Genomic DNA, 72,089 nt, shown 5'->3' on the forward strand with positions numbered 1-72,089 from the left:
TCTGAAAAATTAATTATCTTTGTCTGTTACATTACTTACTGAAAGGAAACCAAAAATCATTCTTAAATCGATTGAATTTCAATCTATATAACTCAAACAGATCGATACACACTTCTAAGTACACTGCACAACCACATTTAATAAAGTCATGAGTGCGTATTACAATACACGATAATTAATTAAAATTACACATTACGCAGTAAATGATTACACATTAAGTTAGCGAAAGATTAAATTTATTTTGATAATAGACGTTGGATACTGTGTTGAGATCAACGTTATCCTGATTTAAATATTGTGGGCGTTCAGGATAAACGAAAGGAAGTAAGAAGTAGGTCCTGTGGCCTCACAAAGACCAGAAAGTAATATCTTTCCTGAACAGTTGAGCCCCACTTTGAGATTCCAAAGTCGCTCGATTGATTGAAGAAGCTTTGTAACAGGAATTGGTAACTTTGCTGGTTTTACAGTTTTTCATTACGTTGCGAGCTGAAGAGACTCTTATTTATGAGTTACATTGAAAACAAATCTCATTTTTCCTTCGCACTCAAAACTTTAACACAGGACGTTGGAATTTACGCAAAAAATATTTACAGTCTGAGTTGAAATAAATATTATAAAACAAAAAAGTACACTCAGAAGTAGTCTCTTTGAATTTGTAGTTGTTGACTGGAGGCGATTCAAGAATATTACTATTTGTAACTTTACTAAATTTGACATAAGATGAATAGATCACACATTTCCAAAGTATATGGTATTTATGTAATATTAATTCCCAGAATCCATGAAAGAGTGAAATTACTAATATTATTACCATTAATAAAAAACAATGTATGTATGATAAAAACAATTCATCAGCATAGCAATGTGCATAGAAGGGGGTGTTCCAAGCTGGCCAGCGTCTATAATACCATTTCTTGGGTTTGCTTCGAAGTGTCACCACCACCATACTCGCAAAGGACGTACTCTTGTACCTCCTTTTTTTATATAGAAGATTTTCTGTTAATGCCAAGCTGGCCAGCGTCTATAATACCATTTCTTAGGGTTTGCTTCGAAGTTTCACCACTACCATACTCGCAAAGGACGTACTCTTGTAACTGCTTTTTTTATATAGAAGATTTTCTGTTAATGCCAAGCTGGGCCAGCGTCTATAATACCATTTCTTAGGGTTTTGCTTCGAAGTGTCACCACTACCATACTTGCAAAGGACGTACTCTTGTACCTGCTTTTTATATATATAAGATTTTCTGTTAATGCCAAGCTGGCCAGCGTCTATAATACCATTTCTTAGGGTTTGCTTCGAAGTGTCACCACTACCATACTTGCAAAGGACGTACTCTTGTAACTGCTTTTTATATATATATAAGATTTTCTGTTAATGCCAAGCTGGCCAGCGTCTATAATACCATTTCTTAGGGTTTGCTTCGAAGTGTCACCACCACCATACTCGCAAAGGACGTACTCGTTGTCACCCATTTTTTATATAGAAGACTTTCTGTAACTGCCAAGCTGACCAGGGCCTATAATACCATTTCTTGGGGTTTGCTTCGAAACTCGCAAAGGACGTACTCGTTGTAACTGCTTTTTTTATATAGAAGATTTTTCTGTTAATGCCAAGCTGGCCAGCGTCTATAATACCATTTCTTAGGGTTTGCTTCGAAGTTTCCATACTCGCAAAGGACGTACTCGTTGTAACTGCTCCAAGCTGGCCAGCGTCACCACCTACGCAGTCGACGTACTCGTTGTAACTGCTTTTTTTATATAGAAGATTTTCTGTTAATGCCAAGCTGGCCAGCGTCTATAATACCATTTCTTAGGGTTTGCTTCGAAGTTTCACCACCACCATACTCGCAAAGGACGTACTCGTTGTAACTGCTTTTTTTATATATAGAAGATTTTCTATTAATGCCAAGCTGGCCAGCGTCTATAATACCATTTCTTAGGGTTTGCTTCGAAGTTTCACCACCACCATACTCGCAAAGGACGTACTCGTTGTAACTGCTTTTTTTATATAGAAGATTTTCTGTTAATGCCAAGCTGGCCAGCGTCTATAATACCATTTCTTAGGGTTTGCTTCGAAGTTTCACCACCACCATACTCGCAAAGGACGTACTCGTTGTAACTGCTTTTTTTATATAGAAGATTTTCTATTAATGCCAAGCTGGCCAGCGTCTATAATACCATTTCTTGGGATTTGCTTCGAAGTTTCACCACCACCATACTCGCAAAGGACGTACTCGTTGTAACTGCTTTTTTTATATAGAAGATTTTCTGTTAATGCCAAGCTGGCCAGCGTCTATAATACCATTTCTTAGGGTTTGCTTCGAAGTTTCACCACCACCATACTCGCAAAGGACGTACTCGTTGTAACTGCTTTTTTTATATAGAAGATTTTCTATTAATGCCAAGCTGGCCAGCGTCTATAATACCATTTCTTAGGGTTTGCTTCGAAGTTTCACCACCACCATACTCGCAAAGGACGTACTCGTTGTAACTGCTTTTTTTATATAGAAGATTTTCTGTTAATGCCAAGCTGGCCAGCGTCTATAATACCATTTCTTAGGGTTTGCTTCGAAGTTTCACCACCACCATACTCGCAAAGGACGTACTCGTTGTAACTGCTTTTTTTATATAGAAGATTTTCTGTTAATGCCAAGCTGGCCAGCGTCTATAATACCATTTCTTAGGGTTTGCTTCGAAGTGTCACCTACTACCATACTCGCAAAGGACGTACTCGTTGTAACTGCTTTTTTTTATATAGAAGATTTTCTGTTAATGCCAAGCTGGCCAGCGTCTATAATACCATTTCTTAGGGTTTGCTTCGAAGTTTCACCACTACCATACTCGCAAAGGACGTACTCGTTGTAACTGCTTTTTTTATATAGAAGATTTTCTGTTAATGCCAAGCTGGCCAGCGTCTATAATATCATTGCTTTAGGGTTTGCTTCGAAGTTTCACCACCACCATACTCGCAAAGGACGTACTCGTTGTAACTGCTTTTTTTTATATAGAAGATTTTCTGTTAATGCCAAGCTGGCCAGCGTCTATAATACCATTTCTTAGGGTTTGCTTCGAAGTTTCACCACCACCATACTCGCAAAGGACGTACTCGTTGTAACTGCTTTTTTTATATAGAAGATTTTCTGTTAATGCCAAGCTGGCCAGCGTCTATAATACCATTTCTTAGGGTTTGCTTCGAAGTTTCACCACCACCATACTCGCAAAGGACGTACTCGTTGTAACTGCTTTTTTTATATAGAAGATTTTCTATTAATGCCAAGCTGGCCAGCGTCTATAATACCATTTCTTGGGTTTGCTTCGAAGTTTCACCACCACCATACTCGCAAAGGACGTACTCGTTGTAACTGCTTTTTTTTATATAGAAGATTTTCTATTAATGCCAAGCTGGCCAGCGTCTATAATACCATTTCTTAGGGTTTGCTTCGAAGTACCACACCATACTCTCAAAGGACGTACTCGTTGTAACTGCTTTTTTTTATATAGAAGATTTTCTATTAATGCCAAGCTGGCCAGCGTCTATAATACCATTTCTTGGGGTTTGCTTCGAAGTTTTACTCGCAAAGGACGTACTCGTTGTAACTGCTTTTTTTTATATAGAAGATTTTCTATTAATGCCAAGCTGGCCAGCGTCTATAATACCATTTCTTAGCTTCGAAGTGTTACTCGTACTCGTTGTCACCTTTTTGCTTCGAAGTGTCACCAACCTCTCGCAAAGGACGTACTACGTCGTTGTAACTGCTTTTTTTATATAGAAGATTTTCTGTTAATGCCAAGCTGGCCAGCGTCTATAATACCATTTCTTAGGGTTTGCTTCGAAGTTTCACCACCACCATACTCGCAAAGGACGTACTCGTTGTAACTGCTTTTTTTATATAGAAGATTTTCTATTAATGCCAAGCTGGCCAGCGTCTATAATACCATTTCTTAGGGTTTGCTTCGAAGTTTCACCACCACCATACTCGCAAAGGACGTACTCGTTGTAACTGCTTTTTTTATATAGAAGATTTTCTATTAATGCCAAGCTGGCCAGCGTCTATAATACCATTTCTTGGGATTTGCTTCGAAGTTTCACCACCACCATACTCGCAAAGGACGTACTCGTTGTAACTGCTTTTTTTTATATAGAAGATTTTCTATTAATGCCAAGCTGGCCAGCGTCTATAATACCATTTCTTAGGGTTTGCTTCGAAGTTTCACCACCACCATACTCGCAAAGGACGTACTCGTTGTAACTGCTTTTTTTATATAGAAGATTTTCTGTTAATGCCAAGCTGGCCAGCGTCTATAATACCATTTCTTAGGGTTTGCTTCGAAGTGTCACCACCACCATACTCGCAAAGGACGTACTCGTTGTAACTGCTTTTTTTTATATAGAAGATTTTCTATTAATGCCAAGCTGGCCAGCGTCTATAATACCATTTCTTAGGGTTTGCTTCGAAGTTTCACCACCACCATACTCGCAAAGGACGTACTCGTTGTAACTGCTTTTTTTATATAGAAGATTTTCTGTTAATGCCAAGCTGGCCAGCGTCTATAATACCATTTCTTAGGGTTTGCTTCGAAGTGTCATCACTACCATACTCGCAAAGGACGTACTCGTTGTAACTGCTTTTATTATATACAAGATGTTCTGTTAATGCCAAGCTGGCCAGCGTCTATAATATCATTTCTGTGGAGTTTTCCATGGTTTCACCACCACTACGAAAGTAATTTCTCCTTGTGTCTACAGCATACATTCTAGTACCGATTCAAAACTTCAATGTTTTAGAATTGGTTTAGAGTAGTGGAAAATATGATATTTGGGACACCCCATACATACTATACCTACCAAGAAGGTTATATAAACATACCATTGTTTATATGTATAGATATTTTGTGTTTTTCATCAATACACTAAACCACGAATATAAAATTATCTATTACTCAATTTTATTTTGGTTCATACGTAAATAAAAATGAAATATTATAAAGTTATGTATATAATATGTAAATAGCATTCTGTTCGAAGTTGTAAAGTTATAACTCCCTAATGTTTCATAATCACACTGAAATAAGACTTACTTATTATCAAAAGTTTGTTATAAATTAGCAGATTTTGAAAGATTTCAACGAATCTCTTGAAGGGTTTCACTACTAGAGGAGAGTTATGTCATAAAGGATTTTATAAACACGTGACCGGTACTGAAAGTACGGCTTCTTCTCTTTTGCAAAATAAGTACATATCTGATTATAATACATTATTTGAAAAGTTTGGAGTATTCTTTTATCGATTGGACGAAATAAGAGATCAATTTCGAATTATAAATTATGCGTTTATATGGAACGAATAAGGGAAAAACAGAGCAATACTTACATTTAAACATATCTGTGTTCACTAGGGATTGTTTTGTCTTCGTTTACCCTTACTTAATGCATTTCTTGCGTTTTCATAGTAAGATCTGGGCGGATGTTTTCAGTTTTTGCGATTACTGAAACTTTATCATGATAAATGCTTCATTTCGTACCTTTGTGCCACGCAAATACTCTTGTGGCTTAAGATGGTACAACCGATTTTTGAGTAGGAAGATAGTTTTTTAGCTTTAACTTCATAGTCCTTTTAAGCGCCAATTAAAGACTGTCATAGTACTTTTTTATGTAGACATTTTTTTGATCATGCCAATATAAAAAAGTAAATGTTTTACAGTTTGTACTTGAGCTATAGCTTTAGGGACTTAAACGCTTTACATTCATTTAATGTATTAAGGAAATTATACAGGGTGGTTATAAATTATTGTACACATTTTAAGATTGAATAAATAAATAACCAATCAACTTAAAAACATGGAAATTGTTTTATTAAATAGCAAATTTAAAACAGTTTTATTACCAATGAAGGACAAAAAGATTACTGTTACTCATACTAGTACAAGGAAACTAAACTAATTCCACGTGCTCTCTGAGGTTTGCACGCAAAGTTTGTAGTCTAAATTCAACCTCACACCATGTGTTTCTGAGCATTGCTGGAGTTATGCTTCCAATAACCTCTCGAACTCTATTCTTGAGTTCCTCAATATCTTGAACTTTTTTGGCGAAGACTCTGTCCTTGACATAGCCCCACAAAAAAAAGTCTAAGGGTGTAATGTCTGGGGAACGTGGAGGCCAAGGAATTGGACCATCCCGTCCAATCCAACGACCAGGAAACGTGTCATTTAGGTAGTCACGTACTATCTTACCCCAGTGTGGAGGGGCACCATCTTGCTGCCAGTAAACATTTGGTTGTCTATGCTCCATTTGCGGTATTGCAAAAAGTTCAAGCATGTCGAGGTATACCTCTTTAGTGGCTGTCGGTTCTGCGAAGAAAAAGGGTCCTATCACTTCATCTATAGGCAATGCACACCAAACGTTTATTTTAGGGCTGTCTCTTTCTTGTTCTCGAACATTATGAGGATTTTCAGTACCCCAAATCCTACAATTGTGTCTATTCACCTTACCAGAAACATGAATGGTTGCTTCATCAGAAAAAATTACTTTTTTCAAGAAATTGCTTTCTCCAATGTTTATTGTTTGTTCTTCGAGGTCAAGTAATCTAACAGCAAAATCGTAGCGTCGAGGTTTATCGTTAGGTTTTAGTTCATGTAATAACTGAATTTTGTATGGATGGAGCTTAAGGTGTTTGTGCAAAAATTTTAAGACTGTTGATCGAGGTAATCCTAATTCGAAACTTGCACGCCGAGTAGACTTACCAGGGCTCCTCGTAAACAATTCTCTTACTTGATCAACAATAGCTTCAGAAACTGGAGGTCTACCAGCACCTTTTCTATGTTGGACACTTCCCGTCTGTTCAAACTGCCTATACCAGCGTTTTATATAATTGTTACTCGGAGGATTGCGGCCATACTCTAAACGAAACCTTCTTTGAAAAGTTATTACAGATCTGCTTTCATGAAACCAAAGAACACACCTTGCTTTTTCTTGCACACTAGCCATTTTGATACTGAGGTTAGTTTAGTGTTTTTTTAGTGACCTGTAATTAACAGCTGGTGTGGAAAGATCCATTGTTGACCAGCTGACTATGTCACAACACAAGTCATTAAGAAGAATCATACCTTACAACCACAGTTTAAGTGACATTTTTACTTTCTTTTTATAACTACTTTTTATAATTATTGTAATGTGTACAATTATTAATTTTCAGTCAGTATATAAAACAGTTTTAAATTTACAATTTAATAAAACAATTCCCATGTTTTTAAGTTGATTGGTTATTTATTTATTCAATCTTAAAATGTGTACAATAATTTATAACCACCCTGTATTATTTAACTAAATAAAATTTTAAAAATAAAACATTTATTATAAATTTTACTATGAAGTTACATTTTTTCTAGATGTAAAACATTTCACTCTCTCCAATCACCATATATGTAAAAACCTCTTATCACATCCTCAACCATTTTTCTTTAGGACTTATTATAAGATGTCACTAAATTATGTATCAAATTTTCACCACTCCTCAAAGAATAATCAGAGTTTTATGTTTTGCCTATTTTGCAAAATGTGTTTTTAAAATCTGTAATCTGTTTGCAAAATAGTGTGGTTTTAAATCATCACAGTTTGTTTCTTCCTCATACTAATATTGTTATACAAAGAGGAAACCTTTTAGTTTGCTATATAAATATCAACTATACACACATTACACATTGTATTTTATACATATTACTGTACATTTAAAAACGCAAAATATTAAGAAGGTTATTTACTTATAAAGTGTTTTCAAGTATTGAAGTAAAAAATTCCAAAATGTTGTACTAATAAATCCCTGACCAGGTAAACGTATATATTATAGATTTTTTTACGCTTTCTCAGATAATATAAATTTTATTTTGTACTTTAGTGCAACTCTAGTTTAAAAAAATAATGTTTTGAAAATTACAATGAATCGTAGGCATTCTAGTAAGATTGGTTTTCATCCTACCATGTGTACTAAAATATTCTAGTTCTTTAATATTATATTCCAATAGAATTTCTTGATCTTCATCCTTTTTTTATAGCTTTCTATTAACGTGCCTTTTCTCCTGTGGTCCAGGTTTTCCATAGCTCACTTGCCACTCGAATCGTGTGGGTACACTACAATCTTGTAGACTAATTTCGTTGCTTTCTCCAGTTTACTTTCTCACACAAACTGCCAACTTCTTAAGGACTCAGCACTTAATAATTGGTCTACAGTTTATCTGTCATAAGGTAGCTGCATTCCTAGCAATCCCCGAGTAAAGTATTTTCATTTCGACAACTCAGTTTTAAGCTGCCGGTACCGAATCATATTATTGTAATATTGGATCCGCCCATAAAGTAACTTTACCAGTAAATGTTGCCTATACACTCCAATTCTTAATCTGCTAGCCTTAGGTTTATATATGATGGGGTTTTATACAGTATATACATATATGTATATATATATGTTACACTCAAACACCGAATTCGGACAATGTCCGAAATTTTTACTCACCTCCGCGATGTGGACAACGTGAATTACCCACGTCGCGGATTGAGCATTTTTTTCGGACATTGGCCGAAGCGAAATACCCAGAACGCGTTGTGGGTAAGCGAAAGTACTCAAGAGACGAAATAAACACGTTCATCGGAGATTGAGCAAAACCATAATACCCATAACCCGACGTGGGTAATCTAATTTGCCCACGTCGGGTTGTGGGTATTTGTAATTTGCGCAAACGCCGAAATCCGTTTCCCACAGTCCAGACGTGCAGGTCGAGACATGCGCCCCCCCCCCCCCCCCACTATCGTCACTGTTAGCAACAAATAGGCCTACTGTCTATTTTCATTGACATTAGTGCACTGTCGTTATACACAAGCAGTTTTTCTTTGTTCTGTGCGTAAGTGGCGTGTGTTGACTTATTTTAAAGTGCTGTTGTGTTTTGTGATTTTGTTTGAAATGAAGGAATCATTTCACAGTAAATTGGGAAGATCTGATGTCCAAGAAGAATGGTCTCACAAGTCGAAATTTTTTATTATCGAGGAGCCACGCTAATGAAGAAATTATCAGCGAAGTAAAGGAGGCAAAACAGAAGAGGAAAAATGGTCAGTCCTTGATGTCTAAAGATTATCGCCGAATCAATCGGTTTGATGTCATAAAAACATTGGCGATAAAGAAATGTTGATTGAAAAAAACAACTGAAGAAATGACAGATATAAAAATATTTCTGTCGCATTGATCAAATGTATGACACAATTCATTCAGCCTCACTTACGAGTTGGTCATAAAAAAAGAAAAAGCTATGGAAGCCGAGCTAAAAAAGAAATTTTTGTAACATTACCAGGGAGGTAATTAAAATTATATTTGGATCTTTGCGAACCTTGCGCACTTAAGAAAAAGTCAAAAAGTAAAGGGCTGGTTGTTAAACCCATCATTATGACAGCATTAAATTCACGCTGCCAGGTAAGATATCATAGCATTTCTCTAAATAAGACAGTTTCTCCTTTGCTGACAAATACCTAAGCGTATTACGCACTGGCAGTTGTTATAATGAGGTATATGGTATAGTTGACATAACATTTATGTTGAGTCGATTTATGTATTTTTATTGTATTTTAGGTGGATCTAATTGATATGCAATCAGAGCCTGACGGCGAATACAAGTTTTATCCTTAATTATCAAGATCATCTCACCAAGTTTGTTGTTCTACGTCCCTTGATAAACTAAAACTGCTGATGAAGTATCCGACATCCTTTTGGATATATTTTGCTTATTTGGGGCTCCATACATACTTCACAGTGATAATGGACGGGAATTTTGTAACCGGGTAAGTGGTAAAAACAAATTACTGTAGTGAAAAGATTCCACCCTAGAATTTTAGTATTTTTGTAATGGTAATGGTACGGTTTTCAGGTTATCGAGACCTAGCCAGTAAATGGAGTGCCATAAAACTAGTACATGGAAAACCCAAGACACTCGCAGAGTCAAGGGTCTGTCGAAACGGGGCCAATCAAGGACGTTCGAGATAGTCTTGTGGCTTGGATGACTGATAACAACACCTCAGGATGGGCAAATGGTCTCAGGATCATTCAGAATACTAAGAACAACAGTTACCACAGTGGGATCAAGAGAAACCCCTTATGAGGCAATGTTTGGTTCACCACAGAAAAATGGATTATTAGATTCCCCTTTGACAGCCGACGTCGTAAAAAAAATAACTACTGAGGAAGAACTAGAAGGAGAGTTCTCTAAGCTTGAAAAAAAGTTTTAATGAAGAAGACAACGAAGAAATAAATGCTGTGGATGAAGATGCTTCGGAGATTTTGACAAGGACTGTAGAAAACAATGAACACGTAGAAAAAGAAACTATGTCCAGCGATAACTTAACACTCTGTAATATAGATTGTGACAAAGCAATAGATTGTGACAAAAGCAAACAGCTGTTTTGAATGTGGTCAGCACATACATTATGAAGTTTTAAATAACGAAGACCTAGGCTTACCTTTGTGCACTCTTTGCTCAAGAAAATCTGCCATAGACACAATACGAGAAAACTGTGTAACTGCATTGAAAAGTCAGGCAGCCAAAAATGTTAAAGCGTACTGAAAGAAAATTAACTCCAGTCTCAGTCGGCGATAAACGTTTTGGTAAACATTCCTGATGTCGACCGGGGCCGACTAGCTCCAAGAAATGTAATGGCTGTTGTAATAAATAAGAACGATGATTCCTATACCCCTTGGTACAAAGCATGGAGTTCTTCTTGACAAACAGTTTTCCAGAAACCAGTTTACCAGGTAGCTCCTAATTAAATTTATTAATAACATCGATGTACCTGATGAACAGCTCAATGTCCGTAAAGAAGCAATGAAGTCATCCGGGTCCAAACAAGGTTTCATCAGATGTGGATGCAAGAAGAAGTGTTCGGGCAGATCTTGCAAATGTGTAAAATCAAATTTTAAAATGCAATTCTAAATGTCACGGTAGCACTTCTTGTGCTAACAAGTAAAGTGAATACTTTCTGAAAAGAACTTTAATAAACATTGAAAGTGGTACATGTGTGAAAAATAACTTTTTTTTCTATTTTCAATAATAAGATACTTGTATTTTACTGTTTAGTTTTTGTTTTGATTGAAATAAATGGAATTTCAAGGAAAATTTGATTTTATTTTTACTTGTTATAATGGAATTAGTGTAGGGTATGGTATGGTTGTGTTTGGAGGCTTTTTCGGCGTTTGCGCAAATTACAAATACCCACACAACCCGACGTGGGCAAATTAGATTACCCACGTCGGGTTATGGGTATTATGGTTTTGCTCAATCTCCGAATGAACGTGTTTATTTCGTCTCTTGAGTACTTTCGCTTACCCACAACGCGTTTCTGGGTATATTTCGCTTCGGCCAATGTCCGAAAAAAATGCTCAATACGCGACGTGGGGTAATTCACGTTGTCCACATCGCGGAGTGAGTAAAAATTTCGGACATTGTCCGAATTCGGTGTTTGAGTGTAACATATATGTATATATATATATATATGTATATATATATATATATATATATATATATATATATATACAAAAGTACAACGGGCTGTGTTACATAGGAACTCCTCTTTTTCCAAATTTAATTCGTGTCCTCTTTTATACAAATATTTCTTTCGGTATAATTTAATCCTTAAATTATTATGTAGTATACATAAAATTTTTATAAAAGCGATCTTTAATATGATTTATTAAATAATCTTCTAAAAGTGTTTGGACAATAATTGAGTTGGATAATTTAAATAAATAAATACTAAAACACAGAAAATATCAATGCGGTTGTAAGACGGTATCTATTCGCCCAAGATATAGTATTTTAAAGTGTCATCTAATGGTGTTTCCGTGGTATTGCACTAAACTCCGGGAGAAGAAATCATTTTAAGTTCAAAATTAAATTTACAAGGTCTAAAAGTGTGCTTAAAAGACCTCGCTTTTCCGTGCACGAGTATATTTCATTATGAGGTTTTGTTTTATAAGTTACAAACATTTAATTCAGTTTGGGGTAAACTATTTAGGCTATAAAAGTAGAAGGATCTATTACTCCGTCACCATTGCTCCATAGAATTGAATAGAGAGATCACAATAATTATCAGGACAATTATGCTCAGCATTAAAAAAAAGTAGAACGGACTAGGTGCCGTTTGTGTTCGTTGGTAACTTTAATTACTAACTGGAAAAGCCAATTACACTGTTGATATATTTCGAATGAACTCTATTAACTCTGAAACTGTATTTACCAGTTGCGAGCTGGACGCTGAATAAAACGGTAATAAATACAGCTGATTATTGTAATAATATTCTTTATTTACAATTACAGGTTTATTAACAAAATAGCATGTACATGTCACTATACCTTTAAAACAATTACACTATAACAATCGATAATTAAACAAAATCAATTACATAAGAATCATATGCATGGTTGTAACAGTGATTGGCTGCAATAACAAGTCATAAATTATATTTAAATAAATCTATAATATTAAAAAAAAACAATCAACATACATCACTCATATGCTATGTGGCGTTAATTATGTTCATGTGTGGCCCAGGTATGAAACAACACAGGATGATTAATTTCTGTGATAACCAAATGTTACTCTGCGAGCTTTATATGAGTTCTTTCCTTGAAGGACAAGAGTATGTGGTTTTGAAATTGAGGGATTAGTGGTTATCTTTCTAGAACTGTTTAATTTTTATGTAATAAAAGAAGTGATATGGTAATTACTACATGGTAACAATAATATATTTAATCATTTCGTAGATTTTGGTATAGCTTGAATTTATGTGTACTTCACAAAATGTATTTCATCTGCATACGTACAAAGTATTTGTTGGCAAAATATTTCCCGCATTACGTTTCCGCATTCCACTAATTGAGTTGATCAATTTTTACAATTTTCCCGAAATCCCACTCATTTTATTTCTTACACCTAAAGAATTCCAAAGGATATCCCTAAGGATTATAAGTTAATTATCAATATTAAATATAAAATGGAGAAGTATGTCCGTTGGAAATAAATAAATCCCCAGCAGCGCAATGAAGTGAAAGGTATCAAAACATTAAATCTGGACACTGCCTTCTATTACAGAGGCTACAAACTGTGCTGTAGCCTAGAACATATTACATAGGCTATAAACTGTGATATAGCCTAGAACCTATTACATAGGCTACGAACTGTACTGTAGCCTAGAACACATTACATAGGCTACAACCTGTGATATAGCCTAGAACATATTACATAGGCTACAAACTGTGCTGTAGCCTAGGACACATTACATAGGCTACAAACTCTGTATAGCCTAGAACATATTACATAGGCTACAAACTGTGCTGTAGCCTAGGACACATTACATAGGCCTCAAACTCTGATATAGCCTAGAACAATATTATTGTCAGCAACGGCAAGTACAGAAACACCTCTAACCAATGTAGTAAATCATGTGTTTAGTTGTTACCGGCACTGGACTCCGTCATTGTCGACTCTACACTCGCCGTCCGGACTGGACACAAATAGCTTTCCGTTGGTACACATGCACACTTGGAAACTCCTGGAGGGGGTCCCGGACTTCAACTGGCCGTACTTGAACGGCTGGGGCTGTATTAGAGGAATGCTTTCTAAGTTTGGGATATATATCCCCGGGGCCTTCATTTTTACCTGGAAAATGATTAAGTAAACTAAATATTTCATGCATAGTTATCTGTAGTAGGTCAATTGCAAAACCTGTTATATCATTGTTACAAAAGTATTAGGTATTTGAGAAAACCCGCTTAAACATCTCATGTCGCTTTATATATGCCTATCATATTGCGTATTATATTACTCTATAAACGAGATAAAATGGTATTATTATTCTGTCAGATACCTCATAAAAAGAGAACTGTCATATTGCTTTTATAAAAGGAAATGTATTGGATTCAGCAGGCTTTATATCCAAAACAAAATTTAACAGTCAAGCATAAGTAATTTAGTAGTTGAGTTCATCTCCTACGCTGGCTGGGATGGTTCTCGATGAGAGAGTAAACTCTCAATCATCAACTGAGAACGCTGTAGTACAGTGACAGCTGCAATCTGCTGTCTATCTGTACCTGATGAGACGAAACAACGTCGAAACAGCAACACAATAAGCGAGACATCTGTCCCTACTTTCAACTAAGCTTTCGCAAAGTGAACAGCTGCATAGCAGTGTGGTGGTGCCAACACTACCTTAGCACTACGCTATATGGCGGCGCGACTCCTTTTGGTAAGCGGAGGACATGCTGGTGTCTTTCAACCTAGCAGAACCGCTCGTGTATGCTGCAGAAGTACTACTTGAATTGCGGGTGGAATGGGAACGTGAAAGCGTTGAATCCCTACCTCTCCAGCGCGCAGCAAAGCTGCAACTGGAAACCGCCCAAGCAATTAGTTTGTCCTAAAGGTTGTTGACTTCGGTTATCAACCCATGGAACTTGCCTAAGGCGAAAGCTGGTGTGCCAAACGCCCAGATGGGTGGTCTGTAGTTACTTTTGCGTTTCGAGATGTCTGTCTCTCGTCAGGTGCACGAAGAAGTGCACGACGCTAGAATCACGGATGGATCATCCGAGTTTGATTCATGAGGAGATAGACTAGTTGTTGTCTATCAAGATCTTCTTAGCCAGTAATTTACCTTTCGAAAATAAATAAATAAAAGCATTGCCACACTGCTCATTACAGATCAACTGGATGAAAACATAAAATTAACCAACAAAGAGGTAAAAATGTATTTTTAACATTTCATACTGCAAGAAAGTAAACGCAAGAATAAACTTGCAGTAAGCAATTGAAGTGCGTAAAGTTGTAGACCACAATTAATTTACTAGTTTTGCACCTGTTCTGAAAAACGGCCATCTTGAACCTACGATGGTTTAGCACTGCAATTATGGCAAATATATTTAACGTGTCTAGATCCTGGAACTGTAAGGAATTAGCCTGGTTCTGCACATAAAGTATATGAGATTAAGAGCTCGTATATTATGCTATAGTTGCCTTACCAACTAATATGTCATTTTTTAAATTTAAATTGGGATAGTCAGGTATGATTAAATTAAATACATTACATACATGTGTTGTTATTTAATGTGGAATCCCCCAACAATATTTCTTACCAAATAAAAACATTTTATAAAAGTCATTCAGTCTTACTTTACGCTACACACATATGAATTATATACTATTTGAATTATGATATAAAATCGAGTTATGTCGGACTGTTACCTTGCCATCAGTAGAAGTGAGATGTAGGTCGGTGAGACACGAGGCACTTATGTCAGCTGCTCTACTCTCCAGAGATACTCCTGAAGGTCCAGTCAAGAACAGACGCCGTGTCACTGATTCTAGCCTAAAATTAAATAACAGTTACATATTTGTAAGAAAACGGCAAATAGACAGATTTCATAAACTCTGAACAGTAAACATTCAAGTTAAAACAAAACGAGCTTTTGTACAGTACAAGACAACACCACAATTGGTCTAACCAGACAATTTCCCATATCTAAGGAAACTGTAAATACTGGTAGTGGTTGGTAGGACCTATCTAGCCCTAATAATAGATGGAATATTATGCAAATATTATTATAATACACTTACATGAGCTCAGAACCCAGATTTGACCGTAACATTGATGTTTGGACGCTTCCTGCAAAATGTACGCCTCCTGGAACAATGTAATACCATCATTCAATTTTAAATCAACTTTTGGTAATAAGTATCCACGGAAGTACACCGGCGTAGATTTAGGAATTCCGGATCTGTGACAGTTTCAGACTACTGGCGATGGCGGGCCACTATTTTACTAAGTAAAGTGACATAGTAGTAGAGTTTAGGTTCCTAGACTGGTTGGGATGATACTCGAAGAGAGAGCAAAGCTCCCAATCTTCAACTGAGTACTGTAACAAAGTGACAGCTCAAATCTGCTGTCTATCTGTGTCTGAAAAGATGAAAAAAACGTCGAGATAGCTTCACTAGGCGGAGTCGCAACTCCTTTGGTCGACGCAAGGTTTTCCAATGACGCCAAACATGTTGACGCAGCTCTATCACGCTTATAGGCTTATGCTACTCAGGGAGGGTGACCTTGCGTTTGGTGGTGCTCAAGCGATCCTCTTGCCCACTAGAGAGGGCTTTCACCGTAATTTGAGTAGACATATTACTCCTTAGAGTAAAAACTAATTCTTACATTAAACAACTATCCCGTCCGCCATTTATTATGGCTGCTAAGGCATAGTGGGTACCGCCACTATGATATGCGCTGCGGCTCGCTTGGGAAATCTTGCGAACTCCGCCTAGTCAAACCGTTTCCACGACATTTAATTTTTTTCTTCATTGTGAATTTGGAAAACTTTCTTTTTCTACTTTAAAAATCTGTAAAAAATAAATGTATTTCTAATCATATAAATTTTATTTCTTTTTCTGTGTTTTTAAGGACATACCTATAAGAAAAAAGTAGGTGTCAAGAGTTTTTGAAATCTTGAAAAGAAGTCGTCCCTTAAGAGGTTAAACACTCAAGAGCTACATCCACTTCAACAGTCTCCGCAGTATACTATACTTATCGATCCACAATATTGCCCCAATATCTAGACATTTGCGGTTAGTGATGTGTCACTCCTGGACATCGTGGGGTTGCCCAGATACAAGTCACAGCTTTTGCTGTGCCCAGTTTAGGTTCAACTGGAATCCTTAGTTTGAATGTTTGTTTTTGACGATGGAAGGATAGTGAAGGAAACAGGATTTTCCCAGACATTTTCCATCGTTCAGTGATACAATAAGTAACACTACGTTTCGAGATCTGCGATCTGATCTCTTTTTCAGGTAAATAACTAACCTGACACATAATTACAATCTAGATTAAAATAAACAAATCACACCATAGCGTTGTGACACGCGTAAGTCAGGAATCACAATCACCGTGCCGTGTGTCATCTTCACTAACTCTAAAACGCGTGACACTAATTAAGGAACTGTAAGAACTATTCACTCAATGCAATTATTTTGAGTTAGTGGGTCAAATTTACAGTCAAGATGAGGGGATGGCAATGGGTTCTCCACTGTGTCCTATTTATCTAATATCTTTTATATATTTATGTAATATCTTTATGGAGGTATTTGAGCAAAAAGCCTTGGCTTCAGCTCAGTTCAAACCAAAGATTTTGTGGAGGTATGTGGATGATACCTTTGTTCTTTTTCCTCATGGAGACACTGAACTGAATGAGTTTTTGAGTCACAATAATAGTGTTTCTACTTACATCCGCCTAACAATGGAAGTGGAAGTCCAAAACAAGCTTCTCTTTTAGATGTGTGTGTATTACGAGATAGAGATGTCCTTAAGACCTTCGAAATAGTAGCTCTTCGAAAGAAAACATACACAGGAAAATATTTACATTATCAATCAAATCAACAAACTCTATTAAAGAAGTGGCCTACTCGTTGTTTGATAGAGCAAAGAGCTTATGGTAAGATAAAGATGGATTAAAAAAGAAATTTAAGAAAGTTGAATCAGATCATAGACGCAATGGACACTCTCAATCAGTAATAAATAAGTGCAAACGAACCAGAAGAATCATTCCTGAGTCAGAAAATTGATTGACCACAGCATCGCTTGGATCATGGTTGTAATCCTAGATGGCTTTACTACTCCACTTTTCATATCAGACTGGTCATTAAACTATCTATATTTTCCATAGGACACAAAAAGGATGTTCTCCTGAAATAAAAAGTATTAATGTTATTTTCACATTTTTCTTACGATGATAATATATGCGCGTTCAAAAGAAGTAACATACTTATGTTCGAAACAACTCCTCCCAAACCCAGAGCACTTCACGTAAAAGTCCATTTTCCCAGCCTCTCTATTTATACCCGGTTACTAATTTCAGTTTAAATATTGTTTATGTGTATAGTAAATGTATATAATATTGTGTTTTCTACCCCTCCCCTCCCACCGTGGACCACCCCAAAACTTAGTAGTAAATACGTCTTCATAATTTATTATCTAATACTATTAATTCAGACATTCCAATATTTTTTCCATATTACGTTAAAACTATGACGAGAGTAGATTTATTTTTTACTGTCTGTGCCTAAATAAATATATTATTATTTTATTAATTTAAATTCTGTATCAACCGGCCTAGTCAGGGTTTCTTTAGTGCTTGAGAAATAACCTGCTTGATATTGAGATGCATCTCAGGAAATATCCAATGTAGCTTGAGTACAAATTGAACCATTTGGTCTTGTTATCTATTGTGTGTAATTTACATTATAAACTTTTATGAATTTATATACATATCGTGTCAACCGAATCAGTAAAGGTAGACTTTCCTTTAGTAACTGCAATTATTAAAAATAGGTTTTTTAAGTTCTCAGAAAAATAGCTGTAATCCATATAGTTAAACAACTATGTACAAGGTTTATATATATATATATATATATATATATATATATATTATACAATTACATATGCCTATAAAATATGTATAACACACACACACACACACACACACACACACACAAATACACACACACACACACACACACTCACACTCACACACACACACGCACGCACGCACACGCACACACACACACACACACACACACACACACACACACACACACACATATATATATATATATATATATATATATATATATATATATTTGTGTGTATGTATTATATATATATATATATTATATGTATTATATATATATATATATATATATATATATATATATATATAATACACAAGTAAATAAATTTAAAATGTTTTAATACAATAGGAATCGAACTTATGTTGAGTACATATTTTTGACTGTTGTTACTGTTATTTTAAGCTTATTGTTAGAAGTGAGGTTTCCACCGATCTTATGATTTAAACGCGAGAATCGTTTTACTTAATTATGCCAAGCTTTGATGTACCTGCTCATTTGCACAATACTCTGGCCTGTTTCGATGTATATAAAAAAACCAATATTTTTAATAAACGGCTTTTGTTTACTTGTATACTATTCATTAGCAAAACCGAAGTTACTAGTGTAGTTTAAAAATGCCATTTGTTGGTTGTTCTTTCACTACTAAAAATTTTAATAACGCCTGACCGTAGATTGTGTACGATGCTTACGCTAAAGTTAAATTGTTATGTTTGTTAGTTACTTCGACGTTTTTAGCTTGTTAATCCATTTTTTGAGGACACTATTTTTTATATTAAAATAAATACATCCAGACCAAATATGGTATTATTAACTTCTATTAAACACGGGTCTTAATTAAATTTAGAAACATTAAACGCTTGTGTCAAAACTGTTACTTATATTTAATAATCATCACAAGAATTATGATTATATTAAATATTTATCATCGACTTGTAATTATATAACTATATGTAGTATGTTACCATCGTTAGTTTTAGCAGTAGTGTGTATAGGAAATTATTTCGGGGGGGGGGGAGAGCTGATTCACTGCATGATTTAAGAAGTATAAATACCCCCGAAAAAGAGAGGATTAGGAATCTTCCTACTGGAAATATTTTAGCTTTCCCCATAAAGACCTCATAAATGTGTTCTTGCTTAAAACGACCTACTGGGTTCAATTTTAATGTATATATTTCAAACTTTCGGGGTGAGAGCTATAGCTCACTGACCTCCCCCCCTTATGCCCATGATTTGTAGGTATAGAACTTAATTTGTTGTTGGATCATGTTGTGGGTATCCATCTACATACAGACAATTGAATATACGCAATGCTTTTTTAACATTACTGAGATGAATGTAGCCTGACTGGAATAGTAAACAGGTACATTGTTCAGAATGTGTTATTCTGTGTTATTCGCCTTAGACTTGGTCTCCCAAAGCGGTACAAAAAGAGTGGATTTGCTCCGTGGGTTTGGTAATGGTCTTTGTATATGTCTTTGGCATTTGTCCCATATTTGGGATAATGTTTGCCAGAATATTACACGAAACGAATGAAATGTGACTCCTTACCTTCGAGAACTCTGAGGATGTCGGCACCCACCGATATCCCGCCAGACTCCGCCGTGAACAGAGCTCGTCGCCCGAGGTCGGTGACTTGTAGCTGGGCCGCAGTGGCTGCGACCTCAACTCGGTCTGAAACCACAATCCAGGTCCAAATCTGACTTCATATAATCTAAAAATGGTTGTAAACTGTAATTAATAACCATGAAATTGTATAAACTCCAATAGTATCTATGGAGCTAGTGGTGTGAATACATTTATGCTAACACCTAAAGGAACATGAGTTTCAAATGAACCTTGAGTTGAACTCTAAGCACGTAAACTTTTAAGGTCGTCAATCAGTTTTCGGGTGGAATAAACTGTTTTATATTTTTGTTAGTTTGGTAACATTCCGTGAAGCTAAAATTTCACAAAACATGAAAAACAGATTATTCAGATCATTCCACGAACACCGGTAGAAATTCGAAGCAGTAATTTTGTCTCAAAAATGTTCTTGAAGGACAAGAACTTTTAACATGTCTCATTATCTCATCAGGTACACAATTGGCAATGAGACTACCACTTCACCTATTTATAGGTGTCTCTGATTTCGAAACGATGTAAATGTTTCGTTTTGAGCTTCTTCATCGTTGACGTTCTTTGAATTTCTTCAGATGAACATGGCTCCAGATTCCAGGAGTCAAGTCTGAGACAGCGTCAGGTACCAGACGCTGCAATAAAAGGAAGGTGAACTGGAGCTAATCTCTAAATTCAATTGAATCAACCCTTCCTACCATAGCTACATTATGTGCGTAAACCGGTACATCTACTCATCCTTTAATTTGAACTAATTAAACAAAAATATCGCTATATAACCAGTGCCACAGTTTTATATACTGGTTATAAGCATTCTGTTACTGATTATCAAATTAATTCTACCCTTAATTAAAGTTATAGATAACATTTATCAGATTTGAGTTGTGGACTCACTGTGATCTTGAATATCACTCCAGAAGTGCAATATCTGCTCGACCCCTCTTGGCCCTAAGCGCCCAGATTCGTCACGTACCAGAAGACTCACGTTGTAATAAGACTCCAGTGTCAACGGTTGGCCCTGCCTTGAGGATAGACGCGGCATCACTAGCGAGCCCAGCACGTAGCTGTAGTCCCTCAAGAACACTCCGCCAGAAAATATCCTCAAATCCCCTAGACCTCCCTACAGAAAAGAATAATAATTAGGAATTGCACTCCTGAGCTATTTGTGTCAATGATGAATTGATAACAAGCAAACTTTGATCTTACAATATAACACTGATGTACAAACTACTCTCTATATAAATTTCTGATGAATAGAAATTTGATCCTTTCCTCAGTCACTTATGTCCCACATTAAAAACGTTCTTTTTGGAAATATACAGGAAATAGCATACTATGGTGTGTCAAATAAGCATACTAGCAATGATTTTATATGAATATTATTCATAGTTAAATGGAACAGGAAAATTATGAGTAATTACAATATTGACGTAAATTGTGATATATAACGTAATAATGCACTAACTGTGCCTAGTACTCTATTTTGCAAACACAGAGTTTACCTCCACTTCACCTTCCCCTTAATGCAGCGCCCGAAATCTAAAACTGATATAGATTGACTCCTCGAATCTTGATCCACATCTGTCTGAAGAGATCCATAACAATTCGGCGACGAAGACGTTAAAAACGAACTGCATCGTTTGGCCATCAGAGACACCTAGGGTACAGAGGAGCTCAGTCTGTAACACTGTCGGATTTCGAACGCTGTTCTGAGTGACAGGTGTGGAGCTTGACTCAGTGTTTGGATTCAATCAACCTTTTTCACAATAGCTACGTCATGTGAACACTATATTGTTCCATTTATATAAATATCTAAAGATAAACCAACAAGAGTACGTATGATGAAAAAATAAATAAATACTTTCTTTATTCATAAAATTTGCGAGCGAAGATGTGATAAAATTTATGCTAACATAATGAAATACGTACAAAGTAAAAGAGCCTTACCAGGTTAAAATTAGAGACGTTGAGAAGTAGAAGGGTGGCGGCAAGGTTGCATAAAACCACCACCATGAGACCGAGAAGTAGAGCATAGAGACATCGTTTGCGCCACCCATAGATGCCAGTGGGTAGCGGGGTCCCTGGCTCCATTCTGTCAACACACGTTTCGTCTGAACACAAGCACGGTTGAGATGATTACACAAAGGTGGCTACAAACCTGCATAGATCAACCATTAGGACAATGAGAAGCTAAATATGGAGACAACGTTTACAGCACCCGTATATGCCAGTGGGTAGCGGGGTCCCCGGCTCAATTTTGTCAACACACGTTTCGTCTGAACACAAGCACGGTTGAGATGATTACACAAAGGTGGCTACAAACCTGCATAGATCAACCATTAGGACAATGAGAAGCTAAATATGGAGACAACGTTTACAGCACCCGTATATGCCAGTGGGTAGCGGGGTCCCCGGCTCAATTTTGTCAACACACGTTTCGTCTGAACACAAGCACGGTTGAGATGATTACACAAAGGTGGCTACAAACCTGCATAGATCAACCATTAGGACAATGAGAAGCTAAATATGGAGACAACGTTTACAGCACCCGTATATGCCAGTGGGTAGCGGGGTCCCCGGCTCAATTTTGTCAACACACGTTTCGTCTGAACACAAGCACGGTTGAGTTGATTACAAAAGGTGGCTACAAACCTGCATATATTAACCATTAGGACAACGAAATCTAAAAATATAGATATCGTTTGCGCCACTCGTAGATGCCAGTGGTTAGCGGGGCCCCGGCTCCATTCTGTCAACACAAGTTCCGTCTAGAACCCAAGCACGGTTAAGTTGATTACAAAAGGTGGCTACAAACCTGCATATATTAACCATTAGGACAACGAAATCTAAAAATATAGATATCGTTTGCGCCACCCGTAGTTGCCAGTGGTTAGCGGGGTCCCCTGCTCCATTCTGTTACACACGTTTCGTCCCTGACCCAACCTCGGTTATAAGTTGGTTACAAAAAGATGGCTACAAACCTGAATAGATTAACGATCAGGATAATGAGAAGATAAATATTGTAGACATCTTTCGCTAGGCTCGGAAATTCTACTTCCATTTTGGAAACAACCACTGCATTGGTGGCATACATACAAGATAGTTCGCATTGAAAGCACAGGGGTTCCAATACGACTGTAGTTAGCCAATACTATAACAGCAATCACATTTGTGCGATTTTTAGTTCAAGAACTGGCTTCACTACCACGGAAATGAAAGTATAATAAAGATGTGGAAGCCCTCAGGGTTCAGTCCTGGGGCCACTTCTATTGAATGTCTTATTTGATGGTGTTCTAATGCTAAACCAGAGTGAGAATTAGAAGTTATTAGCTAATGATTAATAAACGAATGCTGGTAAGCAGGCTTTAGTGACACTGAAAGAAAGTGTTACGGAGGTGTTTTGATATTCATTTAGTGGAAATACCACTGTGCTTTTTTCCTTTTATATGTCGCGTCACACAGTAAAGTACGATGCAGGAGGTAAATGTTTTTGGTGAAGGTAGTAAAAAAAGATTTGGATCTAAGAATTCCAGTAAGAAAGTAAGAAAGCATAAACACTCACAAACCACAATTGAAGTAATCATCTTATTTCTCAACCGATTTAAACATATTTTGTATTGTTGTGGTTTTAAATTTTCAGTAAGTTATGATTGTTGCAAATATAAAGTAGGGTTAAAGGTTTTTGAGATAACTCATGTTGTAAAAGTATAAATTCCGCCATTTTGTAATGGAAATTGATAACATTTTATTAATGTTTTATTGTTTCTTTTGCTAGCTTAACATAAATGTCAAATTTCATGTTATTCGCTCCAGTGGGTTCCGAGATATGATTTTAAACAAATAAAAACACATACGGACAGACAGATACTAAAAAAAGCGAGATAGGACATATGAATAATTTTTGTGTTTACTATCAAATCCAGGAGTTATATAAATCTTTAGCTAAACACCGCTATACAGAGTGAGTTTTATGTCCTGGCACACCTGGATATAATTTAAACGGCCCGATATATTTATGTGAAACCTTGACCCTACCTATTATAACATATTTTTTTAATTTTTCAAGTTGTTGAAAATTTTGCCCCCCTTTTCTAAAGAGGGGTAAAGGGGGGCAACTAAACATGTTCAAATACAAACCCTATCATGTAACCCTCATTTTAAAGGGAATAAAAAAAGAAATCCAATAATGCAAACTAGAGGTCTCTACGTTTATTTTAACAGATTTTATGACAAATTTACAATAATAAAATCAGTAACTGTCTTGCCCTGTTTATCGTAAAATGAGTGTGTATATATATATATATATATATATATATATATATATATATATATATATATATATATATATATATATATATATAATAACAATTATTGGACTTCTTAGTATAAATTTCCTTTATTCTTTATTTATAAAAAAGGAAGTTTATACTAAAAAGTCCAATAATTGTTATAATAGAGTAATTCTGCATTTATACACCCGAAGTGTATATATATACACGACTATTATCATTATATTGAATTAATATCTTTTTTTGCACATATTTTTGTATCTCACACACACACACACACACACACACACACAAATGCACGCACTCTGGGTTTTAATTTGAAACTCTCAAACTATTTTTAATAGACCCTAAAAAACTTGAGAAAAGTTATGTGTGCGGGAGTTTTTATTTGTAATTGTAAAACCAACAAGAAGATGTTTTCAAAACGGAGAGTTACCTGAATTTTCCTTTTACCGAAGTTAAATTTTTTATATTGTAACCACACCTTATGGAATGAAGCTGAAAATACAGGCCCATTCAAATATAGACTTTTTGTGATAGAATTTTTAAATCACCTTATGTTTTTAACTACTATTTCTTCAAACCCCATTTTTAAGATGTTTGCAACAAATGTGATACAATATAAGATAACGTTAACGAACTTGTGAAAAACTCCCTTACTACATATTTTTGTATAAGATGATCGCTTACTATCTTTAAAAATATAAAAACCCACCCACTCTGGTCTTTTAATTATAAATCTAACAGTTTGAATAGTAAGATATGGTATATGAAGACTTACTGGAATGCCCTAGACATAATAAGTAATTAGTATGCAATTTTAAAGTCTATTCACTACCTTCATATTTATAATCTAAAGAGTAACTTATTCTGAATTCTGAGTTGTGGTACAACATTTATTACAAAGCCCGTGTTTACTTGTATTCTCGTACGATTTACAATTTTTCTTAGTCACTTTATTAAGTTTTAGTAATGAAGAAATTACTAACCATTCTGTTAGTCTATCGGTCACCACTGTCTAAAATATAGACTGTTTCATATTAAATGTTCGAATTTGTTATTTTTTACTATCCACACAATATTACCTGGTTTCGAGCACTTGCCTAACGCTTAGGAAGGTATTTTATAGTTCCACTGTGACCCCGCTTCTTAATGTTGGCAAGAGGAGTTCTGTAAACTATTTATCTCAAACGACTTCATTAGAAACGTCTAACGGATTTGAGACTTTAACCTATCATAGCCGAGATAATGCCCGTTAAACCTTAGCCGGGCAAGAATATAATTAGTAAGGGTTCCATTTTACTGGAAACGAAGAACGTTTCAATCAACATTTAAGCGGCCAATCTTATTTCCCTAATTCTGTGGAGAGGTCCATTTCCAAACAAATTAAGGTGTTTTCTGCAACAAACAAGGGCTTTGAAACAGTGCCACAATAAAAATCGCCAAAACATTAGTCTTATCAATCATTTCATATGAACCCTACATAAGAAAATTTCAAATTATTGTCGAATCAGTTTCGAAAACTGTGTTAGTTCCCAAACAATTATATTCAAATATGCATTAGTGGTACATCCAAATATTTTTAAGTGACAGTATTAGCACCGTTAGTACCAACCATTTTACTTATTTCTTTAAGAATTCAACTATATTTGACATATAGCCTTCGTGTCAAAGTTGCCTTTTATGTTGGAAAAACGTATGTATTTTCATAACTTATTAGATATAACTAACAGATATGTGTGTACAACCGTATCAAGACATCTGTAACGCTGGGGTTTACCACAAACTGTTCAAGAACCGCAAATTAAGTCAGTTCATCCGGAACGTTTCTAGATTTACTTTTTAGAATTTCATGATAAATAACAGGAGGTAACTTCCCTTGTTTAATAACATTTTATTGTTAATTTCCCAAAAAGAAAAATGCTAAAATCTTTAAAATTAACTGTCAATAATCAGGAAACTATATATGAATGAATTGTCTTTATATTCCAGGCAAAGGAATACATAGTCCTTTCTTGCATTTAACTTTAATGTATTTATTCATTTTTAATTAATTATTTTAATTAATTATTTATTTTAATTAATTAATTTTTAATAAATTACTATTTATTAAAATTTAATTAATTATTAATAATTTATTAAAGTCGGTAAATAAAAGCACAAACATTATTTGTAACTATAAATGCAAATTTTAAATTAATAACATGTCAAGAATAAAAAATATCACCTATACAATCTAATCGTGACAGTAAAATAGACGGCTTTTTCGTTCTTATAATATATATATTCGAATAATTATAATAAAAATAATATATAATTGTATTCGTAAATAATATTTAACATAAAGCCAATAAAAGTTAGTATTATTATAATTATTATTATTATAATTATAAAGTTAGTATACGAGATTAAAATAAAACAAATTATTTTTATAATTGATACAGTTTTAATCCATATTCGTTCTGCCTAAAATCGACTTGAACTAGCAAAATACACGGATACCACATGTTAATTGTTTAAAATAAATTAAAATATGGTGTTTTATTTCTTGTTTGTTTTTTGGAAGAATATAATGTGGATGGAACCATTATTAATATTAAGAGTCTTTATTTTGAAAATGTATTAATGCCCCTACTAAAAGTTGGATTAGGAATACTATATGTGGTTATAATTAAATTTATATATATATATTATTATTTTATATACATGCGCATATACACTCTTTTCCGTCCAGAGAAACACAATTAATGCAGATTGAATTGTTCTCTTTAAGAATTGAGTTAAACAACTACGAGTTTTGTAAACTAAGACATACAACAACAACAAACATGTATAGTTACGCAATATCCCGACAACAGTAAGCGAGTTTGACAGAACTTGCCCAAAACACATTATATTTACTGGGAGCTAATTCCGTACTTCTAAGTTTAGCGGACGCGAGAGAACACAGTGCCGCCGATGTAGCAGAGTTCCCGACGCATGCAGTCTCAGAGCTACACGTTCACGTTCACACTCAACGATAAGCGCAATTTTGTTATCTCGTGTGACACTTCCTTTTCGTCCTCGGAGCTATCGAGACCTAAATGAGGTTTAGAGTTAACTAATAATCGTCGTTACGAGTAACTAAAATGTTCCATAAAGTGACTAGACATAAGTATCCATAAAGTTTAAAGCTGACTAAATACCTTTTACTATGCATATTATCTGTTAATGTATAAGCGCCAGCATTGAACCTAGGAAGGTATTTTATACATAACCAATAATTCATCAATTTGATGGATGCATCAAAACGATTATCATTTTAGGGCTATAAAAAAAGTTAAAATTGTAACAACCATTCAGTTAGTTATATCAGTTAAATATATAATAAGTACATACATTTTAATATAATATAATAAAAAAATATTATTTTGGACATTAGGAGCTAAAAAGATTACATTTTACTCTTTGCATTACAAGATGTTTTTATATACATTATGCACTTTTTTGTAAAAATAATACTCGCAGAATCGTTGTATTAAATTATAGATTATATTCTGTACATTTCTTTTCATTTTTCAGACCTCTTACGAGCAAAAGTGCTATAATAATTAAATTTCCTGAAATTATTGACCTTAAATGATTGGTTGATTTAACAACCATTACACTTTAGTTTATACTCTTTTTTTTGTTTTCCTCGTACACAATCTATAAAACGATAGGGTCAAACACTTCTTGACCTATGACTACATGAAATGGGCAACTTTACTTCTGGCTTCCGTTTGAACTGATTAAAAACGCTTTCCATGAACTACCACGATACGATATATAAATTTATCGATTATAAAATAGTGGTTTATGGTGGAAATGTTGATATTGTACACATCTTCTTGGTATGTTTACAGTTTTACATAATGCATAACTCATTCATACTAATATTTGTGTATACGGTATATTTAAGCCTACGTAATTTAATTAACTGTATATCAAAAATATCGTGCCTGGGGATTTGATTGAACTTTTCTAATGTGTCCAAGAGTGGAGAATAGTTTGACAGCAAAATCAAACATACATTACATTACATTTATTTAGTTATATTTTGAAACTGCAGAAAAGTTTGAACAATATTACGTCGCATAAAATATAATTACAGTTAAACTTCACGGACTATTCCTTATTTTGTTATGCTTAATCGATATATACAGAATTTTAATTACAGCTATTTTGATGTTATTCGGAAATTAGTCAACACAATGAAACATTACCAGAATTCAAGCTAAAACCAAATGAAAGCAGTTACTTTTTATGGATTATAAAATGAAGTATTCTAGTCTCACCGAGCAATAAAACAGAAAGAGGACTCGTACAGGAGTAATACGTGAGTGTGTGCTGCAGTAGAAGCTATAAGTTCTGTAGACGAGCGGACGGCTGGGCCGATACTGACTCAAGAACAGAAGCGAAATGTTGTGCGCCTGCGTCACTATCTTACTTCGCCACAGCCTCCCAACACACCCGCTCCACACTCCGCCCATACATCCTCCGACCTCGGCTGTATATTGTATACGCCGCCCTTTCTTGTGCCGTACGTTTCTTGTTTTCCGTACATTCTTCATTACGCATTTTATATCACAGAGTGAGACAACTAGCTGACCCCCGATCATGGTGTACGTCAGCCAACACTCACTAATATTTCAGGACGTATCGTACTTTATACGGCACATATATTCTACACACGTCGTATTAATATATGTTACAAAAGAAGAAATTTTAAGTAATGAAGTCCAATTCGTAGTAACTTTCCAAGAAAATCCCGTTTAAGTTCAACTACCGCTGTCTAACAGTACTGAGGCTGGCCTCAAACTACATTAAAGTACTTTTTCACACCTACATAAATATACTGTCAAAGTGCAATGTATACTCTTATACTGTAGATGCGTATTAAAGAATCTTATAAAAGATAAATCACATTAATAAAAATGGGTTTTGTAACTATTTAAGAACGCTGATAAAATATTGATTCAAGGTAGGATACTAATACTCTACACAAACATTCTGCCTTCAAATAAATACGTTGTACATCAAAGGAACATGTCCGTCATTCTAACACATAGTGATATTCAAAATTAGGATGTAACATCTACCAAATGTTCACACCCACAGCAGCCATAACACAGTTTCTCTGTAATAACTGACTATGGCCACATATCTTCTGTGGGTTCTTAAGTTCTGTCAAAATTACTTTAAAACGAGACTCCAAGTTTACAGGCCGCAAGGTAAAATGCCATCAATGGATTTTGATGTTTTGTTTTGAGATTGTGGCTGTCGAAATGTTGAAGACATTGTGTTCTTCCAAAATAGATTTAGATTTTTCGTTAAAACAGGGATTCTTATCAGCAGAGAGTACTATACAATTTTTTGTACAGTAGTGATTTGCTCGATCTCATTGATGAGAATTGATTCCTAGGGGACTCCACAGCCCAACTGAATTTGTTTGGTGAGAATATCTCAAATTTTAACTTGAGGTCTGTAGATTAAGAATTCAAGCCACATCTGCAGCACGCCTCTGATGCGACGTGAGTTCAGTTTTTCACGTATAGTTTATTAGTCAAAACCAATCTGGAATAGATCTCACCTATAAAACGCCCACAGAAATGCCTTAAATAGATCGATAAACACGCTTAAAAGGGGATGTCAACTCTAAATCTTTTGAACCATGTCGAAATTGGCTCAAAACAGCGTCTGTTCTCGATATGCCTTTCCTGAACCAAATTGTTCTTCAGAAAGATTGATTGTGTTTGTTCGAAATTAATAAAATTCCAGTTTAAAAATGTTTTCATAACTTTGGTCAAAAATGAAAATATTGATATAGGCAGGAAGTTTTTCGTGGAGTAGGGGTCTTCTGTTTTGAAAATAGGAAACCATGGCTATTTCTGATACAGTACGAACTCATTTACCGTTCTGCACAAGTATAAAACAAGGATACGCAAACCTACAATAGTGGTTATGAAAAATATTAACAAATTACACAAATTTTTACAACCGGGACATACTAATAAAAAGTATGTTGTTTTATACATTGCTTAACCGTGATATGTTCTCCTCGGCTATGAACGCATATACCACTGTCATATACTTTCCACAAACTAAAGATGTGTCTTCGAATAGTCCCAGTTCTGTGTTGTACATGTCTCACCAGACCTTAAAGAACCCTCTGAATTGGTGCGCCCTTAACTGCATGGGATAAACAGTAAAAACGTGGTATTCCACATAACTAAAGCTCACCTAAAACTACTAGCTGAACAGTGAACTCGTTACAAGAGTTAATTTCTTTTAAGGACCTTGAAGTGGGGTTTAATGCCTCCCTCATTCTTGAGGACCATATAATTCACATTTTAAAATGCTTAAGTTTCTATTATTTGTTATACTTAGAACCACCTAAGACTACGCATCTTAGTACATTATTAACTCCCACCCATCCTATGAGAATAAGAATTAATTACAGATTCTGAATCAGTAGACAATAAAAAATAGACAATAGAAAACTTTATTAACCGTTTAACAAGTAGCATACATGTAATAGGTTTAGGCAGTAGTGTCTAAAAAACAAACATGGCTAAACCTAACAACCAAAGGCTATGTAAAAACTATGCAATACTACGAAATACTAAAAGCAAGCACTCTATGCTTTAGAAGTAAGGGTTAAAGTCACTGAAATAATGCAAGAATCTCACTTTGATTGTAGATTGGGTTTGCCAAAAATAAAGCAGTCAGTTTTTTTTTTTTAATTTTGATGTCTTCAAGGTCCGAACTAAGCTGAAAGTTTATTAAAAAATATAATACCTTGGTGTTTCAGATTAGATGTAAATTTAGTGAGCTTTTGTATGGAATAGCACTAAGACTCCCGCAATAAGATATTCCTAGTATTGCATCTAAGGACATCTAGTTTTCCTTAATAGTCATAATGACATTACAAATATATAGATTACCAACAGTCATGATATTCTGGGTTATGCACAATGGTCTACAGCTAGTACTTAACTTTGCATATGATTCTAAGAACTTTTTTTGAAATATTTAAAACACTATTTACACCAGGACTGCCTCCCCATAGATAGAGCCCATACTGGATTAGGCTTTGAAAAAATGCAAAATATGCTGTCTTAACATTTTTAATAGGGACGCAGTTCCTTAGTTGTATAAAGAGATATATTACTCAGATAACTTACTACTTAAAATATGTACATTCTCATTCCAAACTAACTTACTATCGAATGTTATGCCCAGTAGGTTAACACTTTAAAAATATCTACATTACTTAAGCTAAATTTCATTTTCTGTGTGTTATTCATATTGAAACGAGCCTTGTGTTTTATTCAGTAATCTGAAGCCTCTATTTTAAAACAGATTACAAGAAACAGCTATCGAGATTGCTGTTCTTCGGATGGGGTTTGGTTATTATGAGTTTTCCACAAGTGAACTTCAATAGCCACTTAACATCCAACCTATGAGAAGACGGGGAACTTACATTGACCTACTTTTCCATTTCTAGCTCATCACTAGCCTGAATGGCTTCCCTGAAATGATCCTCCAGTCCATCGACTTTAGAGCGGCCAGCGGATCTCGATCAGACGTCTTTTTTGAAAGAGTCTCCTAGTCTCTTCAGCTACTATGGAAGTATTCCATGGATATTGTGCAATAACAACGACCTATCACATCTCAAAGGTCTGATAGGGTCTTTTTTGAAATCGTGTCGTCCAACCGTCTGTGCAGTAACTCTTGAAAGGTCATAGAAACTTGAAACTTGGCACATGGATATCCGTTGATCCAATGAAGAAAGCAACTAATTTTGTCCGTCTTTGCTATAACTCTTGATAGAAATGTCCTAGAAACTCGAAACTTAATATACAGGTTTCTCTTGGTTCAAGGAAGGTGCCTATTGACTTTGAGGTAAAAAGGTCAAAGTATCTATTTATCTGTCCATGCGTCTGCCTGTTTGAGCATGGCTCTTGATAGAAAGGTCCTAGAGACTTGAAACTTAGTACATAGGTTACTCTTAGACCAAAGAAGAAATCTATAGATTTTAGGGTCAAAAATTAAAAAAAGACAAGATACCATCTGTCTGTCTATCAGTTTTAACCCCTACTCTTCCACGGTAATGCCAGTTTTGAGCGTGGGTGATGTACCGATTGTATTAAATAATAATTCTGGGGTAACTGGATTACCGGTGGAAGGAGTAGGCCCAGATGAATGATAAGGGCTGGACTGTACAAAAGAGGCTGCTATCGGCGAGGCGCGCATCGCAGATGGCAGTGTTTGATAACGAAATTGAGAGGTGGGGTGAGGTAGACGTACCTTACCTCCATCTCAGTTAATCGGAAGTGATTGTTACGAGTAGATTAAAAAGTGCTTAGAGTAAATCTTTTTGCTAATTGTCATCGAACCTGCAGGTAAGTGAACTTTTTAACTGGAGTCCAGTCACTATACATTCTTAGTTATTTTGGAATAATTTTGGGGAAAGAAATATTGTAAAAATTAAGTTTAATGGGAATTTAGGAACTTGTCCTTTTGATCTGTGCAATATAAAAACTTGTTGGTGCAGTGAGCACATGTATATAAAGTTTTATGTAAAAATACTAAAAGAGTTTTGTGGTTGTTACAGATGCTTTCAGCAATATTTTTTTATTTATTAAATCTCTAACACTGAAGAATTTTTTTGATTTTAAATATCTAACACTGAAGAATAATTTTTAAAGTAAAGTGAAGAAAATTAGTAACAAAATAAAAATTAAATTTTGAAGATAAATTAGTGAAGAATTGCCAGATCAGATTAGAGTGTGAATGTTTGAATTTTGAAACTTGAATAAATGACAAGCTGTAAGAACTTTGTACATTTTGGAAGTGAAGAATATATTACAAGTTTCAATTTAAAAGTCATCAAGAAGTTTTTATTTTAATTTTAATTCCAGTTATTATTTTTAAGAAGAAGTTTTATTTTTGTTTGAACTTTATTTATTTCAGAAGATTTACTTTTATTTTTAAATCTTCACAAAAGTTTATTATAAATTTCAAAGCTAACGCCTCATGTGCCAGTAAAACGGTACAGCGCCACCTCCTTCGTTTCATGTCCTCTCTCAGTCCGTTGTATCGGTTTATAATAAGGTATATTTTACTACCTATAGTATTTTTTAAATCCTTACTTTTAAAGAGAGTTGGTTTTCTGTACATTTATATGTGAAAATGAAAAAAAAAACCATTAACAGATCTACCTGGGTTGTATGATTATAACATGAAACAATGATAAAGATAAAATTTACTGGCTCCTTTCATTGTTGTATTTTGTACCTTTATAAGAGAACTGTCAGCAAGAAAAAAAACTTTAATTGAATAGGAGGAAAAATTCCCGCACATACTTTTCAATAACAATATTAATCTTACAATATATACTGTAATCAATTAGTAGAATAATTTTGGTGATATATTCCTATTACACAAACAAAAGTAGTAACAGCACGTAGTACGTTTTGTTACAACTCATCAAGACAACAATACAAAAGAACTCAAGATATTTACAAAATGAAATCTGCAAACGAATATGTGAGGCTTTTGCAAGCTCGGTGGAGGATTACTGTTTAATCACATTACAAGGGTCGAAGCGTGGCAGCTTTTCCATAAGAATAACTGTGGTTAAAAGAGAAACTGTATCATACTCTTTGATTAAATGTTCATTTACATTTAATTATAAATAATTAAATATGCAACAAATGTAAATTTACAATATTTTGTATAGCCTAACAATTTACGTAACATGTTCATAAATTGGCATCGTTTAAAGCACAACGATAAAAGTTGCACAAAAGATCAGAGCCAACTGATTAGGCACCTAAGTGATTTAATAGTTTTTTAATAAATTTTTATATGAAAAATAACATATCTGTCATCGTTTTTAATTGTATATCCCAAACATTTAGTGGACGCATTTTCATTTCAATGTTCTGATAAATATAAGTCGGCAGAATCAGTACAGACTCAGTTCAACATCGTTATCCTCAGGATATGAGTATTGCAAAAACACACTTTTTCCAGATAATATAAGTATTATTCCCATAGTTTATAATACTTGAGATTATGTTACAAGGAAAGTACTTAGATCGAGTGTTGGTCAGTGTTAAATTTAATGTAGAATATTTAAATCTATAAACTTTAGATTAAATTCTTTACTAGTCAAATGATCGAAGCATTATTGAATTGTTCACAATAGCTGTGTTTATGTAAAAGTTCTTGTGTTAGACAGTGTCGAATGAACGACATTTTTAATAAATAAGCTTCATATAGCTCATGTGTTGAAATTACCTGTATAAATATCGGAATATATGTATGAAACATTAGCTTGATCCATATCCATATCCATGATCCATATTTGGATATTGTGGTGGGCTAAAAATATAATACTTTTATCAGTCGACCAAAAGAATATGTTATATTAGTATTTATAGCTTTCTTGACCATAATGGTCTGCCTGAGATTTTACAGCAAGGAAACTAATTATTTCGTGGTTTTCAGCGTCTATTTCAGTATGGTTCATTTCAAGGATTTGTATATATTGTTTATCTTTACATTGTAAGGTTTAGTACCCTGGTCCTTTAGTTATATTACCTGTTCGAAGCGGTATTCCTTTCGTTAACAATCTTTAACGTTACGCTTAGAAAGTAAGCGTGCAACATTTTATTTGGTTTGTGACCAACGCAAAGAGATCATTTGAGCTTCTTTCTCGCCGACTGTTTTTTAGATCTCTTCAGACGAACATGACTGCAGATTCCGGGAGTCAAGCCTGTGACTGCGTCAGATTTCGGACTCTGCACTAATATAAATTGGAGCTAAACTTAACAATTACATGTAGCCACTTTTAAACTTTCTATAATCCAGCCAATCATCGATAATCACATTCCAATAGATCCAAACATCGAAAATCGGATTCTAATTCAGTGTAATATCGATAATTACATTATAATCTAGCCAAACCTCGATAATCACATTCTAATCCAGTCAAACATCGATAATCACATTCTAATCCAGTCAAACATCGAAAATCGGATTCTAATTCAGTTAAATATCGATAATTACATTCTAATCCAGTCAAACATCGATAATCACATTCTAATCCATCCAAACATCGATCATGATATTCTAATCCAACCAAAAATCGGTAATCAAATTCCAATCTAGCCAAACATCAAAAAGATTTAACACGGTAAATCTGGACTTTTTAAGCTACTGTAATTAATCGAGATTTTTTTTAAGTAGCTATGACAAAATTGATAAAATATTGAACTATACATTTACCAAAAATGTGAGCATTAATCACGGATGGAATGCCGTTATTTATAGTTTTTTACAATTTTGAAACGTTAGGAAATTTTCTCTCCGTGACCAAAATCGGGTCTAATTATGGGAGTTTTAATTCAGTAACTTCTGAATTACAGTGTAACATTATTTTAATATTATAATTGAAATTTTACATTTCCACAATTATTTCTATCCAGTATTGACCCTCAAACAAATGTATAATAAACTTACGCTAGCTCACATAAACATCCACCTCTGACAGCAGCAACGATCGCGATAGGATATTGTTGTGTTCATTCTCAGACTCGTCGGTGAAAAGCACCGCACCCATGTGATTGATGACTTTCCGAGAGAATCATTTTAGCATTGTAACTCTGTATTTGATGCGCTTACTCGATTCTCAAATCATTGATGGCTCGTACTCGATGCATCAATAAACTCAATCGAGCACATGATAAAAACAGTTATTTATTCATCATGGAACCATGGGTAAATTGTGACTATTCTCGTGATTTACCGGAGCTAATCCGATAGTTTAGCTTTTTGTACATGTGTTGGATTGATAAGAGATGGCGATATTAAAATATCATGTTATCAAATATTTCTTTAAATTAGGACGTATATAGTCCTTTATACAGTCCATCATTCAATCATTCTGTACAGGTAAAACTTCTTTGCAAGGATGAAAGGAGTCATGGTTGAAATAACTGAAAAGTATAAATTTTAAGACGTAACACCTGCCCCTTACATCTACCCCTTATAAGAGATTAATGTTGACTTTATCTGTTATGGCTCTTTAAAACGTAGAAAGTCTGTAGATTTGTATGAGTTTCTTCTTACATTATTCTTCATTAATATTCTTTCAAATCAGATACTTACTTAAGTTATATTGAAATTTGTTTTAATTTATTTTTCTAAAATAATAGGCCCTCATCCAACAGCAGTCAGACCTCTAGTAAACTCATTACAGAACTCTGTTGATAACAATTCCCACAACCCCACTCACCATTCACATAGATTTCTTTCGAGACTTCTTTTCGGATTACTTTAGGAGAAAAATAATCTCAAAGGGAGCTCTATTTTCGTTTCTTTTTGTCTCTATTATTTGTTAATGTTTTTGAATGAGATGCCGATTTCTTTTTAAACCATATTCTACCCGTCCTCATGGCCCACTGGCCTGTGCGAGGCCGTCAAACAGGATAAGAGGGAGAGTCGATACAGTGCAAGGTCCATGGTACTGATAAAAAGTGCAACGGTCACAGACAGGATCTAACTCTAAGCTATCCCTAACTCGCATCCACTTAGACCGTCCGGCCATCGGCACTCTATATCTCGGAACTGGGCATATATAATCACTGTATGATAAAACGAATGCAAATAATAATATGTTAAATAAGAAAATATAAATTTTTGGACTGAACGTGTTCTTCTTCTGTCTTTAATCCTTCTATGCTAAATTAAGTATGTAAGAGTACCATAACATATCTTGATATATAAGCCCCAGAAATTCCATTAACTTGTTAACCAATAGGAGATTTCTCGTAGACGGAAATAACTACGATGCAGAGTTAGGTCGTAATTAGTACGTAAGAGTTAGAGTACCATAGTACATCATCGTCTATTATAAGACCCAGAAATTATGTTACCTTGTTAACCAATAGGAGATTTCTCGTAGTTGGAGATAACTACGATGCAGAGTTAGGTCGTAATTAGTACGTAAGAGTTAGAGTACCATAGTACATCATCGTCTATTATAAGACCCAGAAATCATGTTACCTTGTTAACCAATAGGAGATTTTTGTAGTTGGAGATAACTACGATGCATAGTTAGGTCGCAGTCAGAATGTAAGGGTTAGAGTACCATATCATATCTTGGTCTATAAGACCCAGAAATCATGTTACCTTGTTAACCAATAGGAGATTTCTCGTAGTTGGAGATAACTACGATGCATAGTTAGGTCGCAGTCAGAATGTAAGGGTTAGAGTACCATATCATATCTTGGTCTATAAGACCCAGAAATCGTGTTACCTTGTTAACCAATAGGAGATTTTTGTAGTTGGAGATAACTACGATGCATAGTTAGGTCGCAGTCAGAATGTAAGGGTTAGAGTACCATATCATATCTTGGTCTATAAGACCCAGAAATCGTGTTACCTTGTTAACCAATAGGAGATTTTTGTAGTTGGAGATAACTACGATGCATAGTTAGGTCGCAGTCAGAATGTAAGGGTTAGAGTACCATATCATGTCTTGGTCTATAAGACCCAGAAATCATGTTACCTTGTTAACCAATAGGAGATTTCTCGTAGTTGGAGATAACTACGATGCAGAGTTAGGTCGTAATTAGTACGTAAGAGTTAGAGTACCATAGTACATCATCGTCTATTATAAGACCCAGAAATCATGTTACCTTGTTAACCAATAGGAGATTTCTCGTAGTTGGAGATAACTACGATGCAGAGTTAGGTCGTAATTAGTACGTAAGAGTTAAAGTACCATAGTACATCATCGTCTATTATAAGACCCAGAAATCATGTTACCTTGTTAACCAATAGGAGATTTTTGTAGTTGGAGATAACTACGATGCATAGTTAGGTCGCAGTCAGAATATAAGGGTTAGAGTACCATATCATATCTTGGTCTATAAGACCCAGAAATCGTGTTACCTTGTTAACCAATAGGAGATTTTTGTAGTTGGAGATAACTACGATGCATAGTTAGGTCGCAGTCAGAATATAAGGGTTAGAGTACCATATCATATCTTGGTCTATAAGACCCAGAAATCGTGTTACCTTGTTAACCAATAGGAGATTTTTTGTAGTTGGAGATAACTACGATGCATAGTTAGGTCGCAGTCAGAATGTAAGGGTTAGAGTACCATATCATATCTTGGTCTATAAGACCCAGAAATCATGTTACCTTGTTAACCAATAGGAGATTTTTGTAGTTGGAGATAACTACGATGCATAGTTAGGTCGCAGTCAGAATGTAAGGGTTAGAGTACCATATCATATCTTGGTCTATAAGACCCAGAAATCATGTTACCTTGTTAACCAATAGGAGATTTCTCGTAGTTGGAGATAACTACGATGCATAGTTAGGTCGCAGTCAGAATGTAAGGGTTAGAGTACCATATCATATCTTGGTCTATAAGACCCAGAAATCGTGTTACCTTGTTAACCAATAGGAGATTTTTGTAGTTGGAGATAACTACGATGCATAGTTAGGTCGCAGTCAGAATGTAAGGGTTAGAGTACCATATCATATCTTGGTCTATAAGACCCAGAAATCGTGTTACCTTGTTAACCAATAGGAGATTTTTGTAGTTGGAGATAACTACGATGCATAGTTAGGTCGCAGTCAGAATGTAAGGGTTAGAGTACCATATCATATCTTGGTCTATAAGACCCAGAAATCATGTTACCTTGTTAACCAATAGGAGATTTCTCGTAGTTGGAGATAACTACGATGCAGAGTTAGGTCGTAATTAGTACGTAAGAGTTAGAGTACCATAGTACATCATCGTCTATTATAAGACCCAGAAATCATGTTACCTTGTTAACCAATAGGAGATTTCTCGTAGTTGGAGATAACTACGATGCAGAGTTAGGTCGTAATTAGTACGTAAGAGTTAAAGTACCATAGTACATCATATCTGTCTATAAGACCCAGAAATCATGTTACCTTGTTAACCAATAGGAGATTTTTGTAGTTGGAGATAACTACGATGCATAGTTAGGTCGCAGTCAGAATGTAAGGGTTAGAGTACCATATCATATCTTGGTCTATAAGACCCAGAAATCGTGTTACCTTGTTAACCAATAGGAGATTTTTGTAGTTGGAGATAACTACGATGCATAGTTAGGTCGCAGTCAGAATGTAAGGGTTAGAGTACCATATCATATCTTGGTCTATAAGACCCAGAAATCATGTTACCTTGTTAACCAATAGGAGATTTTTGTAGTTGGAGATAACTACGATGCATAGTTAGGTCGCAGTCAGAATGTAAGGGTTAGAGTACCATATCATATCTTGGTCTATAAGACCCAGAAATCGTGTTACCTTGTTAACCAATAGGAGATTTTTGTAGTTGGAGATAACTACGATGCATAGTTAGGTCGCAGTCAGAATGTAAGGGTTAGAGTACCATATCATATCTTGGTCTATAAGACCCAGAAATCATGTTACCTTGTTAACCAATAGGAGATTTCTCGTAGTTGGAGATAACTACGATGCAGAGTTAGGTCGTAATTAGTACGTAAGAGTTAGAGTACCATAGTACATCATCGTCTATTATAAGACCCAGAAATCATGTTACCTTGTTAACCAATAGGAGATTTCTCGTAGTTGGAGATAACTACGATGCAGAGTTAGGTCGCAGTCAGAATGTAAGGGTTAGAGTACCATAGTACATCATCGTCTATTATAAGACCCAGAAATCATGTTACCTTGTTAACCAATAGGAGATTTTTGTAGTTGGAGATAACTACGATGCATAGTTAGGTCGCAGTCAGAATATAAGAGGGTTAGAGTACCATATCATATCTTGGTCTATAAGACCCAGAAATCATGTTACCTTGTTAACCAATAGGAGATTTTTGTAGTTGGAGATAACTACGATGCATAGTTAGGTCGCAGTCAGAATGTAAGGGTTAGAGTACCATATCATATCTTGGTCTATAAGACCCAGAAATCGTGTTACCTTGTTAACCAATAGGAGATTTTTGTAGTTGGAGATAACTACGATGCATAGTTAGGTCGCAGTCAGAATATAAGGGTTAGAGTACCATATCATATCTTGGTCTATAAGACCCAGAAATCGTGTTACCTTGTTAACCAATAGGAGATTTTTGTAGTTGGAGATAACTACGATGCATAGTTAGGTCACAGTCAGAATGTAAGGGTTAGAGTACCATATCATATCTTGGTCTATAAAACCCAGAAATCGTGTTACCTTGTTAACCAATAGGAGATTTTTGTAGTTGGAGATAACTACGATGAATAGTTAGGTCGCAGTCAGAATGTAAGGGTTAGAGTACCATATCATATCTTGGTCTATAAGACCCAGAAATCATGTTACCTTGTTAACCAATAGGAGATTTTTGTAGTTGGAGATAACTACGATCCATAGTTAGGTCGCAGTCAGAATGTAAGGGTTAGAGTACCATATCATATCTTGGTCTATAAGACCCAGAAATCGTGTTACCTTGTTAACCAATAGGAGATTTTTTAGTTGGAGATAACTACGATGCAGAGTTAGGTCGTAATTAGTACGTAAGAGTTAAAGTACCATATCATATCTTGGTCTATAAGACCCAGAAATCGTGTTACCTTGTTAACCAATAGGAGATTTTTGTAGTTGGAGATAACTACGATGCATAGTTAGGTCGCAGTCAGAATATAAGGGTTAGAGTACCATATCATATCTTGGTCTATAAGACCCAGAAATCGTGTTACCTTGTTAACCAATAGGAGATTTTTGTAGTTGGAGATAACTACGATGCATAGTTAGGTCACAGTCAGAATGTAAGGGTTAGAGTACCATATCATATCTTGGTCTATAAAACCCAGAAATCGTGTTACCTTGTTAACCAATAGGAGATTTTTGTAGTTGGAGATAACTACGATGCATAGTTAGGTCGCAGTCAGAATGTAAGGGTTAGAGTACCATATCATATCTTGGTCTATAAGACCCAGAAATCATGTTACCTTGTTAACCAATAGGAGATTTTTGTAGTTGGAGATAACTACGATGCATAGTTAGGTCGCAGTCAGAATGTAAGGGTTAGAGTACCATATCATATCTTGGTCTATAAGACCCAGAAATCGTGTTACCTTGTTAACCAATAGGAGATTTTTGTAGTTGGAGATAACTACGATGCATAGTTAGGTCGCAGTCAGAATGTAAGGGTTAGAGTACCATATCATATCTTGGTCTATAAGACCCAGAAATCGTGTTACCTTGTTAACCAATAGGAGATATCTCGTAGCTCGTAGGAGGTAATGCTTTGACGCAGCAGAGGGTTGTTAGTAGTAAGTAGCTGTTAGAGAACGGTAAAAGCAATCTTTATTAAGCCCATAAAACATGACAAGGAGCTGTTATGGCTACTCTCTTTCCTCAGGATTACGACATCCTGTAGTTCCTCTGTGTAAGAGACAGTCCTGTTACTGTCTGTCCTTGGTCCATTAACATTTAAAATATTTTTAGATTTTTGTACATCTATGATTATAAACTACTGTAATTAAAACATCGTCTTACCCTCATATTGTGATGGGTATAATAAAAAATCTAAATATGTCATATACATATCATATGCCCTTTTTTACCTTACAGCCTATTCTAAGGTTGCGTTCCTATATAATCATAACCATATTATAAATTTGAATGTCAGATTGAGTAAAAACTTAATTTTACACTTAGCTATTATAATTTTGTCATTTATTCTTGAAAGTTATGATTAAATATTTCGAAAAGTATTTAATTTCAACTTCAGAAGAAAGATAAACATCTAGTGGGTTTGTACCTTCCAGTTGGATCTAAAATGGGTATTGTACCGATCTAAATGGGTTAATTTACCAAAAACCAACGTTTTACTTATGTCTAACCAACCTTACGGATGTCCAGGAGCGCTTAACCGCAAATGTAAGTATATTTGGGTGGCAGGCTGGATCGATAGGTCTCTTCTACTGTGGACGATGACTGTTGGACTGATGGAACTCGCTTTGTGTTAAATGATTTTACAGGCCTGAATGTAGTGCTGCCTTCTGCTTTGACTGGAGAGGCTGGGTCAGAGCTGGCCTGCTCTTCTTCCAAGGTGACTTGAGTGGGATATTATTGTGCACCCTACCTTTGTCAAAGGATCTCGACAGGAGGCGGCTCCTATCCCCAACCTACTTATCCTGAATATTCTGTTAGTCCGGAAGCAAGCGCTACAATCATTTTAGGTCGAAGTCCAATGAGAAGTTTCTCAACTTCTTGTCCTATACAAATATAAAACCTTATTTCATTTGTAATATACTTCCCACTACTCTTATTCTCTCCTTTAAATGTATGGGATAAATATAAAAAATTACCTACTAGAAACGTGAAACTTAAATTTATTATGGTTTTTATGCAACTTTTATCTTTATTATGTAACCATTACGAATACAATTACACGCATAGTTACATTAGGAATATGTGCATAACACTAAGCATAACTTATTTCATATATGTATGAGCTCACTGCTTATTAATAATATCCTATATATATATATATATATATATAGGCTATTTTCAAACCTTTTTCTACATATCCAATAAAGTAGGGTAGTATCTATATAGAATATTGACACCGGAGGAATCTTTTACACATGTTCGAACTTTAACCTACAAAAAGTATTTTACGTATGGTTTCAGACTATTGTGTTAATGTATTTTTCAACCACAACTTACATAAATGACAGAAATAATCCAGTGTTAAACGATTATTTTTTGTATATATATATAGAGGGAGTAAGCCAGAATTAACGGTTCAAACATTTGACATTCACGTTAATTGAGCAATAATCCATCTAATTAACAAAACTGCGAGGGGTTCTCCCTTGTCAAGCACAACGCTACGATATGAGCTTTTGTTAATTATTCATTTTACATTATACTAGTGAGTAATTACTATAGTTAATTTGTTGTTCTATGTAAATTGACAGGATCATTGAAGAGCTATGCGCACAACAAACAAAAAAGAGTCAACAACAAATTTTAGCTTTACATTAAAAAATAATATTAATAGTATAATTTAACGTTTTATTGCAATTTTATATTTGTGAATTCGTTAACACTATAGCCAAAAACATGTATTTAAAAGTATTAAAAATATTACTATGGTTACGTAAAGAGCACTGAATTGTTAAATATATTAGGAAACAATTTTAAATATATATAGTCAACACTGTAGTAAACAATAAAACTAAAATATTTAGGTTAAAAAATCCCAATGTATTTTTTTTAATTTTCTAGATTAATTTCTTTGCCACCCTTATTACAATAGCTTAATATAAAAAAGAAACACAAAATACTACTAAGATTCTATGTTACTTCTGGAAATTAAATAATTAATACTATTTATTATTTAAATTGAGGACTAAGAATAAAATTAAAATACATGACTGTACATTCTTACAAACACGATTATAAATAAATCCAATACTGAATTACCAGGAATTGTAAACTTTCTTATAACCTTGGCTAAATGAGACATGCAGCTCAGATACTACCGTAGCTAAAACAGTATACTAAGTTGCCACTTTGGCTACCTGAGACATGCAGCTCAGTTACTACCGTAGCTACAGCATACTAAGTTGCCACTTTGGCTACCTGAGACATGCAGTTCAGTTACTACCGTAGCTACAGCATACTAAGTTGCCACTTTGGCTACCTGAGACATGCAGCTCAGTTACTACCGTAGCTACAGCATACTAAGTTGCCACTTTGGCTACATGAGACATGCAGCTCAGTTACTACCGTAGCTACAGCATACTAAATTGCCACATTGGCTACCGAGAGACGAAGCGTGTGGCACAGCTAGCTAGCTTCGGTAGGCATTGGTAACCAATGTGTTACCACGATCCTCTAATTCAACGCTTGATAACAGTCCTGACACTGTTTTGGCGCCAGAGCGTTAATTTTGTAACACAGTGTGGTAACACAATGATGGTGTAATCCAATAGTTTTCAACAAAGTTCAATACAGTTTTAAACGTTTTGAGTTTTAAAAAGTATATGTTTCTATCAGGAAGCTTTTCAGTAACGATAAAGCTCTTACCTTTAACGAAGATTTTTCAATTTAGTTCGATACATAATACATAAAATTTGAACGGATTAGTGTAATTCATACAAAATTCAAGAGTTTTAGAAGCGAGGGTATCCTATTTACCCTTGCGGGTATACGAGTTGCTTTCAGTTAAACTTGTATACATTAACATATGACAAAATATGTGCTTCTACAGAAAGATATTTAAGTAGCTAAATAAAATATAACATTGAACTTTAACTTTAACGTACATGAATACTCTTAGTTAGCCCCCTAACAGCTTCAATAAAATTTGTCGAGAAAAACCAAACTGTGATTTTCTGCAAGGGAGTTTTGAAGTGGTGGGCAAACAAAACCTGTAACCAAGAGATACATGATCCAGTTGCAGTCAGTCGAATATAATACAGTTTTAATTAATGTTTGTCGGGCTAAAACAAACTGCGGATTCTTACTGGGAAACCTTCGAGTAGAGAGCAAACATTCACCAGCAACATCACCACAATGATTACTGATTGAGCAACCCTTCACTAACCAAATAGCTAGTGACGTCTGTGCGTGGCACAAATATAAAAATAAAACCATTCAAAGTATCATTACGTTTTCTATCGAGTAGAAATAATAACTATCATTAGCTTAAAATTTTATTCAGCTTCAATTATGCATGAAACAAATTATTGTAATATATGAATATTATTTGGAGGTAAAAAGGAAAGTTACTATTAAATATTCTCCGCCTAGGATAATACGTGAGATCCAATTATCACCTATAATTATCTCATTTCCCAAAATGCAGTGCATACGTCTGCTCCAGAGAATCCTGGTGGCTGATGATCAGACAGCAGACGAGGCGTGAGATATTATCAGATAAATATTCTGACCTGTTTCAAACCAGAACATTCCAAAACTTACCAGTTCGCTTCTCAACTATTGAATAGGGAAACCGAGTACTCCCTCTGGGAAACCTTTGCTTCCATAATATCCAATCTTCTAGTAGTTTGAAGATTCTAGAAGCTTCCATGTTATAGAAGTATTTGTTCTGTTCCAGAAAAGAACAGAAATGTCACTGGTACCACAATAATACCTCCCCCACGTGGAATGATTTGACGGAGTACTAGACAATTTACAACTCCGGCAGCACTAACCTAACTGGTTGGTATCTTTTCATCTAGAACATTTTCGCGGAAAAGTCTAGTTGTGGATTTCTGAGATAGCTACGACTTGAGGCGCAAACAGGTTAAGAATACCGCAATTTGTCATGAACAAATACCATACCAAATAACCGTTCACAAATAAAAATACGATGTTATCCCTAAATTGGCCACTTTCTTTAAGTGCACACAACCTGTTGCAGGATCAACATTCCTTGGCGGACTATATCCCTATCAGTGTCAGTAATCAGTAATCAGTCTGAGTTACAGTCTAGCCAGAATTGGATAAATCCACTGCCACCTTGTCGTGTAGAGCAACATGAATGTATGTCTACGTTTTGTGTTAGATGTGCATTACGCACTCACTAGTTTCTAAAATTTCGCAATCACCATTACACTCTGAATTGTACATCTATATGGCGTCCTCTTTTGCATTATTTATTTTTGATGGACTGTAGTTGTTTAATGTAGACGAACTGGGCACAGTTTCATCCTGGGACCTCAATGAAAGCAGAGTTCACGCACGTGGTTTAGGATGTGATATTGTATCGCCATTGAGTCAACATTCTGTAGCTGTGAAGTTCTCTGGTTCTCACGCATCCCACTAGTACTTAGTAACTTCAACCCTAAGTAATTCACTGGTCGCAACTGATAACGTGATACGAGCATCAGGACTTATAAAAGCCTTACACATATGCACACACTGTAAAGCTTTACACATATGCTATGTGCCTAAGATCGTGAAGTCCAGCCTTACGCACTTTGAAGTGGTAAGGCCAGTAAGGACTTTTTGGGCAGCGGAAACCATCACATAATAAAGTAAACATTAAGTATAAATGTATTATTTTACTAGGCGAAGTTATGGCTAAGACACAACCTGGGAACCAACGGCTTCAATGTGCCTTACGAACTACCGCCACCGGCCGGGCAGGCGGGCTGCTTGCAAGGACAGGATCGCTCAGCGGTCACGCATCCAAGCAGCAGCCACGCTCGACGTTACTTGATTTGGTTATCTTATCTTATCGATAACCGTTGGACCCGCTACACTGCACCATTGATACACAATCGGAGGAATAAAGCGATCCACGACTTAAACTTTATCAACGCTAACTCTTTTGTCCATAGCTAAAAATACAACTAAGGAGAAAGAAGTGCACAATCTTAAAAGTTCTATTAGGGTTTCTAAGAGGCATATTGTGTCTAAGCGAAATAAAAATTGAATGTACCCACTCAATTCCGTCTCTCGTAACTCAAGATAATATGTAGGCAACGAAAGCAAAAGAACTACTCTCTTGTTTAAAATATCCAAGCCCCACAGCTCAAGTCATAGCCTTCACAACACAACACACATAAAGCTAAACATAATTGACAACACCTTACATGGCGGTAAACTTCTAAACTCCCGTCTGCTACTTTATACACTTGCAAACTCCGTTTTAAATGCACTTCTGAAACCAACTTGACACTAATAACTTTGGCAAAATTGTTGTTAATGGCAAAGTGATTGACACTCTCAATCACCTTAGCAACATATATGGACAACGTAATACGTCTTAACGTTGTGATGTTAGCAACACATCACGACAGACATATTTACATTTCCCCCAATCGCTAAGGAAAGATTCGGTTTTTTTAAATTTAACATAAGTACCAGTAACTGCATTGTACTACATTAATATACCTTTACTTCTATAACTGAGGAAAATTCATGAGTTTTTAAAATCTATAATATAAACCTTTAATCTAATTTAAAATAGTTATAAATCGCCAATGGAATATTTAAATGTCTGATTCATTGAGAATAAATTGAAATTTAGTTTTTAGTTAGAAATATTGTCTAGAATAAAACCTTTAGTATTAACAATTATTAAAATAAATATAATTCACTATACATTTTTTATTAGTTTTTCAAAATATCTCTTTAGAAACAAAATTTAATCATTTTATTCCTAATGATGTTTAGTATGTTTAAAAAGGATATAAATAAATAAATAATTCTTCAACTAAACTATATTAAGAAAACAGATTTTCACTGAATCAATAACCACGTTTTTATTTATAGATTTATATGTATAAATGGTTCTTCTAAACATATTTTACAAATCTACAATAATTTTACTATTAATTTCTTTTATTTTAGTATTTTATAATTTATCTTACAATAATATTCTATTTCCAATATATATTTATTTTGACTCTACACTGTGTAAATATTAAAACATCCTTTGACATTTTCAATTAAATCATTTTACTTCAAAAGTTTTATCCTATAGTGTTTAATAATGTAAAACAATTCACCTATTATTTTATATTTTTGATTTTTTAAATAATATACATTACCCATCTTATTTAAAAACCTTTATTAAGAAATTGATAATGAATAAACAATATTAAATCATTACGTTAAACTTTATAAAAATAAAAAGACGGCATAAACTTGAACGAAAAATAAGGTAAACGTATACACAAAGTTTAAACAAACATGTCCCATTCTTGCGAATGTAACAAGTCCTTAAGCTTTAGTAACCCGATTACAAATACATATTATACTAAAAACTACCAGAATTCGTACACTCTTTTATCACTTTGGCTGGTTTTTTTTAGAAAAAGGAGATGCCGATCTCCTTTTAAGCCTTATTTTTCCCTCCTCATGGGCCACTGGCCTGTGCGAGGATCTTATCAAACAGAATAAGGGGAAGATTCGATACAGTACGAGGTCGAGGCTACTGATAAAAAGAGCAACGGTCCCAGACAGGATTTGAACCTGCGCTATGTCTACTTACTAGACGACTTACTCAGACTCAAAGTCCAACGACTTAGACAGCTCGGCCATCGGCACTCCCAAAATGAATATGTTTTGAATGTGAAGGAAACAGGATTTTTCCGGACATTTGCTATCGTTCAGTGAAACAACGTAGTGTTCAGTGAAACAGTCGTAGGTGGTTAGTAGACGAATGAAGACGCATTGTGACCTGTATTCCGTAGTTCAGTTTTAATGATTAGTGTTTTGTATAATTTTTATTAAGTGCATGTTTATAGAGTTAGTGAAGTTGACAAACAACATGTAGGTTGTGATTCCTGACTTAGGCGTGCCACAACGCTTTGGTAAGATTTGTTTATTTTAACCTAGTTTGTAATATTATGTATTAGGTTAGTTCTTACCTGAAGAAGAGATCTGATTGCAGATCTCGAAACGTAGTGTTACTGATTTATTGTTTCAGTGAACGATGGCAAATGTCCGGAAAAATCCTGCTTCCTTCACAATCCTTCCATCATCAAAAATAACCTTCAAACGTTTTGAATGTGTTATGACAACACTATCCTATCATCAGTATATATGGTAGGAACACATTTTGAACACTTACTTTGATCACAGGTACTTAAAAATTGGTGTTTACTTGTAATACTTAATAATTTACATTGTTCAATTGTTTTAAAATTCAAATAGCTATAACTACTGAATGAATCCACCTTTTGAAGTCCGGTTTGCGGCATTGTACTCTGCTAAGTACGACCTTTAATTTGATATCAAACTTGACCTATGCTGCTATTTAAGAATTTTGTCCGACTCCTTGTGGACCGTCCCCCAAAGGGATTATCTGGTCGGTAATTGGGCAGATATGTGCGTTACTATCACCAGTAAGCACGTGTGAACTTTGCTATTTTTTATATTGTGGTTTAAAAATTAAAAAAGAGGTTCCAGACTTAATTGCCACCCTGTATATATAAAGTTATTACTGGGAATTGAGTGGCTAGAGATATTTAAATTATTAAAATCAACAATGTCTACATCATATTGGTCTCCACTGCTCGAATGTCATTGCAAAACATTACAAAAAGCACGTACTCCCTCAGTCAAAACTATAAACAAGTGGATAGATAATGCCAGTTTAACTGTAAAATACAAGAGCCGTACTTACAATGTAATTAGCACGCGGCGTGGTTTTACAGCGTCAGCGGGCAACGTGTGGCAACACTCGGTCTGTGTAATGACTGTTATGTTGTAATGACTTTGTAATGAGAGTCTGAATGTCTGTTCAATGTGTGCCGTGTTGCTTAGTCCACCGTCTTATCGATTACAACAGTATATCTATTACAGTCAGTATTAAATAGATTGTTTCCTTACAGTATATTATGGTTTACAGACTTTCCATATATGCATATCGATATAAGCTGTGTACAACAGCATTCGTGGTGTTGTAAAAACTCATTGTTTTAATGTAACATGAATTACACACAATTTTACTTCTCTCTTTAAACCTCCATTAGATTTTCGTTGCATTATCTTCCAATATTGGCATGTCCTAAAAACGGTTCGTTTAGAAAATATTACACAACTTCACGTTTCCCATTAAACATCATCACATTTTGGCTGTACACTCTCCGAATATTTATCATGTCCTGACAGGGATGGTTCTGAAAATACTAAACGATTTAACTTATAAATGTTATTAGATTTTTGTTGTACACTCTCTCAGTATTTGTCATGTCCAAACACATTCTGTTCTGGAGATTTTTTTTAGTACACTTATCTCCTAGAAATTATATTGCATTCTCGCTGTACACTTTCCCAATACGTGTCATTTCCCAACAGTCTAACCACTCCTGCTAAGTCAGTGCTTAGTATAGAAAATATCCTATTCCTGCACCGTATAAGATCATTTCTGAGCTTTCATTAAAATATTTATTCTAAGATTAAAATATAATAGTAAGTAAAATGCTCTTACAGTTACTACCTACAAAACTAGAAACAAGACTAATAGGTTCCTAAAGTGTTTTAGAGTGAAAGGTATACTTTCCGAGTCAAATTAAAATACCTTTTGAACTTGCGAAGTCTTGTTGGTATCGAATCAGCTCTTCCCACCATGGCTGCTTTATATAGTGTTAAAAATCCGTCAGTTCAATGTAAAATGTAAAGTCGCCATGAGCAAACATTTCATAACAACCTTTTATAATTTAAACCGTCTATTTCTCATATAGTTTTAGTCTAAAACTCATTGGTAAGTTTTAAACTAAATAACTTAGGTCAAGTTTCAATAGTGACCAATGTTGTCAGAGAAAACTTGGAGTGAAAATAAATTCAATTCATGTTCCATCATTTCCTCAGGAAAATGTGTTATATCTTATAGAAATAATGTCAATTTTATAAGCTATCGGAGCTGCAATATTAACCAGTAACCATCTACCAATAAACATCTTACACTTTCTCGAAGCCCTATTTCTCAATCATATTGCCAATAGCGGTACGGTGGTTATCTCGAGATAACCAAATCAAGCAACGTCGAGCGTGGCTTCTGCTTGGATGGGTGACCGCCTGCCCGGCCATCGGTGGAAGTCACCTTTAAGGGGAACACCCCAGGTTAAGTGTTAGAGAGAGCTTCTTAGCTTTAACTTCACCTGGTAAAATAAGATATTCTTTATTTTACTTTTATCCTGCACAGTTAATATTGATTTAAAATGTATGTACTGATATGACATTTTGATCGCAATTAAAATGGTTATCAATAATAAAATCAATCACCACGTGTAATACATTCGAGTATGATGTATTTAGTTATGTACAATGCACAATATAACTGAACTGTGGTAAGGAAGTGTAGTCTTCAAAAGTGTTGACCGGATTTCTGAAAACATTTGTTTCGTTTTGCGTGTCTATGTTTTAAGATGGAAATGTGAAACATCCTTAACCGTGCGTTGGAAATTTGCAGTACACTAGGCCTGTGATGTGCAGTATTTAACTTTGGCATTAGCAAACTGGACTTTGATTCCTGATGTACATTGTCGATGACCTTACCTGCAAATCACTTCTGCTGAATGTGGTAAACAGTATGATAAAACAAGGGTACATCGTATCATATTAATATTATAATGATTGTGAATGTGGCAAACAGTATCATAAAACAACGGTACATCGTATCATATTAATATTATAATGACTCAACTTAATGAAGCAATTAACGTGTTATAATGGTCTTTCTCATTCAAAAATCTCAGGTATATTATGAAGATGAAGTAATTTATAATTATAATAATACGACATAAAAACATCATGTGATATGTAACATTCTTAATTCGAAGTTATTTTCTTAATTATGTTGAAACTATGGAAAAGGATTAGGTTTTATTATTTAGGGTACTATTAAAATTAAAACATCATCGCTAATAATACTAATTTTTTAGTACAATAACTTGAAATTCCTATAAATTATTAATAGGATTAATAGACGTTCAAAGGACATTTTGAATGCCATAAAATATAATAAACGCCTGCAAAAACTTAAGTTAAATTGTTAAGATCCACTGTGACTTGTGTCGTCAGAACTTGATAAGTCAGGTTTTATATGTCCGCACAGTAGTGATCCGTAACTCAATTCCCGAGCTCGTTTGTGACTCGAATAGCTTATGAGACTTAAAAGCTGTACGTGCTGAACACCAGTAACACAAAAACTTTGAGTACAAATATTTAGTTTACTTACTTTGTGCTTTAATTATCGTTAGGTCAAAATTGTACCGTAGTTATTAAATAAGCGACTAATATTATAACGGAGCTGTGTGCTGGAAATGTGTAATACCATAAGCGGTAAATTTCAGTTGTGACGTGACCTAAACCCTACCCAATAGACAAGTAAGTTTCTAATCTCTTGATTTGATTTGTTCAAACCACAATACTCTTGAATACGTAAAAACCCGCAATATGAGTATGAGTATGTGGTGGAAATACCCAATACATAGATATTTACAGAATATTTACAACTCGGGACCAGCTTCGACTTCGATTCGTCTCTTCAGCTAAGGAGTTTGTGGAGTAGCAAGACTTCAGGAACAACCCACATCTATCTTAGGGCAGAAAGGAGACTGTAATAAAACACCTTTTGCTTAACACTGAAACTGCATTTTATAAAGTGACTTGTTTAAAGATTTATCATCGTTCATATCGACAGTTAAATTCTTGAAATATTTTTTGCATTGATGTGAAAATCTATTTTCACTAAAGATATCTTCAGGTGAAACTGCCAAAAACACTTTTGCCTGTGCAGATAAGTTGGAGCGGCTGGTTTATACAAGACCTGTAAAGTGGTTGGTTACAGTAACAACGGCCAATAAGACAAAACAGTGATCGACATGGTTCCTCTAGAACAGGCTGCCAGATTTTCTTCAATTTGATGCTATCTTCTCTGTTGAAGTTATTTTCTTTTTATTGATTATTTCTACGGATTCTCTCATTATCACTAGATAGTAATACTAAATTCTTCTGACTCTTTCAGCCGGTGAACAATTCGTACAAAAAATCAAAGAAAAAAATTATTATGATTTAAGACTTAGTTTTTATAACTTGCTATGTTACGCCTTATTCTAATACGCAATGATAATTCTTAAAAAACAATTTACCCCATTATCTTTGGTCGTAGGTTTTAAATGAGATTTGTTGTATTTTGCTTACTTGCATCTTAATTATTGTATTGTAATCTGAAGTTTTATAATTGCTTGTTATCTTATTGTTTATTGCTTGTTAAATATTATGAATGTATTTATTGCTTGTTATAATATATTATAAGATACTTTATTGCTTGTTGAAACTTCATATTCTACTGCAAGTTAATTAATTATTTTTAGTTTCTTAATTTCATTCTTAGTTTTTTTTTTTTTTGCATTGTCACTTATTTAAGAATATTTTATTAACATTGTTGTTCATTTGTGCATTTCTTGTTTGTTCTTGTTATCCATTTATAGTTTTCTGCACTTATACTTATTTACGGATAGTTTGTTTTTGCACTGTTATTTATTTCTAGGTTGCTTATCTGCTCAACAATTATTATTATCATTACTGTTATATTGATTATAATTTACACTTATTATGTCCATTGCCAATCATGTCTAGGAATATCAAATCCAATCGCATGTTAGGCTTGTCCCTGTCATGTCTGAGCACTATGGTAATTGGCTATCTTGCACTATGTTTATGGTTATAAAGTGGTCTTTGACCGTTGAAAGGAAATAAATAAATTATTCACACATACATATATACGCACACACACACACCTCACGCCCCCTTCACACGCATCCTCCCCCACATACACATAACTCGTTGCTATGATTATTGCCATATTTTCTAATTGTTCATATAGTTGGTGTTATTTATTTATTGCTTGTTATACTGTATTATAAGATAATTTATTTCTTGTTGAATCGGATTTAACATTTGTTGTAAAATGGTGTATGCCGTATATAAATAAATAAATTCCAAAACAAAATTCTTGAGGAATGAAATCTGTCCTCTTCTTTAAGAGTAAATAAACGTCAAGAAAAAGAGTTACGTATACAAAAATAATGTTTAAAGTATATTTGAAACCTGAAGAAGAGGATAGATTTAAAATTTCGAAACGTAGTGTTATAAGTTTTGTAACGCATAACGATGACATATGTACGAAATACTGTTGTCTGATCGAACCTTCAATCAACAATAACAAGGTTTAAACAAAGAATGCTCAGCTCGCTGTACTCTACGTTATTCTTAAGTAAATCACATGGTTTAATGTTTTACCGGGTCGTGTACGTTTCCAAAAGACGCAGCAGACGCAGATGTGTGGCGGTCGTATCAAACAACATTAACCAGTCATTATCCCCGCAGATCCACTCAAGTTATTCACCGATTCCCCCACAATCAGAATTGCAAATCGCGGGCACTTTCTGTTGATACAGGTTTCAAAGCTTGCTGACGCTTTCAGCACTTCCAAGCCCCGTATCTGACGCCTTCTTTGTTTACGCCGAGCGAAAAAGTGTTTGTCCAAAGAATTTGTGCTGTACAAGCATGACGACCTCAAACAGAAACTCGTATTGCAAATTCTCTCAGCTCGAATGTGATGTCCACTACTGCTCTTGTTTTCCAATGATTTTTGCATCCGAATGGAAAACCCAAATAAATATTTAAACGTTGTACGTAATTGTTTTTATTTTTATTTAAATACCAAATTCGTGTTGTATGATTCTGACAAACCGTGTTTAGCAGTTCAATCGGTCTTCTGTTTAAATATTTTCTTACTATTAAGGAAAATTTTGGTCATAGGAAAACAGGAAAAATAGGCATGAATTTGAGACAAAATGTTGAGACATTTTATAATCAGTCAAAGTAAAACTGCTCAAGTTAAAGATATGAGCCATTAAAAATATGTAATTTAAATATGACTGGAGGAAGCGACAGGTTTTCTTTAGTTGTAATAAGTCTTTTCCTTAAGTAAAATATATTAGTAATTAATTTTTTACTAATTCCTTTACGTGTAAAATTAATAAGAAAACTTGTCACCCCCGTAAAGCTATAACTCGTATTACAAACTATCAAAATTACATTTTTATCTTCAACAGTTTTTATTTGGGCGTAATTATAAAGTTGCCAAATTGCCAACTTTCAATGTTTGTAGTTTATATTAGAGTGACTGAAACCCATTCTGTATTCATAAAAGTTATCTCAAAGACCTATAAATTTAAAATAAGAATATTCTTGAACCAAAACTTGATTGAATAGGCATTTTAAATGCTTTTTTCACCTGCATTAGAATATTGGACATAGTTTCTTATATCATATGCAGTTATTTTATCACTGAGGTAAATGTGTTATGTTACATTACGGGTACGATACAAACTTGTATTTATTGTATTATTTTATAAAAGATCTGACCGTATTTTATAGCTGTGATGTGGAGTGACTGAGACCGTAGACCGTACTGTGACATCTGGCCTGGGGCCACGCATGAATGGCCTCCATGTGACCGCATCCCTCCACCTCCAACAGCTGCAGCTGTACGTCTATGTTATATAATCATTATTTAACACCTCTGCACTTTATCGTTATATTTCATTATTTATACAGTCTCAAAAATACCTTTAAACTTTCTACTACTTGAAAACGTACATACATTCAAATATCATAAATTTACATGCCGAAATGTATCTTGGCGTAGGAAATTAACGTAACAGTGGATTTTACATTAATATTTGACGATATAATTAATATTCAATCGACTTTATGCCATTTTATTGCATATTTTGGCATGAAATATCATAATTAGTAATTACATTATATCTTAAACTTTTATATCAATGTAATTTTTATTTTTAATTCATTATTACCACATAAAAATAGAAATATATATATATATATATATATATATATAAAAATATTAAAATATATATATATATGTATTATATTTTACAAAACTTTTTGACAGTACATTTGACACATGAACCAAAATGCTATTTTGTTGTAGTTTTAAACATCACAACTTTATTTGACCATACCTTTCACACATAAATAACAGTTTTACCTTACAGTTTAATCACAAATAGCACACACACATGTAGACATTATATAATTGGCCTTCAGACTTTCAAATCGTCCTAAGAATTTTACTTGTTTGACAATCTTATTCCGTTAATCACTATTCTTGTTCATTATACATGGTAAGCTATTTTTCTTTTAAATAAATTGGTTACCTGTTTTTGAAAACAATTTTGTTTATATAAATCTATAGCATAAGTATATATTTCACAGTAATTCTTGTATCTTTAAGTATATATTGCCCCTAGACAATATACATTCATTACCAGAGTTGATTTCTGTCCGCTTTGCATTTCATCAACTAGAGGCAAATGAGATATAAATAATAATTTATAGGTGATGTGGGAATAATTCAGTCACAACTTCGAAGACTTGAAATTCTATTAAAAATAAGTCTTACTAAAACCCTTTTCTTCATTGTAGGGCAATAACCTCACGTCGCTCGAAATATCAATCTGACTGGGACAGTTAAGATCTTGCCTTAAGGAAGTTACTTCATTCTTTCCACCCAATCTGAGTTGAACGACCTAGTCACGATTGAAGACTTCCAAAGATTCTGTAAAGGTCATTATTAACAAATTTTGGTTTATGATACTGTACGTGAAATCTGATACAAAACGAGAATTTGGTTTTTCGGAATTTTTTTCAACAATATTATTGGGGCAGTAGAGTTGTAAGTTTGATTATGTAACCGATTTCTGGAGACTCTTACGAGACCTGTTACTCCAATAGAAGCTTGAAAGTACTTATTTAAAATGTCAGTCGTAAATGCTAAATATGATTCAGACTTGAAAGTTGTGAGACATTCGGATGATTTACTGAGAATCAATGAAAAATAAGAATAAATAAACTATTTTTCGCAAAGTAAATTACTCGAGTAGTTACGCAGCGAGAGCAATACCTTCTCTAAAGTTGCGATATTCTGTTACTCTTCACTCGATTTAATTTAACGATATATGTCGTTGGATGTCTAATAAAACTTCCTAAAAACAATTATTCTTACAAAATATTTGTAAAATGCTTGTGTTTTGGACTATTTTAGGTCAAAAGATTTAAATGGCTGTCATCTTAAAGTACCGGTAGATGGATTTAAAATATTGACTAAATATTTTTAAGTAAATGTAAACTTAATGCTAGGTTGATGGATTATGTTAATAACAATGCAAAATCTGGTTAGTTACGGTGTCTTAAAAAAGAAAAATATTATTTAATACAAAACAAATACATATATACGGACAGACTACCTAAATCTTTGAAATCCAACTATATTTAGAGGTGAGTTTACTATTACAATATGAATGATTCTCTAAGACAACCGACAAGAGTTTCAGACATCCTAATAAATGCTATCTTCATTTTTGTATGGTAGCATACACTTACTCAACGAGTCTTTTAACTCTAAACATAGTTTCCATGGCAAGAACAGCTGACTTTTTTCAAAGGTTAAGAGAGCATGATAGTAAGCTACCGGCTGCACATCGAAGGCTCCACTTTTAACACGCCATTACATTTTAGAACTGCGCTATGAACAGGAACTCGTCTCAAATCCATAAATTTTTCACCTCATAATTTTGAATTAAACTCTCTAATGGCACAATCTATACTGATACATTATAAATTATCTATTTAGTATACAGAGAGTATTCCATGTCATTATCACTGAGACACTAAACTCTGTTACTGAAGTGAGACATTTAATTAAGGACTGTCTACAGAAAATGACAGATTTAATATACTATATAAAGTACGCCATATAAAATATAAAAATATAAATCACAAAAAATATTTGTTATCACTTTCATTTTTTGCATAATTGGGTAGGGTGAAGTCTAGTGGAAGCACAAATAAAAATCCAGTTTATTCTTTACTTATTATGCTTAATCAGACTTTAAAATAAAATTGATTAAAATAATTGATTCCTCCTAAATTTAGTCACAAATCATATCTTGTAAGAGAAATCATATATGTGACACTAATTTATTCAGGACCAGAATGAGCCAGAAATAGTTGCAATTGACAATTTGAGCCTACAACACAATTTTATGTAAACTTAGTATTCTTTTCCATTAATTTATTCTAGTTATCAACACAAACGAAAACTCCTATAGAGGTGATTAATTACAGGTAAATACGAATACATGATTTGTGACCTAAACCCTCCAACGTGTTTTCGGCAAGCCACATATCTTGATTAAGAAGTTATCTGAAATCGCGCCCGCGTTAATATGGTTAGTGTGGCACTGGGGTCATAACTTGCTGCTCTCTACATTCGGACCCGAGGGCGAGCTACATGTGTTATGCTCAACATTGGAAATTGTGTGCATACAAGAATTTGTGAGGAATATTGATTAAAGATCAATGCATTCATTTTGGATAATGAGTATTATAAAATCACATTATGTTCGGTTCCATAATACTGTTATAGGAATACAGTAATATTACAGAAAAACGTAATTAATGAATTAATCTCGTTATTGCAGAGAGAAAATCATTTTTAACCCCCAAAATGTCACCTTGGGGGAAGTAGGGATCACTTTTAAAAGATTTTCAAATGTAAAGATAGGCTGAGCTGTGCCTCATTTAAAGTTCTCTATTCACTGATAATTTCGAGAAAAGGTTTTATTTATTTGGCATTTTTCATACAGGTTGGTCGATAATGTCAAAGTTGTATAGTTTCACAGCTTTTATTACAGTTACTTCGATTTTAGCAAGTCCAAATTTTTATCAAAGTTTACCAAAGTTTGCTCTTTATAAAAATATGTCACAGTTGTCACTTTTCAACACTTATGTAATTCTTTAAAGAGTTCAACCTTAGGGTATGTCAACCATTTAAAACTTAAAATATTCAAATAGCAAGGAAAATTTTCATTACACCTATGCTCTACAAAAAACTTAAAGCTTGTGTGTTTACAGTTTGGCTTTATCTAGGATGGTTGGGAAATGACGCCAAAATACTAATATTCGTGACATTTGTTTTGATTTATTATTGTCCATTGTGTTCTCCTACCTTTGCCATAAGGTATTTAAAAGTGTCTTCCATTTGTCTTTAAAACACTTTCCGTATAATGACAGGTACCTCACACTAAAATTGCGAACTACTATCAAATTTAAACGTTGATTACGATTTATCTCTTAGTGACCAGAAGTAGATTATTTCTTATAACAAAACAAATATGTTGTAATCTGTGTTTAATTTATCTAAACATGAGTTTGTAGGTTCAATTACTTTCTACTGGTATGGGCAGACTTATCTTCAACAACTACTGAACCTTTTTGAACAAGTTTAAAAGAAATGATAAGAAATGGTAATCATGCCTTATCTGATTGTATTTCTCTTAGATCTTCAGTCAGTTTTATACCTGGTCCGTGAATACTTATATTGCTATCTGTCAAGTATGCCATTCACCAATGAAGAAGCTTCCTCTATATTGATGAGTTAAGTTGAATGTTACAGAACTACACATCTGCTGTTGCTCAGTACACTCAATGTTACCCGGACCGTGAACATCATTCGCGAAAGGTTTTCCAAGGACTTGGTAGTCGTATTCGTGAAACAGAGAATGTACAACTGGATCACGATCACAACAAAGGGAACCATCTCACTATGCCTGTAAGGGATGATAATTCACCAGATGTTTTGGCTGCAGTTTAGCTTAATCCACGTGACTCATCTAGAGAAGTGACTATTGATGCAGAAATAATCCGAAGATCAGTTCTCAGGATCCTTTAGGACGATAAAATGCACCTACACCCGGTTTTACTACATCAAGAACTTCATGGAGATGACTGCATCTTTTAAGAATGAACTTTTGTTTGTGGGCCCGTGATAAAATGCACAAAGAAGAATATTTTTAGCAATGTTTTATGGTGTGACGAAGCAATCATCCGGAGAAGTGGAAAAGAGAAACACCATAAGGTTCTGGACTTTCCAGAATCCCCATGTCCAGATGTGACAAGTAGACAACGAAAGGTACTGGACCTTTAATACATACAGCAGTATTATTTTAACCAAATTGTAGGTCCGTTTTTTTTTTTTTCTAAAAATGTTCACGGACATTTTTACAACAACTTTCTCATTGACTACTTGCTTTTACTAGCTTTATTTATTTATTTATTTATTTCAACGGTACACACCATTTATACAAATAGAATAGTACAGAGTAACTTAGTGTTTTAGTTTTATATATAAGTAGAACAGTAACAAGAATATGACTAGGATTAATAAATACTACACAAAAATGACAAAATATGAAACAAATAGATACATTACTTACCGAATGGTAACAAAACAATATTGTATTAAACTAGGAAAATAAATAACAAGACTGACATTAGTGCCTCTATAGGCTAGCTGGCTAGCTAAATTACATATCAAATAATGGAACCTACCTTACATTTAAAAGACACAACAGATTCATTGAAAAAGTCTACATGAATAGCAATATCACTTCCAGTTCTCAGGAGTCTAGAGAGGCCGCTGTGGTAGGAATAATAAGTCGAACGATGGCGTCTTTGAAATATCGTTCTGGAACGGGTAAACTGTATGTTAGGCAAATGGTAAGTGACATTAAGAAAGGCCAGGAAGGTAGAGATAAAATCACAAGGTGGTGTAGTAAGGTAATGGAGGTTATGTTAGGGAAGTAAAGAAAGGTGAAGTTGGATTGTTAAGAAAACCTGTAAGATGAAGATATAATAATTATAATAAATAGTTATTGTGATTGTAGAGAATAGAAGGTTAACTGAAAAACGGGTCTATGTAAGTGAACTCAAATCTGAGGTTAGGCAAGAAATATTCCCATAATTCTGAGAAGTGTCCAATAGTCTAACTGTAGTTGTCGTGGGTTCTATAGATGAACTGAAGGATAGTGGGGTTGGAGGGGGGAAGTGACATAATGACGTTGGTAGGGAATAGTTATTGCTGGGTGGGCTGACGTTACTGCCCCTTATATTTGGAAAGGCTTTTTTATGCCCGACTGTGTTTATAGAAGGGTTATTCTGGCTGTGGGTTCTTTGAAGGTTGTACTCCAGTCAGAAGTTATTGTTTTCGGCCACTACGTTGTTACAGTTTCGCTGATTATGAATAGGCTACATAGAAAACAACGACTTGTATAAAACTTGTTATTTATGTACCTCCTAATGTGTATTATAAAAAATTATCAATATAAAGTATTTTTAAACAAGATAGTTGAAACACATTCATGTTATTTTTATACAAACTCTTCGCAAGTAAGTACGAGAGGCGTGTAATACTGTAACTCATAACTACAAACAATATACTATGTGATAAATTAAACCTAAAGTTTTCTTTTTATTTACTCTCTGTGTACATTTTAAAGGAACACACACGGGGGAAGAGAGAGAGAGAGAGAGAAAGAAAGAGAGAGGGAAAGTGAGAGAGAGAGGAGGGAGGTTTCTCACCTCCATATTCAACATAAATTGATTGTACACCTTTATCCCGCATCATATCGGTAGTCTGCATCAACCTCCCAATTTGACTCCTCTATCCCGCATCATATCAGTAGTCTGCACAAACCTCCCAATTGGACACCTCTATCCCGCATCATATCGGTAGTCTGCACAAACCTCCCAATTGGACACCTCTATCCCGCATCATATCGGTAGTCTGCACAAACCTCCCAATTGGACACCTCTATCCCGCATCATATCAGTAGTCTGCATCAACCTCCCAATTGGACACCTCTATCCCGCATCATATCGGTAGTCTGCACGAATTTCCCAATTGGACACCTCTATCCCGCATCATATCGGTAGTCTGCATGAACCTCCCAATTGGACACCTCTATCCCGCATCATATCGGTAGTCTGCACGAACCTCCCAATTGGACACCTATATCCCGCATCATATCGGTAGTCTGCACGAATTCCCCAATTGGACACCTCTATCCCCCATCACATCAGTAGTCTGCACAAACCTCCCAATTGGACACCTCTATCCCGCATCATATCGGTAGTCTGCACGAACCTCCCAATTGGACACCTCTATCCCGCATCATATCGGTAGTCTGCACGAACCTCCCAATTGGACACCTATATCCCGCATCATATCGGTAGTCTGCACGAATTCCCCAATTGGACACCTCTATCCCCCATCATATCAGTAGTCTGCACAAACCTCCCAATTGGACACCTCTATCCCGCATCATATCGGTAGTCTGCACGAACCTCCCAATTGGACACCTATATCCCGCATCATATCGGTAGTCTGCACGAATTCCCCAATTGGACACCTCTATCCCCCATCATATCAGTAGTCTGCACAAACCTCCCAATTGGACACCTATATCCCGCATCATATCGGTAGTCTGCACGAATTCCCCAATTGGACACCTCTATCCCCCATCATATCAGTAGTCTGCACAAACCTCCCAATTGGACACCTATATCCCGCATCATATCGGTAGTCTGCACGAATTCCCCAATTGGACACCTCTATCCCGCATCATATCAGTAGTCTGCACAAACCTCCCAATTTGACACCTCTATCCCGCATCATATCGGTAGTCTGCACGAACATCCCAATTGGACACCTCTAATCCCACATCATATCGGTAGTCTGCACGAATTTCCCAATTGGACACCTATATCCCGCATCATATCGGTAGTCTGCACGAACTCCCCAAGTGGACACCTCTATCCCGCATCATATCGGTAGTCTGCACGAACCTCCCAATGGGACACCTCTATCCCGCATCATATCGGTAGTCCGCATGAACCTCCCAATTGCAGTATACATAAGCTATCCTCTCTTTGTTGATCTTTACTTGCATTCGTTTTATTCACGAATTATTTGCCTTGATAGGTACAACTTGGCTTTAACAATTTACAATGAATGATCATCGAATTAATGATTCATAATCACCAGGTCCACGTACTCTAGCCATTCATTCTTTCCCACTCCATTTACACTCTATTTACCTCTCCATAACTCTCAAAGTTTCTCCGACATTGTTTCTTCTTCCTCTCTCTCATACCTGCGTTTTTGCATAGTGTCAAATTTCTTTGTTACGTATAACTCTGTATAATTTTAATTTCCTTGCACCTTCGTATGCATTTCTTTCTAACCCTCTGTGTCTGTAACTGCCATTCTGAGGGCGAACCTTTTTATAATTTATTTCTTCATTAGCTTCGTCACTTGCAGGCCATTCTCCTTTTGAGCGCCTCTCCCAACTGCTCCTACTAAATCTTCATCTTATGTTTTTACGAATATTTCAGTAGCAATGACATAAAATATAATAAACGTTAAAACGATCTCTTATAGTTTAAACAGCCACTTTAGGCTTTTATTCATTTTTTCTCTTTTTTCCTTCCTTTTTACCTGATTATGACCAGCTGGAGGGGTGAAAAGTACAAGAGAACGGTTAAAAGGTACAATAAAAGTGCGCTATAAAGTTTAAGTTAAAGCAAGCGAATAAAGGAAGAGAAATAAAGAGGGATAGCAATGGATAAATTGGTAAGAATGAGTTGGTAGAAACAAATATTTATTTTGCTTGTATTGCTTGTGATATCGTAAATTAACTATTTTAAGGCAACGAAATATTATTATATTGTATAGGTAAATTAAGACAAGGAAGTAGACGCATGTGAAAGAAGTCGGTGTTAGTGAAGCTTTATCATCGCGGTCAATTGTTAGTTGAGACTTGTGCGGGGATAGCAACCCGAGTCCCTGCAGGTCCGGTGGTGAGGGCGGATGTAGAGAGTAGGCTCGATGGTCAATCGCAAGAAAAGAATTCATTCTTAATTTGAAGTCAAGAAAGGCGTATGTCCTTTAGAGAAAATGGGAGATTTTCTATTCAAGCTTTTCAGATTACTGCGCAATTTAGTGGAACGGCCACTTTAAAGAAATTTGAATTAAAATAAAGTTTCAAAAAAGAACAATTTTAGTGTTTTCAATTTTAATTAGATTTATAAATTTGTGACCTTTGAAGAGAAGCTACGTATATAAGTGTAATTGTGTAGCGAAAGTATTAGTTTTGACGTTTTTACTTTGTAGTTTTGAAGATTTTGAATAACGTCATTCATATACAAGAAAGAGATATATTATTCTATTTTAGTTACACCAGTGAACTTTTGTTTTCTTCAGCAGTTAATACTTTTTTAAGTTAAACTCTGAGGAAGAAAACAGGTAACTCCAGGTGTTTGAATAAGACTACAAATGCACGATGTATAGACGGACTACTATTTTAGAGTTAGTGAAGTTGACAAACAACATGGTGGTTGTGATTCCTGATTTAGGCGTGCCACAACGCTTTGGCATGATTTTTTTTTTAACCTAGTTTGTAATTATGTATTAGGTTAGTTATTACCTGAAGAAGAGATCAGATTGCAGATCTCGAAACGTAGTGTTACTGATTTACTATATAAACTAATTTCAGCTATCACTGTTATGAATAAAAAGGCCAGAAGTCTCCTACACTCTCGTGATCCAAACGAAATGACGTATTCTTTTGTCTTTCGTATTCTTTTATGGCGATAATTAATTCTAATGTGGGGAAATATTAAAATGACCCTCATGAAGAATTCTAAGAAAAGCAGAATCTATTCAAGGTGTTAAGGTAGGGACATTTGGAACGTACTTGAATTAATATTTTTGTCCCTATTATTTCCGATAATTCGTAAATGTTTGCTATACAGAGTAATATTTCTTCTTAGTCCACCTCCATGTACTATTGCGTGGAGAGAGAGTATAAATATGCAGATTTTATATAATTGTAAAGGTCTCTCAAAAACCCTTAGTTCAGTACTCTCGGTACAGACAGTGTACCGCACAACATATGCAGTACGCTAGGCACGTAACTAAGGATTATCAGAGAGATGCAATCAGCTCCTTTTCCGGTGCCAGAACCATTAACTTCCGGATGTGTTTTCTGCAGCGATCGATCATCGAATTGAATGAGTTAACGTTAATACATCAAATCGTTCAGTACGTGCCCGGACTGCATACACCTAATGCTGTGCTCACCTAACGAGAATAATAATGATCAACCAATAGTGCCTTAATTTGACACAGGACACATAACACATGTGTTACCTTTTTAATTCGCATGGAGGACTGCACTTAAACCTAATAGGATTTATCTTTTTAACTTTATAACAGAATAAACCATTCAATAATTACAGTAAAGCATAATATTTGCATGACTACGATAAGTACATTCACATAAAACTATTATTTTAACATAATGTATTGGAACAGTAAAAATGTTTAAGTAGTTGTCAGACTCTTGGTCGCATTTTATATAGCCGGGTTGCCAGCCCTTTTACATCAGGCGGTTATGGGAAATACATAAGTATTATGAAAAAACCTCCAGAAGTGTCAGGTCGGCCGAATTCAATGTGAGCAGTCCCGATTGATACGCAAGAAACAATCGTTGTGGTTATAGCAGGATACCGACCAAAGCACTTTCTGACTGTCAACGTACGTAACATCTAGTTATTTCCTAAAAATAAGACACACCATTTTAACCAATCTACTTGTTACCGAACGCTTTAGTCTTGTTAAGGGCTTATCCTTACTACCGGGGATGCTACACTCATTAACTGCCTGGCTACCAGTCTACTCGCTAGCTTAGGTTCTAGTCTTGTTAAGGGCTTAGTTCCTTACTACCGGGGATGCCACACTCATTAACTGCCTGGCTACCAGTCTACTCGCTAGCTTAGGTTCTAGTCTTGTTAAGGGCTTAGTTCCTTACTACCGGGGATGCCACACTCATTAACTGCCTGGCTACCAGTCTACTCGCTAGCTTAGGTTCTAGTCTTGTTAAGGGCTTAGTTCCTTACTACCGGGGATGCTACACTCATTAACTGCCAGGCTACCAGTCTACTCGCTAGCTTATGTTCTAGTCTTGTTAAGGGCTTAGTTCCTTACTACCGGGGATGCTACACTCATTAACTGCCTGGCTACCAGTCTACTTGCTAGCTTATGTTCTAGTCTTGTTAAGGGCTTAGTTCCTTACTACCGGGGATGCCACACTCATTAACTGCCAGGCAACCAGTCTACTCGCTAGCTTAGGTTCTAGTCTTGTTAAGGGCTTAGTTCCTTACTACCGGGGATACCACACTCATTAACTAATCAGATACTTAGCCAGGATACCATTCTGGTCGCTAGCTAATTATGGGAGATAAGAGTAATCCGTTTTAGTTTTCCTTGTACAGTGTACACTTTTTGAATGCTTAAACGAGGAATTTAATACCAATTAAGAGATAAATACCAATAAAAACTATAACGCGTTAGGATAAGTATTATTTATTTGTAATAAAACATTTTCCATGGTCCCACTACCAAAAGTAAGACCGTTAAAGTGATTTTAGTTTATTCCGATGAACACGTTGTTATAAGGCTATAACTAAGATGTAGTTCAGTACAACTGAAATGCCTCATCGTAAAACTTGAGCGGAACTTTGAGGAACCCTATACAGTATATTTTGTTAGTAATTTAAAGTATTGCATTTAACCACGGTACATATATACGTAACTACTCGGTCACATGTCGTTATGGCAAAGTATCATTACGAGACCATTCGGACATAGTTAATGTTCCAATGGCAAAGTGTTTTGTGCCAAGAAGTATCTAAAGCCAATTCCTAGGACTCGGTTTTCGTTGCTATTATAACAGGAAATTTATTTAGGAATCAGTAAGACCTCGCCCTCCCCAAAGCCCCTGGGGTATTGCGTTTCCACTAAACCAAGTTGTGTTGGTCCGGGGAATAGCTTTTTCTTCACATATTCTAGAATATTATATTCATATTATAGAATATTTTGACAACTACCTCCGAGTAACTAAGGATGGTTAATGATTTGGAGGTTTATTCTGCTATCTGGGCTTCTCGGTATGTCCAGAATAGTTAGTCTGACACATTCATGTAGAAGTGGTACTTAAAAAGAGCTAATTTAGTTTTAATTTCATGGTTGAATTTAAAACCAGATTTACTTTTTTATGTTAGTAATAATAATATATTCGATTAGTTTTATAATATTTATTATATATTCCGATTTTTTGCAAAACAGATTTTTCCTTCTTCGTATAGTTTCGTTGTAGAAAAGTTAAATTATATATCATTTGCATCCATATTCACAGTGGCATCGTTAAGTTAATTTCTTTAAAGCAATTTTTCAACTTTAGAGGTTTTTCTTAAATTCTTCTCTTTTTTCTATTTCAGATATATTCTTAAATTTTTTATTGATAATTGTTAACTTTTTGTCCTAAACAGGTTTCTTAGTAAAACTGTTATTATTCAATATTATTTTGCATGACAATTGATTTTCATTTACGCTATTTTTTGCAGAAAAATAAGTATCATTGTTTCTAATGGCACCTCATGTTCTTTTCACCTCATCGTTTCAAAAATCCGTCACCATCGTAGAGTCCACGCATAATTATTTAGTTTGTTCAGTTGGAGATAAACTAACCCTGACATAATATATTTTCAAACTTTATAATGTAGGTGCTGTGCACTGCAAATATGTCATGGCATTATGCATTTAACAAGCAAATTACTGAAAAATTAGTCAATTATGAGTAAATAACTCATGAGTATTATTACTTTTACTTCAGAACTTATATTTGCCCTGAGCAAATAACATAGTTGAATTCAATTTTTCACAATTAGGAATCGTAAGATTGACTGCGTGTTAACATATTATTACACATATTATATTTGACCCGTTACAAAGAAGTAACCTCTGACTCGCACGTTATGTTCTGGCATTATTACAGAAGACGGCGGCTATCAGTATTCATGTACGTAGATAGATCCTGACAGCAGTTGACTGATATATTGAATATAACGCGTGAGCTGGGTCTGCGAGTGCTGCTTTGATGCTACACATCGATAGCTTTATCATTCCAATAAGTCCACCAAGTAAGAAATTATATTCTATAACATGTTCTATTACTATAACAAATATACCTGTACGTAGGAAATAACAGTAATTTTTAACACAAATGTAATGTGAAGTATGAAATTATTTACATTCATGCATTAACACATCATACGAATAACAAGATTTCAACTGGCCAAATGATATGAATGTAAGTATTTATATCCCCTTTTAAAAATCCTACAACGCCTAGAGGCTAGTAAGTGAGTAACCAATTTGCAAAACATATATATATATTTCTATTAACATAATGCAGCAGCCAGAATCATTATAGAGGAACTGCGGTTTTATCAACGGGTATGTAATTCGTCTTCTCGCCTTCTTCTTTGCACCACTCTTATTTCTATCGTAGTTTTCCTTCTCTTCTCCAAAATAATCTTTCCTGATTACCGATACAAAACCCTACTTCTGCGAGATTCCATTGTTTACTCCCTCGTCCCTTTGATAATTCTACACAAACTATTTGAAGTAGCTCCGCTCCGTCCAGAAGGCGTAACTTTCCAAACATTATATTCTTCAGCCTGTTTTACACTGTTTATCCGGAATTTTTATTGATCCGACTATGAATTAATTAATTAAAATTAACCTATAACTAATTTTTCCAGAAGCACAAACACTAAAATAACTAATTCATGTCGGGTTTATTTTTAAATCACTGATTCATGCAAGCTTCCACGTATACATAGGAATCATACCTAGGACCGCTAATCAATGACAGCTATTATTCTGTGAAGCTTGTGAACCCTTGTTTGCTTGCAAGGGTGAATTGCGAGCTTTTAGTATAAGACACGAGTGTCAGTAAAGAGAAGTCGAAATTTGGGGCTAAAAGTAGACGGGTTTTCAGGTGAATATATCCACGTACCCTACGTTCTCAGGCACAAGAGGGAATAGCCGCTATTTGAGGACATTTTATAGGGTTTTGACACACTTATTATATAGGGTTTTGCTAACTTCTTCCATCACAGGTGATGCAATGACCTATCACAAAGGGTAAATCGGAGAAATTATCCAGTACATGAATGATATTCCTTGAATTCATTTAGAAATAAACATCTTAAATAGTGATTAGCTACCCTAAAATCTAAATTGAGGATTTAGAATGTAAGCATAGAGATACGTTCAGAGCAAAGGTCTCCTCGTATGTTTTCCCCTCTAACCTGTACCCCCACTTCCTCCACATTGTACGATTATATACGACATGAATGTGCAATGTATGCCGGTCATGTGGTCAAAATTGTCTATCATTTATACATGATTTCTTTTACTACGCATATCAGTGACTTCGACGAATCCGCTTATATCCTTTTATATTTACCTTTCAATTTCTGTACAGTTAAGGATGATACGGTGAAGCCACAAAAATATGCACCGTTATACATGGTATTCTGCATCAGCAACGTTAGAGATTGTTAACCCAATATTTTATCGTCTTCTTATAATAAATGATACGTGTGATCATGCTTAACATTATCATAGCATAACATTCATGCTATGTTATGTCCAGTTAAAGACTTTTCTTCCTACTAGGCCCCATACCTTTTTGCCTCCACTGATCATGCAGCCATGAAATTTGCATGAGCACTGTGTCGTCCCGGTATAGACTTTGTTCCTTCGAGGTAAGGTATACTCGTAGAAACAGATCTTTTGCCAACTTTTATCATGGAGCCGCGAAATATCCTAGTAGGTATCACAATATTTTACGGATAAAATTCTTTACCGGAACGTATTTGCAAAGGTAGTATTTTGGATGACGTATTTTTTCGGCATGGAAAATAACAAAACCAAAATACCAAAACAATGTTAAAGAAGACCAATTAATGTTGTTAGCGAAATTCACTTGAAATATAACACAAATAGTAAAAAAGGACCAACAATAATTTATATTTCAGGTGTTTTAATGTATTTGCTTCAGATCTTAATCCAGGCAGAAACAATTTTAAATAACCAACGTGATATTAAACTTTGCATACCTATATTTATATTATTTCTTTTCTAACAGTTTTAACTCTGATGTGTTTAAGCATATCACCTATATTATAAGGGAAAGATATTTTTTATGGTTCCTTACCAAAGTTTATGGAGAGGACAACACTTTGTAAGATGGGCAGGTAATAAATTGTTATGATTGGGTAATAAATATGAGCAGTGCTCAGTCAAGGTCTGGCGCTCAGCATTGATCTGGCTTCAGCAGTCAGCAGTCGAGGTAGACCGCAGTATATTCTAGATAATAACAACGCTCAGGTCATAAATATTGAAGACTTATATTGAAATATGAACCAAGTGTATTATAAACATAGTATAAAAGATATAGTTCTAAAGTTATGACTTTCATGTTGCTATTTGACAAAAACATTCGTTTTCGTTAAGTACATGAAGGTTAACAAAATATGTTTTATTTAGTGAAGAGTGTGTGCATTTACTTGTGAATTTTTCTACAACTTAATATATGTAACTGGTACAAAATTTTCCTATTGCATAATAATAAAAAACCAATACAAAGTTTAAGAAATAGACTATCGAAGCGACCGATGAACGATTGTTTTACAACGAGAAAGGATTTATAATGGCGTCAATTTAGGATTCGTTTCAGTGCCACATTGACTTTGGCATTACAATGAAAACATTTTTTAAATGATCACAAGTTGAATTACGTGGTATAAATACAAGATGCAACTTTTTAAGGATTTGCGTTAATTGGTTTTCAAGATTTTCAACTGTAATAGTTCAATTCATGATGCAAGTGGGTTCAGGAAGAACAAAAAATAAATGACAATTTTTTATCATGAGAAATATACATTAAATACAAGACACGTCTACTACTAGGTGGGAAAAGTATGCCACAAAAGTAACTTCAAAAAGATAAAAGGCAAAGATATAGGACGCCTTATGTTACTAGATGAAGTTTGGGGTAAGAACCCTTTATGGCATTTAAACTAGGGGACCGAACCACATAAATGCACGTTACTTAATTACATAAAATAAGCAAATAAAACATTTCATAAAATACTGGTTCTACGAGTTGTTTAAATTCAATTTATTTTATTTAACCTTGGAGACACATCTAGCCAAAATGTTTTTAACCTATAATCGGACATTTTTTTAGATTTTTATTTACTGTAAATAAATTTTAATTTTAAATAAAGCAATAAACTACTCCTTAAACAGAGCACTTTAATTTTATTTTAACTGAAAGAATAGTTTACCAAAGTCTACCATGTTCATTCTTATACTGACTTTTTAAATTGCGTGTGTAGTTTGATACAATTACACAAGTATAAACAGTAATTTTGTACAAGCTAACACAATAATCAAAAAATAGAAAATATTAATGTGTTCTTTCCCTGGAATATCCATGAATACTTAATGAACTCATGATGTTCTAACACAACCATACCACAACATCGCACAACATCGCACTACACATGGTTGAGGTAAAACAGCACAGCGATCATAAGCTTTTAAGAGTGTTTCGCCACAAACAAGGATCAAGCTTTGACAGCTCTGTTTTGCAATCAATCAGAATAAACGTTTGATTGTTGGTTTCATTAGCCTAGTGATCCTTGCTAAGCCTAGCAGTACCAAGGTTGAAAAGGACACCAGAAGTTTAACATGCGTTATTAGAAAAATAAGGTGAGAGAATATTGTTTGTGGTGGACCATGACGACAACAGAGCTTTTTTACATGTATTAGCTCCATACATTAAAAATAAGTATTTCTGAATTTTAATCATAGAAATTTTACGTTGACTTCGTTGGCGTTACCTTTTCCTTACAGTAACATTTAAAATATTTATTAAAATTACTTTTACTGATAGTCAGATTTACTTGCTCAATTAGGGAATAAACACAAGTTGAAAGTATAACAGGATTTCGAACATTTGCCATCGTTATATGTTACAAAAAGGTATAACACAACGTTTCAAGGATTGGAATCTATCGTCTTCGTCAAGTGGGGGGAGTATTAATACATAACAAAATAAAGAACGGAAAGAAGAAAATAAGGGAAAGAAAAGGTTTCAAACAAACCAAAAGGCTGCTTGAAGTCCAGTCCAGGCGTTGTCACTGCACAGAATGCAAGTCCCGAGTACAAGTCACGAGTACGAGAACCACAATCACACATTACACCAGCACGGGCGAAAGTGTGACACTAACATACAAAAAATCGATGTCGGCTCTTTCTTCAGCACCTTTTAGTGTTATCTGAAACAATGGGACAGGAAGGCCA

At 34.8% G+C, this 72,089-nt stretch overlaps 1 protein-coding gene across 2 annotated transcripts; it reads right to left on the reverse strand.

The window, feature by feature from the left end:
• Positions 1 to 12,310: 12,310 nt before the first annotated feature.
• LOC124368719 (delta-sarcoglycan-like) lies at positions 12,311 to 28,809 on the reverse strand. 2 transcript variants are annotated; one of them, XM_046826027.1, is made up of 7 exons: positions 28,718 to 28,809; positions 22,030 to 22,174; positions 20,977 to 21,202; positions 20,017 to 20,139; positions 15,634 to 15,700; positions 15,262 to 15,385; positions 12,311 to 13,686 (listed from the first exon to the last, which is right to left on the reverse strand). In XM_046826027.1, exons 2-7 carry the CDS (start codon positions 22,171 to 22,173, stop codon positions 13,483 to 13,485), a joined length of 888 nt encoding a protein of 295 aa, XP_046681983.1. In that variant the 5' UTR covers position 22,174; positions 28,718 to 28,809; the 3' UTR covers positions 12,311 to 13,482. The 2 variants fall into 2 exon arrangements, with proteins under 2 accessions (XP_046681983.1, XP_046681982.1); XM_046826026.1 differs by having other exon boundaries at positions 28,688 to 28,807.
• Positions 28,810 to 72,089: the final 43,280 nt, after the last annotated feature.

Source organism: Homalodisca vitripennis, chromosome X (assembly GCF_021130785.1).
Source record: "Homalodisca vitripennis isolate AUS2020 chromosome X, UT_GWSS_2.1, whole genome shotgun sequence".
NCBI classification, from domain to species: domain Eukaryota; kingdom Metazoa; phylum Arthropoda; class Insecta; order Hemiptera; family Cicadellidae; genus Homalodisca; species Homalodisca vitripennis.

Coding starts and splice junctions, on each gene's coding strand:
- LOC124368719 (XM_046826027.1), bottom strand. CDS start 22,173: ATGGAGCCAGGGACCCCGCTACCCACTGGCATCTATGGGTGGCGCAAA. Junction 21,203..22,029: donor ACGTCTCTAATTTTAACCTG/GTAAGGCTCTTT, acceptor TCTTTTCTGTAG/GGAGGTCTAGGGGATTTGAG. Junction 15,701..20,016: donor CATCCTCAGAGTTCTCGAAG/GTAAGGAGTCAC, acceptor ACATTGTTCCAG/GAGGCGTACATTTTGCAGGA.